The 65000-nt window shown below is 42.4% G+C and overlaps 5 protein-coding genes across 5 annotated transcripts in view; 1 reads left to right on the top strand and 4 right to left on the bottom strand.

Moving 5' to 3' along the window:
- The window catches only part of enpep (glutamyl aminopeptidase), a gene marked incomplete at both ends in the record, with an annotated part of 40981 nt that extends 29725 nt beyond the window's left edge, over positions 1–11256 (top strand). Inside the window, 8 exons of the mRNA XM_080750317.1 lie at positions 987–1042; positions 1687–1834; positions 2551–2624; positions 3656–3760; positions 6423–6596; positions 8516–8656; positions 10104–10185; positions 11110–11256. Of these exons, the coding sequence (XP_080606443.1) occupies positions 987–1042; positions 1687–1834; positions 2551–2624; positions 3656–3760; positions 6423–6596; positions 8516–8656; positions 10104–10185; positions 11110–11256 (927 nt within the window). The remainder of the gene's footprint in view (positions 1–986; positions 1043–1686; positions 1835–2550; positions 2625–3655; positions 3761–6422; positions 6597–8515; positions 8657–10103; positions 10186–11109) is intronic.
- A 4610-nt stretch (positions 11257–15866) lies between these two features.
- rrh (retinal pigment epithelium-derived rhodopsin homolog) lies at positions 15867–30461 on the bottom strand (the record flags this gene model as incomplete). Its single annotated transcript, XM_080750056.1, has 7 exons — positions 15867–15978; positions 16574–16752; positions 18424–18592; positions 23929–24082; positions 25146–25245; positions 26808–26998; positions 30359–30461. The coding sequence occupies 7 exons, from the start codon at positions 30459–30461 to the stop codon at positions 15867–15869; spliced, it is 1008 nt and encodes a 335-aa protein (XP_080606182.1).
- Positions 30462–33224: 2763 nt separating this feature from the next.
- On the bottom strand, positions 33225–37379 carry cox8a (cytochrome c oxidase subunit 8A). The gene is made up of 2 exons (XM_080750316.1): positions 37180–37379; positions 33225–33627 (listed from the first exon to the last, which is right to left on the bottom strand). The coding sequence occupies exons 1-2, from the start codon at positions 37297–37299 to the stop codon at positions 33532–33534; spliced, it is 216 nt and encodes a 71-aa protein (XP_080606442.1). The 5' UTR covers positions 37300–37379; the 3' UTR covers positions 33225–33531.
- A 1963-nt stretch (positions 37380–39342) lies between these two features.
- LOC308305517 (diphthine methyltransferase-like) lies at positions 39343–40782 on the bottom strand (the record flags this gene model as incomplete). Its single annotated transcript, XM_080750313.1, has 1 exon — positions 39343–40782. One exon carries the CDS (start codon positions 40780–40782, stop codon positions 39343–39345), a length of 1440 nt encoding a protein of 479 aa, XP_080606439.1.
- A 1335-nt stretch (positions 40783–42117) lies between these two features.
- On the bottom strand, positions 42118–42468 carry LOC308306413 (NADH dehydrogenase [ubiquinone] 1 alpha subcomplex subunit 5-like; the record flags this gene model as incomplete). Its single annotated transcript, XM_080751392.1, has 1 exon — positions 42118–42468. The coding sequence occupies one exon, from the start codon at positions 42466–42468 to the stop codon at positions 42118–42120; it is 351 nt and encodes a 116-aa protein (XP_080607518.1).
- Between the last annotated feature and the right edge of the window lie 22532 nt (positions 42469–65000).

Genomic DNA, 65000 nt, shown 5'->3' with positions numbered 1-65000 from the left:
TTCACTAGTTTAGTACATTTTATAGATGATAAATACAAAACGAACGGTTTTGGACATACAAGGTTTCCACCCGACAACGGCGATATGCTATAAATATAAGGTGCTGGGAGTGAAAATTATAATGTAGGGGTGCCTCGGATTAAAACACAATATTTATGGGGTGCCCTGAGACAAAAAAAGTTTGGGAACCCCTGTTCTAGGGCAGGGGTCTTCACCGTTTAGAGGCCAAGGACCCCTTTGTTGAGAGAGAGATGAAGCAGGGACCCACAACAACCACAACCTTTTCATAGATTCCATATGGCATATAGTTCCATCGTTTGACAGCACAATCATCAGTGTATTTTGGATTCATGTCAATTTGTGTTTTCAGTCACTACCTAATAAACTTGACCTTTTACTCTGTACTTGGTCTGCTCTTTTTCCCCTCTAAACCAAACCTCTTTGCTGAAAATAGCTGATCTACAAGTGAGCTGTGTGAGAAAGATCGAATCAACAACCTACCGCGACAAATCGATATACCGTAGATTGGCTTTGTATCGTACCGTTTTACAATGCAAATAATTGATTGTATGGATATACTTGTCTTGTATTTAACAATTTTAAGAAGAAAATTTTAAAGGATTAATTACGGTACTTTCCCATTCCATATTGCTACTTTGGGCTATCAATACATGTGTGTAATCTCTGTGTTCATGTCAAGGTGCAGGCTTGTCCATACTGTTGAAAAGAAATACAATGTATTTGCCAGAGCATCACTGTGTTTACGTATTTATATCCCCAAGGCCCCTGTCAACATGAGTTTACATCACTGTGTGTGTGTGTGTGTGTGTGTGTGTGTGTGTGTGTGTGTGTGTGCGCGTGTGCGTGTGCGTGTGCGTGTGTGTGTGTCTGTCTGTGTCTGTGTCTGTGTCTGTGTCTGTGTCTGTGTCTGTGTGTGTGTGTGTGTGCGTGTGCGTGTGTGTGTGTGCCTCATTTGATCTTACCAGGTGTTTAATGCAGCTGATCGAACCAGTTTCATTGATGATGTGTTTGCTCTAGCAAGGTAAGACCATAACCCTGCCGTACATTAACGTTTACACATTTAAATTGACGATTAATCGTCACACAAATAATTGCGATTTCTGTTTGTCATCTAGATTTCATAATCATAAATTGCACAGGGCAGATTACTGACCTATTTAATAATTTTATAGGCCTACTTTAAATGTCTTTTTGCAAATAGCGGCAATAGCTGATCTACAAGCTTACAACACATCACAAAGTGACACATTAAATGCAGAATTAAAGTGACTCAGTAAAACTATGCCTAACCCTATTAACCCTAACCTCCGTGGGGTGAGGCGCTATCATTCCTGCCGACGCTACGTTGTCTTTGTTGTGGATCAAAGCGACCGCTTGTTCCGCCCCACACCGCACGACGAGCGATCCTGTTCTCAATCTTACTTATTCTCAAAAACACTGTGACATACAGTATATATATATCAAATGATTTGGCTACATTCCACTGGTCAATTTGGTTACCGACCAAACTCTTTAACTGTTTACCAAAGAACAGTTGAACAGTTGAGTGTGTGTGTGTGTGTGTGTGTGTGTGTGTGTGTGTGTGTGTGTGTGTGTGTGTGTGTGTGTGTGTGTGTGTGTGTGTGTGTGTGTGTGTGTGTGTGTGCGCGTGTGTGTGTGGTACAGGGCAGATGTAGAGGATTATGGAACAGCCTTCAACCTGACTCGCTACCTGGCCAGCGAGACAGAGTACATCGCCTGGAGTCGTCTGAGCACATCCATCGCCTACGTGAAGGAGATGTTGTCTGACACCCCACTGTACCCCAAGTTTCAGGTCTGACCCCCCACTGTACCCCAAGTTTCAGGTCTGAAACCCCACTGTACACCAAGTTTCAGGTCTGACCCCCCACTGTACACCAAGTTTCAGATCTACAAGCTCGCGACGCGGCACTCGGCCAAAGACATAATATGACGAAAGTCAATCCTTTGCCCACACCGCCAAAGACGAAATAAGACGTATGTACATGTGCTCATGTCTCCTGCTCGCTGGCGTGCAGACGCTGTTCTATATTGTTGTGTATGTACATGTGCTCATGTCTCCTGCTCGCTGGCGTACAGACGCTGTTCTATATTGTTGTGTATGTACATGTGCTCATGTCTCCTGCTCGCTGGCGTACAGACGCTGTTCTATATTGTTGTGTATGTACATGTGCTCATGTCTCCTGCTCGCTGGCGTGCAGACGCTGTTCTATATTGTTGTGTATGTACATGTGCTCATGTCTCCTGCTCGCTGGCGTACAGACGCTGTTCTATATTGTTGTGTATGTACATGTGCTCATGTCTCCTGCTCGCTGGCGTACAGACGCTGTTCTATATTGTTGTGTATGTACATGTGCTCATGTCTCCTGCTCGCTGCCATGGCGTACAGACGCTGTTCTATATTGTTGTGTATGTACATGTGCTCATGTCTCCTTCTCGCTGGCGTGCAGACGCTGTTCTATATTGTTGTGTATGTACATGTGCTCATGTCTCCTTCTCGCTGGTGTGCAGACGCTGTTCCGGCGGTATGTGAGCGACATCTCCAAGAGACTGGGATGGAACGATGAAGGATCCCAGACAGAAAGGTGAGGAAACAGAAACACCCACGATGCCACTGAAAACATACAGTATACACTAGTGTCCCCATTCTGGGGCTAACTTTCTGTTTTCTTAAAGGACGACTTTAGTTTTTTACAACAAGGGTTCATATTTTAGATTGTAATTAAAGAACATAAAAGATGAGTGTTAAAACTATTTCATTTACTTCTTTCTATTGTTTTAGAGATTCTTATTTCAGTATTTTGGGGCATGCGTATGTAGCCCCCACAGTTAGTACCTGCCATGAACCAGCGACAACAGCCCTGCTAATCGGGCTCAGCCCTATTAGCATGACTGGTTGTGCGTTGGACTTGCGAGTGGCAGTCCCGGGTTCAAACCCCATTCCGGTGCATTATTACAATAGAACGAAGCAAATGAAAACATTTTAAAACTCACTTTTCCTTCTAAAATATCTAAAATATGAACCCTTGTTGTAAAAAAAGAAAGTTGTCCTTTAAGAGCTGGAGAGAGACGGGTAGATCCCTGTTACTGAACAAACACTACTATCACAATAGAGCTACTTAATACTTGTTACTGAACAAACATTCTATAGCCATGACTTCTATCACAATATAGAACTATTTAACACTGTTACTGCCTGAACACTCTATAGCAGTGCTATTCAACCTGCGGCTCATGGGCCACATGTGGCCCCTGCAGCATGTCTATGCGGCCCGTCATGGTCATACCAATAAAAATATATTTTGTCTACTTTCAGTGTGGACAAATAATTTCTGATGTCATTTTTCAGTTTCTCTCCAAAACCACTAGGAAACTATTTTTGTCTTGTTTTATGCAATACTTATTTGCTATTTTGTTTGTTCTAAAAGAAACTCCATCATTTCATCATGAATCATTCCACGACAATCTTTTTGTTCAGTGAGGTTTGGCCTCATAGATGGAAATGTGGCTTTTTTTCTGTGTGTTTGCTTACTCATGTAGTAATTGTTACTGTTACTGAACAAACACACTTTTAACAATGTATGATGTGCGTGCTGGTTGTGTGTTTGTGTGCCAGGCTGCTGAGGGAGACGGTTCTGGGCATCGCCTGTGGAATGGGAGACCAGGACGTCCTGGACGAGGCCTCTCGCATCTTTGACCAGTGGATCAGTGGATCACTGAGGTATTGCTGCTAATGCTATACAAGGGTGGTCCTTCCCAGGGGGGTTCCTTCCTGGGGGTCCCCCTGCAAAATGTCTTCTTCAAATAAAATAACATAACAAAGAAAATATATTAAAACTAGAAGCAGTGCTCTTCCGAGCACAGGTCTCCACCAGGCCAGGCGGCCTGTTATAGCGCCACCATGAGGCTGATTTGAAAAGTTTGAAGTGGCATTTCTTCCTCTGCCTAGTGGGAATGTGCGTGCACAATTTCACAAAAAGTGCACGCTGTGTTCGTGATTTGAGGCATTTTGTTCAAAACTGACCAATCTTACAAACATTGAAAGCCAATCTCAGCCAATCAGGATGGAATATGGACAATCATGTCGATCACATGACCGTAGAGATACTGTCTACCGATTTGCGTGATTTTTGGACAAAATCTGTAGGAGTACTGGCCAAAAGGTAGTTTTGCACATTTTGGCCTACTGGTGGCGCTAGAACAGGCCCATATAAAAAATGTGGGGCAGAGGTAATGAATTGGCATCCAGGGAGTGTGCTCAGTTTGGCCAGCGGCGCCGGAGATTAGCTGGTAACAAACTGGAGGACACACAGACGGACGCACGGACGGACGGACGGACGGACGGACGGACGGACGGACGGACGGACAGGGGCGAAAACATACTCTCCCCCAAGCCTTCGGCTGGTGGAGACAAAAATATGAATGGAAAAAGTAATGGATAACTGACGGCCACCTCACGCAGTAGGACATTCTAGTTTATTAATGTTTGTTTTATTTCAAAGTGAAATATCCCTTTAAAATAGCATAAAGAATCTTTCCAGTGGTGGCATGGAGGCCCACCATGGACGGACGCTTGGCGAGACGTTCCGTCACATACTAACATTTTATCTACCTTTAAACACTGCTCTTTTATGTGTGACGTTAAAGGTGTATTCAGTGATAATGAAAGTGGCCGGGGGTCATCTTGTCCCTAACTGCCCTTACAGCGTGGACATTTGATAGTTTTTTTATAGATTATTCACACCATTATAATGTTCTCGTTTTGATCAGTAGACCCAATCACTGAATATCGGTAGGCCTACGTCTCCAGCTTCAGGATATGTATGATACTGATTTATAATTTATATTTGTATTTATAATTTATAGCGACTGTGGTGTTTAGAGCGACTGTGGTTCTCAAAAAGTTATTTTGACCATCATAACTAAACATCATAACATAACTACGGCCATACTCTACCCTGATTGGTCGAGGACTGGCTGGCCACCTCTGAAAACCGAATCTAGCTATGCTCGTAACACGGGCCATGGTGGAAGTCCTTATATGGTCAGCACACATTCTAGTGAGGAGAATGAATGGAAAATGTACCAATTATATTTTTATTTGAAGGAAATACAATCACTGAATATACCTTTAAGTTGTTGAAAGTTGTTTATGGCACCTACCGGTAAATGTTACCCAGAAACTCATTACACTCCAATATTCAGTCTGAAAACCACTGCATACAGTCATCTCTGGGATGGGCGTTGCCAAAGAGGCAGTCTTCTGCGATTGGTTCACCGCCTGACCAATCACAACAGTAGCAAAGCAGATGATGTAGTTGTTATTGGTGTTATGTGGCTGGCTAACCTAACCTGTTGCTACTTGCTAACCAAAGAAACAGGCAGAATAGGAGTGCTACGAACTAGTAATCAAACACAACATAACATGTCTGCTACTGATGTTTCATAGCGAGATTGATACGATCGCATGTTACTGCGGGCTGCGGCGTTTATGTTTGGGTCCGGTGCTGCGTTATTTGGAAGTTGTGGGAAAACCCCACCCATGTTGCTCAGAAGCCCCGACGACGCTGATTTGCCGCTTGGAATTTCAACCGAGAAACCCTCTCCATTGAGAGAGTCACCAGACTCGCCTAAACAAATATTTTAATGGGAGTGGCTAGCGATTCAGGGTCTGGAACCAGGCTATGTAAATGTTGCTGTGTTCTTCTGTCTCTCACAGCAGCGTGGCGGTTAGTGGATGATATACAAGCTCACAGCGCGGCACCGGGTGCCGCGCTGTGAGCTTGTATAGCTGCTATTTTTGAAAAGTTGTGAAAATATGTGCAAATCTTTGAATATATGTATTTTCAAAGCGAACGTTTGTAACTCAAATCTTTGCTTCTGGGAGGGTCCCTGGAACTAAATATTTTGAGATGGGGTTCCGTGGCCAAATAAATATAATTTTGGGGGTCCTTCACATGAAAAGGTTTGAGAACCACTGACATAGTAGTCTCTCAAGAACAGACTAACTGAGCTCCAGTTAAGTGAAAAGGACCTTTTCTTTGACGATGGCTACCCGGATTGCTGACGTAGAAACATAGGTTTTTCAAAAAACCTTACAAGGATTCAAAAGACACTTATAGAATCGAGTCAAAATTCAAATTTTGACAATTTTTCAAAAATAGCAGATGTACAAGCTCGCAGCGCGGCACTCGGTGCCGCGCTGAGATTGTACAGCTGCTATTTTTCAATAGTTAAAGCATAAAATAATGATACACAATAATGTGTACCCGTTCTGAATGGGTTTTAAATGTTGCTGTGTTCTTGTTGTCTCTCACAGCAGCGTGGCGGTCAACCTGAGGCTGCTGGTTTAAATGTTGCTGTGTTCTTGTTGTCTCTCGCAGCAGCGTGGCGGTCAACCTGAGGCTGCTGGTTTATCGCTACGGCATGAAGAACTCGGGCAGCGAGGAGAAGTGGAACGTTCTGTTTGACCGATACAAAGCTGCTACGCTGGCCCAGGAGAAGGACAAGCTGCTGTATGGACTGGCTTCTGTGGAAAACGTCCACCTGCTCTACAAGTAAACACCATGCACTGTTGTTCACTGTGTTTGTTCAGACATGCATGATGCACACCAGCGTCGTAGCCACGGGTGGGCCTGACTAGGCCTAGGCCCACCCATTTCGTTTTTGTGCCCACCCAAAAAATAGTGCGGCGCTGTGATGCACAGCTATCTAGGAAGCAAAGAAAGACACCACAGTTTGATTTGATCATAGCTTAGTCAATTATGAAGCGATTTCCAAAATCAAAACATCTAAATATTTAAAGTTCGCTATTTTAAAGCTATACTGTGTAAGTTGCTCAACTAGTGGTCTGTAGCAGTATAGCAAACCGCGGTCGCGTCGCCTCGCCGAGACGCATCCATCGAGGTCTCTCGTGTGCCTCTACGAGCAGCGGTTGAGGAGATACATGCTAGACTCCTAGACCAGTGTAAACAAAGCTGTTGAAGCAAGCTATTTCCTGAAGAGACCCAAGATGCACTGTAATTGGCCGGTAGTGTATCATGTGTGTATGATCTGCGATGTGATTGGCCAACGTATACACAACGTATACAGATGATGCAGATTACGTCATTTTGCCGCGAAATCCCGCCCCTGTCAAGGCTAAGTAGAAAACATATAAAGAAAAGGCTATTGGGGCTGAAATTAACGGAGTGGGGGTTCTAAAACTTTAGCGATTTAATAGTTAGGACAATTTTAAGATATGTTTTATAAAAAAAGTTACATGGTATAACTTTAAAATAGCCTCACATCTGTGCCCACCCAGATTGTGCAAGTTGGTAAATCCTGGCTACACCGCTGATGCACACGTAGACATCAAAGGGGTCTTGAGCCCCTGCCCTTTTATCTGTCTGTAAAAAGTGCCCTCTCCAGACCATGAATGCAGTTTTACTATTGTGATAGAAATGCCAAATGCCCCTCTTTCCGTGTCATACCTGACAGCACCATTCAAGAGAATTGCCTTGTCCAAAGAACTGCCCTCTCCGTGTAGAAATCCATGCCTTACACCAGTACAAACTCCTTTATATATCATTACCACGATGTAGAGCTTACAAGTAAAAGTCTAGTATCAAATTCTTTACTCGAGTAAATACAGCAATAATGGCATAAAAATATACTAACTCATTATGCCAAAAAATTTCCACTTGGATATTTTTGATATAATATTTCACTGGTATATTTTTCACAATTTACCATTCCACATGCATGGGTTTTTGATAACCTCTATACACATTATTAAACGCCTTTTGGGGGTGTATGCCTATTTATTTATTTTATTTTGTCTTTAACACAGTACTTCTGTGGTTTTAGTTTTAGAATTCTGGGGGGGGGGGCACGGTGGCGCAGTGTTCTCGCCTCACAGGTAGAAGGTCCTGGGTTCGATTCCCGCCGGGGGATGCTGTGGGTGCTGGGGGCGTGTTCCTCCCTCCGCTTCATCAGCGCCCACACCCTAGGTGGGGTTGGCGATAGGGCCTTTGTGTGTGGAGTTTGCATGTTCTCCCCGTGTCTCCTAGGGTTGATACCCTCACAAAAACATGCAGTAATCCTGGTCTCTATAATGCCTCCCCCTGGCCAGCCGGGGCGCCTGATGGAGGGGAAAGGAACTGGTTGGAATAACGTGTTCCTTCCACGCGTTACGTCCAAACCAGGGAAATCTCCACTGTCAGGTGAAAAGAAGCAACTTGGACTCCTCATGCATAGAAGGAAGCATGAGGTCAGTCCGTTGTCTCCCCAGGCGCGGCAGAGGGAGAGCAGAGCCCAGGATTACATAGGCAATTGGCACTGGGTGAAAAAATTGGGTTACAAAATTGTGGGATAAAAAATAAAAAATAAAGTTGAATTCTGGGAAACGTAGTACTAACAGAGCTACCAGAAAAAAGACTACTAAAATGGAGGTTATACACACTATGGCTGTATAAAAGGTGATGTTGTCCTGCAGGTTGCTGGAGGCGTCTAAGGATGCTAGCGTAGTGAGGAGTCAGGACCTGTTCACCGTGGTGCAGTACGTCTCCCAGAACCCCCTGGGGAAGGAGATGGCCTGGGACTGGACCACGCTCAACTGGAACTACCTGGTGGACAGGTGGGTTTATTTATGGTTATGATGAAACCAGAATATCCTTGTTGTCGGGTGGAAACCTGACAACAACGATGTCCAAAACTCTTTTATCGTTTTAAAAATGATTTAAACTAGTGAAAACAGCCGATCTACAAGCACACAACTTGTAGATCTGTTGTGTGCTTGTAGATCTGCTGTTTTCACTACCTTTGTGTGATGGCCTTGTATGATGAAGCAGGACTTTACTTTTACGGAAAAACCTACACATTTGAAACTTGGAGATAAAAGGTTTCTGCCCGATTTGGCCTTAGCCTGGCTTAACGAGAACCTGCCAAAGGAATTTAGAGGAAGGGACACCAACGTAATTTTCGCTATCACGCAATTCCAAACGGCAGATTCGTCTCAACAGCGTCTGGCCGAAACGCAAGCTTGTCCCTGTTCCGGTCTGGTTCCGGTCTCCCCCAAGCCCCCTGTGATTGGCTGAACCGGACGTAGGGAGCGCTCGGTTGTAGTCACTTGGACCGCGCGAGGTGCACCAAAACCCAATTATCATTGCGTTTATCGTGCGCTTGCCCAGGCCTTACGGCCTGGGCATAAATATAACGATTACATTCACCACGGCTTCGTAACTCGCGCGGCGCTCCGCCGGCCGCGCGGCCCTGGCCCGCTCTTCGCGGCCACTCGCGCCTGCGGCGCTCGGGGGCGAAGAGCAGGACCAAGGTCCGCTGGCCTTCGCGCCGCTTGCAATGTCGTGGACAATAACTGAGCGTCGTGGACAATAACTGTGACATCTAACCATAAAACGAGCGCTCCCTTCATAGACAAGCTTGCAAATAGCTTCCTCGCGTCTCAACATGGGTGCCAATAACTGCAGCTGGAAGTTTAGTAGAATGCACTGGAGTCAATGGAAGCCTGTACAATTGAGGTCGCAGTTACTATCAAAACCTCGACCAGCTGTCCATCTGTCACAAGTCACACGTCACGCTTTTCCCCTGCTCATATCTCCGCAACCGTTGCCCCGATCCAAGCCAAATTTTGCACACACACTCCTTGCCTGCCAAACCACAACCCATCAATTCTCACATGACCCTCTTCTAGCGCCACCATGAGGCCGGTTCTTGCAAAACACATTTTTGGACACTGCTAGTGCTCCTACAGATTTTGCCCTAAAATCACGCAAAACGATACACAGTATGTCTACACTCATCTCATCAACATGGATCTGTCCCATACAGCGCCACCATCAGGCTGATTTTTTTAAACACATTTTTGGACACTGCTCCTACACATTTTGCCCTAAAATCACACTGCGACCTGACGGTCGTTTATCTCCCGATTAGGGAGTCTTACTGGTTTAGATAGGGAAGGAACACATGATGTCACATTATTTTATTATTATTATTATTATGTGTCACACTGTGAACATTGTCAAATGAAAACACTCTAAAATAAAAGGTGTGTTGTATTGCAGGTACACCATCACGGACAGAAGCCTGGGTCGTCTGCTGGGTCGCATCAGCACCTCGTACAACACGGAGCTGCAGCTGTGGAAGGTCAGCTCCACTGCACCCAGGCTGACGCTAGATCAAGGGGCCAGCGTCCTGGTTCTACATTGAGGCCATATAGGAAGTGACAGTTCATATGAATGGCCACTAGTTTCGCTGTTTCCCCCGTGATTTCCCCCATGCTGGCTGCATGTTGCCATACCTTAGCAGCAACAGGCCACTATCAGTGGATAGTGTTATGTTACCGCAGACACAAGCAAACAAGTTAAACAACTGACTTCCGCACTTGAAAAAATGTGCCGCTGCTGCTAATTAACAATAATACATTGCAGCTGTGCTGACCTACTGAAACGGGCAATAAACCATTTGTCAAGATAGGGGGGATACAATAATACAATATCAATAATCAACGCAAACTAGGGATGCAAATTATCGATTAATGAATTAATTAATAGTTGATAACCTCATCGATCGATTAGCGATGAATTGATAACACACACACACACACACACACACACACACACACACACACACACACACACACACACACACACAGTTTTTCTTTTTTAATTGAAACATGCTTTTTTAATAATTCAATGAATATTGCAGTTTTATGCAAATTATTCTTCTGCCTCTAAATCATATATGCAAAGTAACATGTTCATGGCATTATTCTTCTGCCTCTAAATCATACATGCAAAGTAACATGTTCATGGCATTTGGCAAAGATGTAGAGGGTTAGTCCAAATATCACTAAAACCAATCTTACCCCAATTGGCCAAAGGGGGGCGCTATATCATTTTGAGCAGTTTGTGAAACGCTTAAACCCTTTTTTTACCAGTTTACATGAAACATTCTACACACAATCTAAGGACCGCGAGTGAATAAAATAGAGAGTTTGACCTGCATTGGGGTTTGCTTGTTTTCAGATAGAGTTTGACCTGTGTTTCGTGTACCTGTTGTGTTCCTCAGATGGAGCATTTCTTCAAGCTGACCCCCGAGGCCGGGGCGGGAGAGATGCCCAGGCAGCAGGCTCTGGAGACGGTGAAGAACAACATCCAGTGGGTCAACAGGAACCAGGGGGAGATCAGCACGTGGTTGGACGCCAACGTGGTCTGAGGACATCAGCTGCAACCACGTCACGAGACTGATCTGGACTGTTTTAGGCCTATAGGATTATTGACTGCTTTAAATAATGAAAAATAGCAGATCTACAAGCTCGCAGCGCGGCACCCGCGCTGTGAGCTTGTATATCTGCTATTTTTCATTTGTTTGAAAAATCGTGAAAATTAGAATTTTGACCCGATTCTATATAGTGTCTTTTGAATCCTTCTAAGATTTTTTGAAAAACCTATGTTTCTACCACTTTTTCTAGTCACATGTTCAAATACTGAATTCTGATTGGTTTAGAACAGTGGTAAATAGGCCAACAACCTTGAGTTGGTTCATGGACCCCGCCCACTGAAACAATTAATGATTGTAACTAAAGATCCTTGCAAGTTGCAACTGTGTTTTCTTTAATTTACAGGTACCGTATTTTCCGGACTATAAGGCGCACTTAAAAGCCTTTAATTTTCTCAAAAAACTACAGTGCGCCTTATAGTCCAGTGCGCCTTATATATGGATCATTCATTGACATTGACATTCCCTTTAGCACAGCTCCATCTGTTGGATGCTAACGCAACGGTAGCGTCTATTATGTGCGCCTTATAGTCAGGTGCGCCTTATATATGAAAACAGTTTGAAAATAGACCATTCATTGACAGTGCGCCTTATAGTCAGGTGCGCCTTATAGTCCAGAAAATACTGTATATGGAAAAAGTGATAGAAAAGCAATTTACCATTCGAGGTCGTGGGTTGTGTGCATTTACCACTGTTTCAGGGTTGTGAGTGGCAAACAACCCTGAAACAGTGGTAAATCAGCCAACAACCCACTCTCATGGTAAATGGCTTACTTCTATGTCAGCAATCTGGCTAGCCATCGTCAAAGAAAAGGTCCTTTTCACTTTATGTTGAACAGTCTGTTCTTGAGAGACTACTATGTCAGTGGTGCGCAAACTTTTTCATGTGAAGGACCCCCAAAATGATATTTATTTGGCCACGGACCCCCATCTCAAAATATTTAGTTCCAGGGACCACCCAGAAGCAAAATTTGAGTTACAAACGTTCGCTTTGAAAATACATAATTATATTCAAAGATTTGCACACATTTTCGCGACTTTTTCAAAAATAGCAGATCTACAAGCTCGCAGTGCTCGCTGTGAGCTTGTATATCTGCTATTTTTCACTGGTTAAAGCATTCAATAATTCTAGGCCTAAATAGGTTAGTCATCATACTGTATAGGGCAAAGATATTCCAAAATCTAGGGGAGAGTGGGGTACACAGAGACACTTTTTACATTTTGCTCCTCTCTAGGCGAACTAAAAGATATATCAGTAAAAATGTACACATTTCCCAGTAATGTGGGATGTTTCCTAACAATGGAAGTTATCAGAATGTATTCAAGACAAAAGGCAGTGAAAATATGATTGTTTTTAAAAAGGTGGTCTTGTGTCTCACTTTACCCCAGCACCGGGGTAAACTGAGACAGACCATAGAAATCAAGGGGGTAAAGTAATTTAAGGAAGACATTTTACTTGTACATGCAAAAAAAACATATTTTTGTGAAAAAAGCATATTTTCCACTGTAAAACTCAGGTATTATTTTAATTGTCTCAACTAAATGAAGCGACTTGCACATTTTGTTTGTAAATGCTCTCAGAATCAATGCAAATGTGCTGTATTATAGAAAGAAAACAAATAAATGTGTCAAAAATGATGATATGGTATTGGTATTGGTATTGCTTTTACAATGGACAACACACACTCACACGCACGCACGGAAACATGCACACACAAATGCAGGCACGCAGGCAAGCATGCAGACACGCACACACACGCGGAAGCGCGCACACACACACACACACACACACACACACACACACACACACACACACACACACACAGACATTTTTCGTCAATAGTTTTGTCGATGAAATGAACACTGATATCATGTTCAAATGCTGTTGAGAAAGTGATTGAATAAAGCCTTCGCGACAGGCAGTGTTAATCTTGTTGAATAAAACTGACCACCCTTTTTTCCAGTGACGAAAACAAGATAAAAACTAGGCTAAAATGTGAGGGAGGGACTAGTGGAGAAGAGATCCAGTGTAGAACTAAAATACATTTTTGTCGAATTAAATCAACTGTAGATTTAGTCTACTAAACTACTACTAACTAAAACTAGACTAAAACAATATAATTTAAGATGCAGGGGTCTTCAACAGGGGGTCCGGGACCCCTAAGGGGTCCTCAGAGTTACAGGGGTGCCGCCAAATATTTGAGATAAGATCATTCTTTTATATTAACAACTATAACCCTCGCATCCCTATTCTGAGCCAAAACAGCAGATCTACAAGAGCTTGTAGATCAGCTATTTTCAGCAAATAGGTTTGGTCTTTAGTGTAGAGGTAAAAAAAAAGAGCAGACCAAGTACATAGTGAAAGGTCAAGTTAACTTTGTCAAAGAATGTCAAAAAGACGTGTTGGCGCGTTGTGAGCTTGAAGATCGGCAATTTTCGGCACACATACGTAGCTAAGTATAAATCAGATATTACGATGGCATCAAGGCCCGTCAACATACATTTTAGTTGAATAAATCAACTGTAGATTTAGTCGACTAAAACTACACTAAATGTAAAACATTTCAGACGACTCAAATATGTCTAAAACCAACTAAATATATATATATATATATATATATATATTGTTTTTTGCTTTTCAAATTTACACTGACCCACTGGGTCAATGGTTTCACAGCAACGGATTTTGGACACAAAATGCCTGAGGATTACATTTAGTTTTTTTTTTTTTTACTTTTATTTTAACTTTTAAAGTTTTATTTCACATATGTCAGTGACAGAAAACCAAGAGCAGAGAGAGAGGAGACACATGAGAAAAGAAGGGTGTTGGATTTGAACCCAAGACCTTGTGCTCACTGGGTAGAAAACTGTGGTGATGCAACACATTGTGAGCTTGCAGATCTGCTATTTGCAAAAGATTTGTATACATTTCATACATGTGGAAACGTGTGAAATGGAACAATCTGCATACTTTTGGTACTTTAAGTACATTTTGATACCAATAATTTACTTTACTAATTTAAGTACTTCAATTTACTCAAATAAACTTTAAATTACAGAGTTGCAGTATTGATACTTTTCCTCAAGTAAAATATTTGAGTACTTTTTCTATCACTGACAACAAGAGTGTTGCACTAAAGTAGTGAAAATAGCAGATCTACAAGCTCACAGCAATGATGTGAGGTGTTTGGATCTTCTATTTTCAGGTATGTGCACTAACTGGTTAAACCAGAAGGGGGCACCATGAGATTACATCTATTTTCTGTGTAATTTTTGGGGGGTGTAGGGTTATATGAATTGACACACACACACAACTTTAGATACAAGAAGTCTAGCATCCCTATTCTGGGAAGTTCACTAATATACCAACATTCTGCAGATAGATCTATAGGCAAACATTCTGCAAAAACATGCAAATATTCAAAATAGGGGAACATTCTAAAAAAAAAAAAATAAGAAAAAAAAACTTAAAAAAGAAAGGAAAAAAACATGTACAAGCACCTAGTGTCACACTGTGCCACATTGTTAGCTTGCACTATAGCTTATGACAAATAGCAAATATTTCACAACGTGTCGCACTGCAACGCGTGGTGTTATATGTTAGATAGGCTATGCTATAACAAAGTAAACAAGGTGGTTAATGGAGAACTTAGCCAAAGATTTACAAACGTGTTTGCCTATTATTAAATGCCCAGAACATGGATGCGAGAGTTCATGTGGTTAAATTATTCATATCAAGCTATTTTTATCTATTACTATGGCCTTACTTATATAATGGTATGACTTACAATGGTCTTAGCTTAGTACAGTAAGATATTTGGGAAACCAGCCCAATACAGCTCTCTCGCTAGCAAATCTGACTCTTTAACTCAAAGAGTTTATAAAGTTTCAATTGTAAGACAACATCTCAGAATTCTGGCCTGACATTGAAAAATACAAATAAAATACAGTACAACTTTTCAGACATGAAGTTGAAACTGCAAGAACAAACAAAAACACTGATGTGCAGGGGTGTTACACCAAGTTCTGGGCCCTGGGTACAAGGATTCACTCACATTGTGTGCTTTAACTATTGAAAAATAGCAGATATACAAGCTCACAGCGCGGCACCGAGAGTGCCGCGCTGCAAGCTTGTAGATCTGCTATTTTTGAAAAACCGTGAACATTTGTGCAAGTCTTTGAATTTTTCAAATCCTAAGGTTTTTGGAAAAACCTATGTTTCTATGTGGTGCTCAAACATTGTCATGTGACGGACCACCATCTTAAAATATTTATAGTTCCAGGGACCCCCCAGAAGCAAAATTTGAGTTACAAATGTTCGCTTAAAAAATACATATATTCAAAGATTTGCACAAAAAAGTCAGTGCGGCACTCTGTGCTGTGCTGTGAGCTTGTATATCTGTTATTTTTCAATAGCTAAAGTATAAAATAATTAGGGCCCCTCCACCTTGGACACTAGTAACTCAGTCCCCCCCCCCCCCCCCCCCCCCCCCCTTGTGACCCCCCTGAGGGTGGATATTAAATATGACATTCTGAGGCAGTCTTTGCTCATTGGGTCAGAGGAAGCTGGGAGGAGGTTGTTGTCATGGGAACCTGGTTGTTGATTGTGATTCGCTGTCTGGTTTGACATCGGACCATTCCTGTGATGGCTCTCCTGAACCTGCCAAGGATGGGATACAACACTGTCAGCCTCTCCACATACTTTCTATTGTTGCTGTTGGGTGGAACCACTGATACTTTTCAGAAAATAGGGAAAAGAACCTGTGTTCCAAATGGCTGCAATGTTATTATTATTATTACTAGTAAGACGCCTCAGGGCGACATGCGACCTTGCCCTAAAGGGCGAGGTCGCGCCAATTCTTTGCCATCTGGCCAGTGATTGGTAACTGGTATAATAGATACAGGTCGTAAACACTCACTTGTTATTGGCCACAACAAAAAGGCAGGTTATAGAAACCCACTTCTTATTGGCTACTACATAGATGCAGGTTATGGCCACTCACTTCTTATTGGCTACAACATAGATGTAGGTTATGGCCACTCACTTCTTATTGGCTACAACATAGATGCAGGTTATGGCCACTCACTTCTTATTGGCTACAACATAGATGCAGGTTATGGCCACTCACTTCTTATTGGCTACAACGTAGATGCAGGTTATGGCCACTCACTTCTTATTGGCTACAACATAGATGCAGGTTATGGACACTCACTTCTTATTGGCTAAAACATAGACGCAGGTTATGGACACTCACTTCTTATTGGCTACAACGTAGATGCAGGGGTTGTAGAAGGTGGAGGACTTGGCAAACAGCGGGGCGATGATGGCCATGGGGGCAGGGATGGTCTTGGGGTCTCCAAACGAGGCCCACAGACACACGATGGAGTAAGGAGACCAGGCTACCAGGAACATGACGATCATCACGATGGACATCTGCAGCAACAACAACAACAATAATAATATTAATGATAATATGATTCTGAAAATGTGCTGTGCCAGGGACTCCCACACAAGATTTGGGGCACTTAAAATGTTTCGACAAAATACCTGAGACGAATAACAGTACAAGTCCATATTTGATTTTTCAAGCGGTGAAAACCGCTTCCTATGAGTGGCTTTGTGTATATCACGCCCATATATGGTCATTTCAGTCCAGAATGAACAGGCTTTTTCAAAAACAGAATGTCCGTTTAATTACCATATATGGTGATCTCAGTCCAGAATGAACAGGGTTTTTCAAAAACACAATGTATGTCACCTCATGTCCATATATGGCCACTCCAGGCCAGAATGAACAGGTTTTCCCTGTCCCGTACGTGCACAATATCAGTCCAGAATGAATAGGCTTTTTCAAAAAGCAAAATGTGTGTCCCATGTCCATATATGGTCATTTCAGTTCAGAATGAATAGCCTTTATCTGTCCTGTACGTCCAGAATATGTGTGCGGTGTCCCTCCCAGTCAGATGAATGGATACTTTGAGGATGGTCAAGCTTCACATGATAATTTGGCCTTCAGGTTTTATCTGTCCTGAACATCCAATAGTTCTCACCTACTGCATCCACAACTAATGCTAATCCAACCAGCACAGACCGACTTCCCCATCACCTGTGACATACCCAGAAGAGAGGAGATCAGGAAAGCTGTACAACAGCTGAAAAATGGGAAAGCAGCAGGGCCAGATAACAGACCTGGGAAACTGAAATAATTATAGAGGGATGCAGTTGACAAACAACTAAAAGACCAGCAAGCAGGATTTTTTATATATATTTTTTTACCGGCTGTCATACCGGCTCTCCAGACAATTCTATACTAAGATTCACCGCTTCACTTCGAACCGAGGTTTGATTTTTTTGAATATATATATTTTTGGATTTACCAGACTGTAAACCACAAACTAGTAATTTTTAATCTGTTAAATTGTTAATGCAATCTCCCCTCATTTTGTTTAATTGACGGTTTTAATGTTATCTGCTTCCTTTGTCTGCTGAATATTGCTTGTACGGACTTTTTGTTGTTCCACAAACAGCTGGAGATATACTGTTTTTAAATATATATGATTTAAGTAAAACAAATCTAATTCAACAAAATGAGAGGGGAGTACATTAAGACTTTAAAAGATTAAAAACTTCTAGCTTGTGGTTTACAGTCTGGTAAATCAAAAAAATATCTTTATCCAAAATTTAAAAATATGGACTTAGACTGTTATTCGTCTCAGGTACTCATTAAAAACTTTGAACTTAGAAAATCGCACTCGGTGCCATGCTGTGAGCTTGTATATCTGCTATTTTGCAATAGTTAAAGCATTAACACCGCCTCACAGCACAGGCGTTGTGAGCTTGTAGATCGGCTATTTTTAGCAGGGGTACCTCAGAATAATCTGATAATATTTGGAATTCATCAATATCACTTCTCTATGCTTAGCAAAACAGACCTGATTTGCACTGTACTTGACGAGTTCTTTTTCCATCTACAGCCAACTAAAAATATCAGATCTTCAAGCTCACAACGCGTCACAACGTGACCAGGGGTGCCGTGGATGAAAAGGTTATTTACGGGGGTTCCCCTTCCCCGAGTAAAAATAGTTTGAGAACCCCCTGGCTTACCTTGGTGACGTCCATCTGGTCGGACCAGTCTATGTTGAGGCTGTCCAGACAGTTGGAGGCTCTGAACCTGGCCATGGTCAGAGACACGTTGTAGTAGCAGTAGAACATCACCGACAGAGGAACCACGAAGTTCACCGCTATCACCGCCATGGTGTAGCTGACGAATGACCTGTTGGATAATAGAATAATAATAATAATAATAATAGATAACTATCACCGCCATGGTGTAGCTGACGAAGGACCTGTTGGATAATAGAATAATAATAATAATAATAATAATAGATAACTATCACTGCCATGGTGTAGCTGACGAATGACCTGTTGGATAATAGAATAATAATAATAGATAACTATCACCGCCATGGTGTAGCTGACGAATGACCTGTTGGATAATAGAATAATAATAGATAACTATCACTGCCATGGTGTAGCTGACGAATGACCTGTTGGATAATAGAATAATAATAATAGATAACTATCACCGCCATGGTGTAGCTGACGAATGACCTGTTGGATAATAGAATAATAATAATAGATAACTAGAACAATATTGTTCCTTCGAAACAATTGTGGGCTCGCTTCAAGCCGGAAAACAATGGCTATAAAAGCACAAAATGTCAAGATCGCAGGCAGTGCTCTCTTTGACGTTACTGACGTCAAAGATTGGTCCATTTTGTTCCAAAAATGTGTTGTGCAAAAGTTGACCCGCTGGTGGCGCTATAACAGGCCAATGTGAGAAGGTTGGTATCTGTTCCTTGACCTATTGGGAATGTGCTTGCAAGATTTCACGCACATCCCAGGCTGTGTTCATGATTTGAGGTGTTTTTGGCTTTGGACACTTTATCGCTGCTTGCAGCTATATTTATTATTATTATTTTATAATTTTTTGTGTGCACTTCATAGGCATGTTAGATAAAGGTCCTTAGATTGCGTGTAGAATGTTTCATGCAAATTGCCAAAAAAATCCTAGAATAAAAACGGGTTTAAGCGTTTTACAAACTGCTCAAAATTATATAGCGCCCCCCTTTGGCCATTTGGGGTAAGATTGGTTTCAGTGATATTTGAACTAACCCTCTACACTATTTTGTCATGAAAATGTGACTTTGCTTGTATGTTTTAGAGGCAGAAGAATAATTTGCATAAAAATGCAATATTGTTTGAATTATTTAAAAAAGCATGTTTCAATGTTAAAGAAATCCGATCTGACAGATCTTTAGATATCGGTCCAAAGTTCATGTAAAAAAATGTTTTGTGCACGTGACGCGAAAATTCCAGAATAAAATCGGGTTTACGCGTTTTACAAACTGCTCAAAGTGGCGGAAAATCGAAGGGCGGAGCTTACTTAACAACGACACAGATGTCTTCCGCTTGAGTCAAAGCACGCGTGTAACAAGTTGCATGTCTTCAAACGAAACGAGTCATGACTTATGCCCGTTTGAAGTTTGAATTTTCAAACGCTTCGTATAGCGCCCCCCTTTGGCCGATTGGAATAAAATTGGTTTCAGTGATACTTTGACTAACCCTCCACATCTTTGCCAAATGCCATGAACGTGTAACTTTGCATGCATGATTTAGAGGCAGAAGAATAATTTGCATAAAACCGCAATATTTATTGAATTATTAAAAAATGATATTTCACTTTAAAAGAAATCCGCCGAGATAAATCTGACCGTATTGGTCCAAAGTTCATGTGAAAAAAGTTTTGTGCGCGTAACGAAAAAAACCCAGGAGGAGATAGATTTTTACTGTTTTTCATATAATTCCAAATTGTGGGAGATCTAAAGGTCAAAGGTCAAAAGTCAGAGCGTAAAAGTTGTTCGGCATGAGGAGACGCATACGTGTATACAGGTTTCATGGCTTTACCTCAAACACAGCATGAGCTATACCTGTTCAAAGTTCGCACTTTCGAAGGCTTCCTACAGCGCCACCATTTGGCCGATTGCTGTAAAAAGTAATAGCACACGTCGCCACAGTAAGCTGAACACATTGATGTTTTTATTTTCATTTTCTCACTAAGTATGTAGGAGTAGAAAGGAACCGAAGTTTTTTGATACTTGCACTGACTGCCTGCCTAGTATAGAAATAATGACAATATCTAAAGTGTGCTCGCCTTATAGGCGAGCCCACAACTATCACTGCCATGGTGTAGCTGACGAAGGACCTGTTGGATGCGGCAGTGGTGGAGAAAAGTACTTTTTTTTTTACTTAAGTAAAAGTGTCAATACTGCAGTGCACTGTAGAAATGCTCTGTTACAAGTAAAAGTCAGGAATTCAAAATGTACTTGAGTAAAAGTGCAAAAGTACCAAAAGTAAAAGTAGGCTACAACATTTTGAAAATAGCAGATCTACAAGCTCACAACGTGTCGCATTGTGACGCATTGTGAGCTTGTAGCCAAAGTATAAAATAGGGCTAAAGTGGATTAACTTTTTCCCTGCCAGATTATTTATTTATTTATTGGGTCTGGTGCCATCAAAAAGCGGCTTACCTTTGCGACGTTATAGTAGATAGATAGACATTCTTTTTTTTTTTTTTTTTTTTTTTGAAGTGCCTGGTCTGCACTTTCGCAGACCAGGCAGCAGAGGGCGGCGTCATGCCATTAATGTGAATTTGGCCGGTCTCACTTGCCATACATTGAGAGCACTCTATGGCCACAGAGCCTCAGGGCCAGAGAAAATCAACACAGAAGATAATTGGTCTCCGTTGATGTTAACAAATAATGGATTTTTAAGACCATCACTGCGGACGATGTGATTACAGTACACGGCGGCGCGACTCCTCATCAGCTTATGGACATCATCAAAAAGGTAAACGAACGAACGGCCGTATTGGCGCGGCGCGACCTCGAGAATTGGGGCGAACGGGAACGTCCAAAGCAGTATAAGAGTTAATATATGTTTTATAATGCAATCATTTATATCTGCAAACTATACTAGTAACTAAAGTTTTCAAATAAACGTAGTGGAGTAGAAGTAAAAGTATTGGAAATTGGAAATAGCCTACTCAAGTAAAGTGCAAATACCTCCGAATTGTACTTAAGTACAGTACTTGAGTAAATGGGGGCGGCAGTGGCTCAGGGGTAGAGAAACCGTCATGAGAACACAGAGGGTTCCCTATGGGTTCCCAATTCGATTCTGTGAGTCCAGGCCCATTCCCACTGGGCCAGATAACGGATAAAAAAATATCTTTCTCCATTCAAGTGGATGGTAAGTTACAGATAAATAAAATATCTGTGACAGTTTTTTTTTTTTTTTTTTATCTGTATCTTACCATCCACTTGAATGGAGAAAGATTTTTTTTATCTGGAGAAAGAGATTGTTCTCTGTTATCTGGCCCAGTGGGAATGGGCCTTTAGAGTTCTTGAGCAAGACTCTGAACCCCTAGTTGCTCCCAGTGAACAGTTTGGTGCCTTGCATGGTTTCCTCCGCCATCTGTGTATGAATGGGTGAATGTAATGCACAATCTCTGTAAATGAATGCATCATTTTATTCTGTATATAAATGCACCATTTACCATTTAAATCTACACCACTGGAATGCAGTGTTCATGTTGACTACAGATTTTAATGTTGTTCTACTATAGTCATTTGAATAAAATGTGTACTTTTTGTCTAGTTTTAGACAACTAAATATCATAACATTTTAGTCGACTAAATCTACAGTTGATTTTGTCAACAAATCATTATTTTGGCATGCCTTATTGTCATGGCAGATTTTACACTTGGTTGCGTGCTGAAAATATCCACAAGCTCACAACGCGTCACAGAGCAAACGCATTGTGAGCTTGTAGATCTGCTATCGTCAAAGAGTCTCCACTAGTCCCTACAAGCATATAGTTGTATTTGCCACGAAATTGTCAACATATTTAGTCTAGTCATCATAGCTTCGTTTTTATTTCGTTTTCGTCAGTGATAAAAAGGTAGTCTGTCAGGAATGAGTAACGGGCAGGACCCAGAAGCAGACTAGAAGGCAGGAAGTTCAACTCAAAGGATTTATTATAACTAAGCAGAGTTAAATAGCAGAACTAAACATCTCCACAGGCACAAACTCACACCACCACAGGTCTACGGACCAACAGGGAAACTATGCAGACACAGGACTTAAATAGACAGGGGGTAACTACAGGTGAACTCAAAGACAAATCAACACTAGGATTGGCTGAGGGACCAACAGGGTACAGGTGGAGAACATAACTAATCAAAGGGAGGTGAGACAAGGCAGGTAAACAAAACTACAGGGACTGACAGGAAGACTCAGAACAATACTACAAAATAAGATACAGACGAGTACTGAGGTAAAACAGTAAGGCGCCGTACAGACATCTGCGTCACGCATCATCATCTTATCGTCTGAGAATGGCCACTGGGAGCGCCGTACTAATGCATTCTTAATGCAAGGTTGTTTGGTGTTCTGTCGTTGCCGTGTCTCTTCAAGAGCGTACAGGCTGTGGTTGAGCTAGAGACACGGCAACGACAAAAAACCAAACAACCTTCCATTGACAATGCATTAGTACGGCGCTCCCAGTGGCCATTCTCAGACGATAAGATGATGATGCGTGACGCACATGTGTGAGCGCGGCCTTACAGAAACCAAAACCAAACAGAAGAGTAAACCTAGACAAATACAGAACTACAGAACAGAACATACTGATAGGTCAGAAACAACTTAAGACTCCAAAACCTAAATAAGGACAGTCAATGCCCAAAGTCTGTGACAACTCCAGAATATGCTGAATGACAGAAACATAGCATTATAAGTCCAATGAATAACATGGACAGTCGTCAGAAACATATCATTATAGTCCAAAGTGGACAGTCACTGTCCCAGGTCCGCGGTGCGGACGTGACATAGTCAACATTTTCCGGACCCCTCAAAATAATCTTATTTGAACTGGGGACCCCCCCCCCCCTGACCCTGGCAAGCACTTGTTATTGTAGAGGAGTTGAGTTGTTGTACATCAATGAACTTCGCCATAAATCCAACTCGCCAAATCAACTTGCTAGGACACCTCGCCAATGAGCAGGCCTGTCAACATTGGACCAGTCCAGGAGAATCCAGGATATTTGTTTTTTAGGGGGTGCGCGGAACTCTCCAACCGGAGTCTGGTGGACCTCCCCCAAAACTTCTTAACATATATATTTTCCTGTGTTCTGTTGCATTTTGTGCATGTTTGATACTTTTATCAGGCTTTACTAGCATGGGTACAATTTCAGCCTTAAAATGACAACAAATTTGATGACTGAAGCAAAGTAAGACATCCTTAATAATGACTTCTCATCTGGGGGTCCTCCCCCAGAAAATATTTAACATAGTAGATGTAATTGCCAATCATCCTGAAGTGACCGGTTACCACATCAATTGGTAAGGTACCTTGGCTCCAGAGGGAAATAAAATAAAATGTACTTCTTAAAATAAATTCATCATGCCTGTTGCTAGGTTAGGCAACATTTCGTTGAACTGACGCCACTGTATTTGACTATTATAGGCAGAGAATCTATCACTACTCACATATCGTTGTTCCTCCAGTCGATGGTGCAGGTGGCTCCGGTGGGGTCGGGAGCGTAGCCTGCCCAGCCTACAACAGGCATGGTCGACCAGAACACTGCATTGATCCATGCTGACACGATGAGCAGCGCATAGGACCGCACCGTCATCTTCTGACCTGGAATATCAATGCATTAGCACTTTAAACATTGTTTTATGCTTTAACTATTGAAAAATAGACAGATCTACAAGCTCAAGCTTGTAGATCTGCTATTTTTGAAAGATTGTGAAAAAAGTGTTTGAAAATATTGACCCAATTCTATAAATGTCTTCTAGAGCATGTTTCTATGTCAGTAGTTCTCAAACCTTTTCATGTGAAGGACCCCCAAAATGATATGTATTTGGCCGCAGACCCCCATCTGAAAGTATTTAGTTCCAGGGACCCCCAGAAGCAAAATTTGAGTTACAAATGTTCGCTTAAAGAAAATGCATATATTCAAAGATTTGCACACATTTTCACGACTATTCAAAAATAGCAGGTCTAAAATCTTGAGCTTGTATATCTGCTATAGTATAAAATAATTCCAGGTCTAAATGGGTTAATAATGTATTATTTATCATTAGTTGTTATGTGTGCACATACTGTCGTCACCTGACCTGGAATATGAATTCATTAGTATCTATTATTTTTTATTATTACCCGGCTTGTTTGAATGCTTGATTCTGATTGGTCAATCGATTAAATCAGAGGTCTGATATTCCCTGATAACAGACCGCTCCGCTCTATAACAGACCGCTGCCTAATCAAAGACTCAGAGCACCTGCTGCAGTCAAGCTGCACTGCGTGAATCGTGTGCTGTATCCAACATGTCAGCCATGTAAACAAACACACAGCGACATTTAGAACTAAACGTTGCTCTTAAGAATGTTTTTAAAAATATTTTAAGCGAGAAATAGACGACGTAGTATCATAAAATGGATTCTATCTAATCAGCACTTCCTTGTTTTCCATGGCGACCGTGTCGTGCTGGGGAGACGCCCAGCGCAACACTTGTGGAACACTTCCAGCCATCTGTAAACAAGGATATAGACTACTTTCTTTTGTTTTTAGTTTTTAGTCAAATTATTAATTTTATTTAGGGTTAGGGTTAGGGTCCGCAGTTGAAATATGATTATTTTGGGGGTCACAGCCTGAAAAGGTTGAGAACCACTGGTCTAGGAAATGAACACTGGTATCCTACTGAGGTCTGGTCTGCAGATGGTCAGGTAGCGGTCGATAGCCACCACCGTCAGCAGGCCGATACTGGCCATTCCAAAGAAGATGTTCAGAGCTGCGTAGATCTACAAGACAACATGATGCACAAAAACAATCATTATAGCATAGATCTACAAAACAACATGCAGAAAAACAATCATTATAAAGGAGATGTTCAGAGCTGCAGAGATCTACAAACCTTTTTTTTTCTTTTCGTTCTTTTTTTGTTAAAACTGCAGTGATATGAATGAATACATCTGTTTTAGAAAACATTCTCAATGTCTTCATGGGTTCACAACCAAACATCACGAAACATGTATGATCATGTATATGCAGCACTAATTTGCATAAATATAGTTCATGGGACATAATCATTTTCATTTTTATTTATTTTATTTTATTTTTTTTATTTTTTATTTTGTTCACAATCCTTTGGAAAATAGCAGATCTAAAACCTTACGACGCGTCGTAGATCTGCTATTTTCAAACCCCACTTTGCAGTAAATAAACAATGCTAACGTTGGCGTTGCACAATGAAAACCCTGTCCAATCCCAAGGCTCTAATAAAACAACTGGTTCGTGAGCTCAAGGGCTGAGGCCAGATTAAAGTCACATGGGCCAAATAACTGTGAGGTAATCTGAAAGAATCTGCATTTGAAGCAAAACATACTTTAATCATGTGACATAGTCATGTATGTGCTGTTGTTCTGCTTTTAACTACCCGGAACTTAACTTCATTGACCGGTGTCCCCCAGGGCTCTGTACTCCGTCCACTACTTTTTCTCTATTTTTTATAGCATTTTTGAGCTGTGCCTCAGCGTTCCGATGCTTGACCCAGTGTGTTCGCTGGGTCAGTGGTTCTCAACCTGTGGGGGGGGGGGGGTTAGCCAAATTGTCAAATACTAGAGGCAGAAATTGTGAAAATAGCCGATTTACATGCTCACTGATCAGTTTAGTATGTGAACAGTCACAGCTTGTCCGTATCTCTGTCTATAACGCCTGACACTGTGGTTCCCCTGACACATCACTGTGACATCACTGTGATGTCAGGGGAACCGCTCGGACATCACACTCTGACTTCACTGTGATGTCACACAAACAGAATCCCTTTTATGCCCATACATGGAGATCCCTGATGTCATCAATATTAGGCCCATGTCTAACAGGACTTCATATGGGAATGCCCATATATGGAGGCCACATCGGCCACATACCACACTAACAGAATCCATATATGGTCAAGACAGATGGCCATGACAGCCCATATCTGTGTGGCTGGTTCTGCAGACAAGCATCTCCATTTATGGGCATAAAAGCGATTGTATGTATGATGTCAGATGTCATAGATGTCATAGGACTTTCACATAACGAATAACTGAGTAAGCATGTTTGGGCTTACCTCGTTAGCATCAAAGACAACAACCTGTTTGATGCCTGTCATAGAGGGGAGGGGGAGGGGGGAATGTTTTTGTGTACACACAAGTCAAACACAACCCCTCCCACCAGATCTCTTGTGATTGGGAATTTCACATTTCAAATCCCCTCCCCTTTGAAATCTCTTGTCAATGGGACAATGTCAGACTCAAGCTCAGCGCAGAGTCTGAAATCAGGCTAGCGTCTTACTAGTTACTTTACACGTCGCACCCACCTGGCAGCCGGCGTACCCAAACTTCCAGCTGCCGTGCAGGTCGGAGGCGGCGGACATGGGGTACCCGATGCCCGCCACCCCGATGTCGGTGAAGGCCAGGTTGATGATGATGGCGTTGGTGGCCGTACGCAGCTCCTTGAACTTCACGAACATCAGCAGCACCACGATGTTGCTGAATAGACTGATGACCCCTGGAACAACAAGGGAAACACACAGTCTGGAGAGATAAAACAGCGTTTCAAGCAGGGGTCATCGATGTTTTCAGGCCAAGGATTACTGCATGTTTTTTGTAATGGTACCTACCGGTATACCTAAGACACAGGGAGAACATGCAGACTCCACACAGAAAGGCTATTTCGGCCAACCCCACCTACTACTAAATCTACAGTTGATTTTGCAGACAAAAGATATTTTGGCTTGAACCATCAATACTTAATAAACTTGACCTTTCACCCTGTATACACTGCTCTTTTTCCCCTCTACACCAAACCTCTTTGCCGAAAATAGCTGATCTACAAGCTCACAACGCCTCGCAGCGTTTGTCTGACTACAAAATTACGTCACGGCTTAAGAACCGAATGCCATGGCACCGGCTCCTTCCGGGGACTGCCCAGTGCCCATAAGGTGAACTACAAAACAAGCGCTCCAGGCCCAATCTCACTGGTACCAAAAAAAACACTGTAACATACTGTATACATTTGGGGGTCCTTGGTATGAAAATGTTTGAGAATCATTCCAAACATTTTTGGGTCAATCCCAAATAATAGCAACACATACTGTAACCTACTTGCATTTTAACCTGGAAACCAGACAAATGTGCCATTGCAAACAGCTCAGTTGTGATTGGATTTCACTCCCTCCAAAGTAGTGAGGGACCAATCAGGGCTCAGTATGCAAATATGGGGCATGTTTATTACCAGAGGCATTTATTTATTTATGTTTTAACCCGCCCCTTGGAAATGCAGCTTCCATACAGATATTCCACACTAATGTCTACGCAGTGATAATAATTTAATCTGGCCATGCCAGGCTATTTGCATTCAAGTATATTTTAATATTATAAGGCTTAATACCACTTGATTTCATATTAATTAAAGATGCTGTGATTTTTGGTTTGTTATAAAGTTAAAGCACTATATTGTCATATTAATCATTCTCATAGAGTTCAGTGACAGGAGTCTTCCTTGTCTCTGCCATTCTTTAATACAGAAAATACTTTTCCAGATATGTTACCAATTTCATCCAATCAAGAGAGAAACATTGTGTCTGCTCATTTCTTTGGCGTCATCACTTCCATTGTCATGTGTTCATCCTCCTGTATAGCCAGTTCTCTCTCCTGATTGGATCATGGTATCCAAACCTGAACATATTTCCTGTCTATTAAAGAGGTGGATAAACATGTAGACCCCCGACAGATAAAGCACTCATGTTTGGGTTGTGGACACATCTTTCTATGGGGGTAAATACCACATTCTTTCACTACATTTATTTGAAAACTTTAGTTACTAGTTATTTTGCAGATATAAATTATACTATTATAAAACATACACCAGTAAGACTCCCTAATCGGGAGATAAGTGACCGTAGGTCGCTTATTGCCACAAATAGGGCAAAAATGTGTTTTTCCAAAATCTTCCTGATCCATGTTGATGACATGAGTGTAGACATACTGTGTGGTGATTTTCGTGTTTTTAGGGCAAAATCTGTAGGAGCAGTGTCCAAAAATGTGTTTTTAAAAATCGTCCTGAAGGTGGCGCTATATGGGACAGATTCATGTTGATGGGATGAGTGTAGACATACTGTGTAGCGATTTGCGTGATTTTAGGGCAAAAACTGTAGGAGCAGTGTCCAAAAATGTGTTTTAAAAATCGGCCTGAAGGTGGCGCTAGAAGAGGGCTATGTGAGAAATGAGGGGTGGGGTCTCCGCGTTGCCTTGGTGGACGAATAGGTACCGCCCCCGTCTCTCCCGGACGCTCCTAGCCCGAGGTACGGCATTTTATGTGAGCTGCAGTGGAGGGGGTCCTCCACTGGGGGCGCCACCACTTTTGCATCCGTTCTGGAGCACCAGGAGTGGGTGGTCCCCAGGAATTACCCGTGAGCAGCCCCGTTGGGGTGGTAATTTTTGCACATTTGGTCATTTTTTATACCTGGGGGTCCCCCAGGGACCTGGGGGTCCCTGGAGCTCCGGGGGTCCTTGGAGGTTGTAGTTTGGCAGGTAAGGAGTGTGTGTGCAAAATTTGGCATGGATGGGGGCAACGGTTGTGGAGATATGAGCAGGGCAAAAGTGTGACGTGTGACAGACAGACGGACGGACAGACGGACAGCCGGTGGAGGTTTTGATAGTAAATGCGACCGCAATATTTTCAAACATTATGGACTTTTACCCTTGGTAGGCTTTAAGTACATTTTGATGCCAACACGTTCATACTTTTACTCAAGTACATTTTGAAATCCGGACTTTTCTATATTGCAGTATTGATACTTTTACTTAAAATATGTAAGTACGTTTTACACCACTGTTTAACACAGGGGTCCTCAACAGGGGGTCCGGGACCCCTAGGGGGTCCTCAGAGTTACTACAGCGGGTCCTCCAAATCTTTGTGATAGGATCATTCTTTTAAATGAACAACTTGAACCCTCGCATCCCTATTCTGAGGAGAACTTTAGCCAAAAAATAACAGATCTACGAGCTTGTAGATCGGCTATTTTTGGCAAATAGGTTTGGTGTAGAGGTAAAAAAGAGCAGACCAAGTACAGAGTGAAATTCAAGTTAACTAAAACACAAATCCAACATAGACTGATGGCAGTGCGGTCAAACAAGTCTATGAATCTATCTGTGAAATCGAGGAAAATCTGCATCACACATTTATACAATATGTGGAGGGGGGTCCCTGCTTCATCTCTCTCTCTCAGATAAGGGGTCCTTGGCCTAAGGGGTCCTTGGCCTGAAAATGAAAGACCCCTGGTTTAACACCCCTAGCAAAGAAGAAGGGTTATAAGACATCATTTGTGCCAACTGCAGTGGAGATTTGAAATAAGAAAATGTTTGAATAGCTCCAACCCCCACACCCCTTGATCACTGTTGCACTGTTGCTATGTCATGGGATGCATTTTATATAGTTTTTAATGCATTGTGTATTTTATGTATGTTTTATTGTTGTATACTGACAACACTGACAACTTTCCATTTTATGCAAAATGTGATGGACAATAACGTTTTCTTATCTTATCTTTTACCATGTCTCACCTGCAGTGATGAGGTATCAGCCACTATGTTTAACATGTCTCACCTGCAGTGATGAGGTATCAGCCACTATGTTTAACATGTCTCACCTGCAGTGATGAGGTATCCAGCTACTATGTTTAACATGTCTCACCTGCAGTGATGAGGTATCAGCCACTATGTTTAACATGTCTCACCTGCAGTGATGAGGTATCAGCCACTATGTTTAACATGTCTCACCTGCAGTGATGAGGTATCCAGCTACTATGTTTAACATGTCTCACCTGCAGTGATGAGGTATCCAGCTACTATGTTTAACATGTCTCACCTGCAGTGATGAGGTATCCCGCCACGATGTTGTGTTCCGTTTGTGTGAAGGCACTCTTCCCGCCGTACGGTTCGGACGTGTTCACTCCAGAGTCGAGACCCATTTTTAAAAAATGTTTTTAAGGCAAAACGTCAAGCCAAAATAGAACCTAAAGTGAAGAAAATACCACCCTAAAAACGCAAAACGAAGAAATGTTGCAAAGAATTAAGAACTATCACCCAAACTGAAGTTTGTGGCTCTCATAAAGACTGAAAATACACTCAAACACGAAAGGAACTTATTCAGAAAGGTTTTAAAGCTAAACTAACATCAAACAGAACATAAAGCTGTAAATTAATATCGTTTGCGGCCTTAAAAAAAACTACACAAAATGAAAAGCTAAAAAATTGTGAAAATAGTGGAGAACACAAGGGGAACTAAGAAACTAATCTGTCAGTGTTGTTACTGAATGGTACTGGGTGGTCCTAAAACGTGGGTTTCGGGGGCTTCCAAATGGGGGGGGGGGGGGGGGGATTTGTGTGCTGAAGATTAGGACCATTTCCCAACGTGGGGTCTGGGGACCAAACAGGGGTCCAAAAATGAACCCTTATGGGTCTGCAACTCTAAATCCATTTGGTTCCATTTGTACACCCTCAATAGTTACAGTCCAGGTGAAAAAGTAGTAGGCTATTACTGCGCTTAATTTAAAGTACATTTAAGACACTTTTATAAATGCTGTTCCATTTTAACTAGTGTGTGCCTTTACACTTGCATTATTTACACAGGCAATGCTTGAGTAATACTTGATCGACTACACTTGAATGCTTGAATGCAATGGAAAAAAAGCACATCCACACAAAACAAAACTTGTTACATTTCTTTCCACCTTGGAGAACTGTAAGGGACTATTTGTTTTCCACCCGCCTTGTGTTGTGAGGCGCTGTGAGCATGCACAGTAGATCTGCTATTTTCACAATTTCTGCCTCTAATATTTGACAAATTGTGTTTGATTTGCCCTTTTAGAGGTGTTAAAAAGTCCTTAAAATGCAACTTTAGAAATGTGCAGACACCCTCTATACACAAACTTCTTGTTGGGTTGTTTACTGTTGAGTGAGAAAACAATGTTGCACATTAAGTTAGTCATCTGTCAAAAAAAAAATAGTTTGGGGACCCCCAAGGTCCCGACCCACAGATTGAGAACCAGTGCCCTAACCAACACTTGAGTATCAGTGGATTAGGACATACTTTGTTAGTTGGTATGCAACATGGACACTGGCTCCAAACAACCCAGATTAGCTGCCTCTGTCACATGGAACCGGAGCTGCTGCCAACGTGAGGCTGACATAAGACATTTAATGCTGATCTGGGCCCAAAAGAGAGTTTGATTTTAACCATTTAAAAGGTAGTGCAAGTTAGTGGTTCTCAAACTTGGGGTCCAGGGACCCCCAAGGGGCCCTTGAGGTGGGTTCAAGTTGTCCCTAGTTAAATTAGATAAATATAGCATCAAAAACCAGCGGCTATTTGAAAACAGCCAATCTACAAGAACTGTGCAAATAATTGTGGAAAAACAACGTGAGACATTTTGACAACGCACATTTTGTAAGGGGGTCCCTGTTCCTGGTTAAGTTATGTTTGTAAGGGGGTCCCTGTCCCTGGTTAAGTTATGTTTGTAAGGGGGTCCCTGTCCCTGGTTAAGTTATGTTTTCAGGTTGGGTTACCAATTCCATCCAATGAGGAGAGAGACCCACAAAGATAAGTTACCATCTTATGTTACAGTTAAACTTAAAGGAGTAGTTCACCCCCAAAATGACTTTTTTTCTATTGATTACTGACGCCATGGAGACTTGAGTTCAATAATATTTTTTTGTATTTGTCGCATTCCTAAGACAAAAATGTGATTATAGTAACCCTATAAACAAAGTAACCTGACGGTTTCCCCATCCAGGGCCATGCATTTGGGTCCCCATCCAGAATCAATGGAGGTAGATTTACTATAATCACATTGTTGTCTTAGGAATGCGACAAATACAAAAACATATTATTGAACTCAAGGTAGTAAGCTTGACCTTTGACCCTGTACTTGGGTCTGCTCTTTTTGACCTCTACTCCAAACCTCTTTGCTAAAAATAGCCGATTTACAAGCTCTCAATGCCTCACAGCACGAGGCGTACTATATTGTGATACTATCACAATATAGCTGTTTAAAGAGCTGAGGAGAAGGGGTCAGTCACCTCCGTTACTGAACAAACTCTATATAGCAATGATTACTATCACGATATAGTTTTTTAACGATTGCCGATTGCCGAAAATAGCCCACCTATTAAGCTCACGTGTCGTGATGCATTGTGGAGGCCTGGAAAAGGCAGTGCCAGCGCATGTACTTGGCATGTGGTTTGAGCCTCCGGGTGGTTGTGCAGTTAACTTGCCATGATGTTATTCCAGAGGTGGGCGAGGAATCAAATATAAGCTCTCGAGAGCTTGTAGATCGGCTACTTTCAGCAAAGACATTTGGTGTAGAGGTCAAAAAGGGCAGACCAAGTACAGAGTGAAAGGTCAAGTTTACGACGACGTGGCTAAATGTCTGAAAATACATTAACACAAATCCATCAAAGACTGATGACAGAAAATCAGCATAACACATTATACAATATGTAGAGGGGGTCCCTGATTTATCTCTCTCAGTTAAGGGGTCCTTTGCCTGAAAAACTTGAAGACCCCTGTAATAATTTAGCCCAGTTTAAAAAAGAATTTGCAAACATAGCAGGTAAGCTTGTAAACTATTTTAGCAACACACGTAGACACGTTTTTAGTTTTTTGTAATCTACTGAACTCCTGGCTTGGGGGACAACCAAAGCAAAACCATCAAATAAACTGAAGCCAAACTGTATCGGTTTTAAATAAGATTTAATAATATTGTAAGTAACCCCCTCCGTGTAAATATTTCACTGATGCAGTGCAGCCAGTCTTTCAGAAGACCAGCAAGCCTTGAAAACACACACATGGCAGAGACATGAAAGTAAACTGTCATTTTTTAGAGGTAGAGTCTCGGTTTGATCCATTGTAAGACGGAGGGGTTGTTGTTGGTTTCTGGTAACGGTGGTCCCAGTGCGTAGCTGGACCCCCTGCAGAAGGAGGGTTCTACTTCTAATGGACCCCCACGCCCTTTTAAAAGAGGGTTCAAATAGTGTTCATCTTTACTCCTTCTTCTTGTAGTCTTCGAGGTGGCAGAGGATCCATGACATTGGTCCCAGGATGGCCAAAGCAAAGCCACTAATCCCAATGACTGTTTCCTAAAGAACAGAGAGACAAAGAGAGGGTTTAGTCATCGTCGTCTAATACAGTGGTTCTCAAACGTTTAGGCTGTAACCCGCAAAATAATCATATTTTAACTGGGGACCCCCCACCCTGACGAGCACTAAGAGTTGAGGCATTACATTTTGTATAACACAGTTCTATTGTGAAAATAGCATGTAGATCGGCTATTTTCAAAATGATTGGCTCTAATATTTGACAATTTGGCCAATGTTTGATTTGTCATTTTAGAAGTTTTAAAAAGTGCAGATACCCTCTATATACTTAAACTTTATGTTGGCTTGTTTACTGTTGAGTGAGAAAACAATGTTGCACATTAAGTTAATCATCTGGGGACCCCCCAATCATCTGGGGACCCCCCAAAATAATTTGGGCCCCACAGGTTGAGAACCACTGATCACAATAATTTTGTCATCATCGGTTCCATGTAGAAACATTTTCTTATATTTTGAAGCATTTTCAAAATAGTGGAAATAGCAGATCTACAAGCTCATCGTGGCGCGTTGTGAGCTTGTGGATATGAGCTTGTAGATATTTCCACTATCAATGTAGTTTTTTATATGTATAAAGTTGTCAAATATGTCAGTCATTTCTTTGTATATGCATGCTATGTGTCATATCTGCCATGTGCAACTTCAAAGCCTACAAGCCAAACAGAAATGTAATTGTCAACGACAAAAACACAATTAAATCGTTAATCGCAATTATTTGAGTGACAATTAATCGTCATGAAAATGTCATGATCGTGACAGCCCTACCAAGGTTTTCATCTGTGGGGCTCAAATCTAACAACTACGCTTTTAAATGCTATTGGATGGAAACATCATGTCCAAAAAAAAAAAGAAGAAAAAACAATCTGCAAGCTTGTAGATCAGCTATTTTCACAACTTTTGTGTGACACTGTAGAATGACGTTGTCCCTGTTAACCCAGTACAACGCGCTTATACTGCCATATCTGTCCTACTGCCTGTAAGTGTGGGGAAACACATACAGTAGTAATATTCATCCTTTATTCATATTACAAAAGAGGGCAATAAGAATAGTACATAAAGTGGGGTTTTATGAACACACAAATAATCTACTTCTGAGGTCTTGTACACTGAAGCTTCCTGACCTAGTCGAGTTCAAAACTGCTCAACTGATGTTCAAGGCAAGAAATAAACTGCTTCCAGCTAACATTCTTGACATGTTTAGTGACAGAGAGGGGGGCTACGACCTAAGGTGGGAACTCAATTTGAATTAAACAACTGTTCAGACCACCCGCAAAATAATGTGTATTTCTGTTTGTGGAGTAAAGATTTGGAATAGTTTGACAGAAGAGATTAAACATAGTAAGAACATTTTACAATTTAAAAAGATACTCAAATTAAATATCCTGGCTAAATACAGCAAAACTTAGCCATTATTATTATTATCACTTTTTTTTCTTTATTTGTACTTGTGGGTATTTTTATCCAGATACATTCTTGTTTTTCTTGTTGTTGTTGTTTTTGTTTTGTTTTTCTTCTTCTCTTTCTTTCTTCCTTTTTTCTTCTTTTGTTTTCTTTTTATTATAATGAAAAAAAAAATCTGAACACGTATAACTAATCAATGTCTTATGAATACGTAGGATAGGCATTCACAAGCTTTCAGCTTCTGCCTATTCCTTTTGATCACCTGTAACAATGATTATATGAATGTATGACCTGTATAAATGTATGAGATGATCAAATAAACTAAACTAAACTAAACTAAACTAAACTAAACTAAACGTAGGGCAGGGGTCTTCAACAGGGGGTCCGGGACCCCTAGGGGGTCCTCAGAGTTACTACAAGGGATCCACCAAATCCTTGTGTGATAGGATCATTCTTTTAAATTAACAACCCTTGCATGATAGCATCCCTACTCTGAGAACTTTAGCCAAAAATAGCAGATCAACAGGCTCTCAACGCCTCGCGCTGCGAGGCGTTGAGAGCTTGTAGATCGTCTATTTTAGGCAAAGAGGTTTGGTGTAGAGGGGAAAAAGAGCCGACCAAGTACATAGTGAAAGGTCAGGTTTACAAAATATCGACGATGATATCTATGTAATCTATGAAAATCTGCATCACACATTTATACAATATGTAGAGGGGGTCCCTGCTTCATCTCTCTCTCTCAGCTAAAGGGTCCTTTTTTTTAAAGATTTGTTTTGGGGCTTTCATGCCTTTATTTGGATAGGACAGTAGACTGACAGGAAATGGGGGGAGAGATGTGGAGCGACACGCGGCAAAGGTTGTCCGGATTTTGGCATTGAACATTGGAACATATGAATACAAAAAAAAAAAAACATTGCACATTGGCAGACATGACACATAACTAAATATGAACAATTGACTGACATATTGGATAATCTAAAAAATATAGGACAGAGCCGATCTACAAGTTCAGAACATGTCAATGTATGACACGTTTTCAACATGGAAATGATTATGATGATATTGATTACCTCAACTTAATTGTGATAATGTAACAATTGAGACTGTCGTACTTATATTAGGCAACTCACTCTCTATGAAGGAAGTACACAATGTTCCATAGGAAAACAGTGCAGCCTACTACTATGTTGTAACTTGTTACACCTTATGTCAGGGGTTCCCACATTCTTTTGGCTCAGGGCAGCCTAAACATATTTTTTTCATCCGAGGCACCCCAACATTATATTCAGAATTTTCACTCCCAGCACCTTATATTTATAGCATATTTTAGCGATTATGTTGTGAGGAAAACGTTGGGAAAACAGCCATTTTGGTTAGAACTGACTGAAAATAACATTGTAGCCTACTTCAAGTTTAAATTGATACAAACTATAATTATGAGTGTCCAACTAAACTCCAAATATTATCAAATGATATCGTGGCACCCCTGGACTGCCGTCACGCCGCGGCACCCCAGGGTGCCCCGGTCACCCACTTTGAAAACCCCTGCCTTGTGTTACTCAATAGATCACTGTGTAGGCTACTCGGCAACGTATGTTACTGTAAAACATAATAGGCTACATAGGCTACTAGATAGTAAACGCTACGAAGCAATGATCTAAAATAAAGGAATTTAAAGACACCCATTAATACAATAATCGTTTACACATTGGCCCTTTTGAACAAATTACATTGATAATATCTCATTATTGATCACATTCAGTTATCTAAAACAAACTGCCTTGACCTTGATGGTAAAGAAAAAAAGAGCAGATCTACAAGCCGTCAACGCCGCTGCGGCGCGACGCGTCGATTGCTTACAGATCAGTCCTTTTTTTTAAAACGAGAATCGCGACGCTCCTCGCGAGAAAATAAATAAAAGCTACCAGGGACTTACCCAGAGGCGTCAATTGGGTATGGCAAGCTATGGCAGCTGACTACAGCGGGCAAAATAATAAAATGTACTGTAATCGTGCCTGTTGCTATAAGGTATAAGGCGAGGGCACGCGTGCAAGACACCAGCCATGTTGCCATACCTTAGCTGTTTCCCAACTGACGCCGCTGCACATGGAAGCTAACAGCTAACAGTGGACTTACCACGGGGCCCAGAGGGTCCTTGGCCGGTGCGTGGCCCACGTTGGCCCGGCTTTGGAGCGCCGTGGACCGCAGAGCGGGGGCCAGGCGGGTCGCCATCATGGTCCTCAGGAAAGCAGACATTTTGTTTTGTGTGTATATATTATTATATATAACAAATATAATGTGTCGTCAGACAAGCAAAAACACACCGCTGCTCTCTCTGTGTCGTCCCCAATGTACTGTAATAACTACTGTACAGGCTGAGGTCAGTGCTGCCACATCCCATAGCCCGGAGGGACGGCCTCCCCGCGATGTGATTGGCTGCTTGGTTGCCAGGCAAACACTATAGGTTGGCTCGGTCTACCCTGACAACAAAGCAGCCAATCACTACGGCGGGCCGTCCCTGTGGGCTATGGGATTTTTAGTGGTGTTTGTTATTGCATAAAGTTATTGCATGCGGGAGGACCTGCCAACAAAGGAGGCTATAGCGCCATCTACTGTTCTGGATTACTGTCGTCTGTGATAGAACAGCACTATGCAACATCTTTAGTTATGAGACCTTGTACCAGTGAACTGTACTGTCATGAAACTGTATCTTTTCCTATGCAAACTCAAATGAAGTCTTCTATCAATCAATCAACCAATCAATCAATCAATCAATCAATCAATCAATCAGTCAGTCAGTCAGTCAGTCAGTCAGTCAGTCAGTCAGTCAGTCAGTCAGTCAGTCAATCAATCAATGTGTATGTGTGTGTGTTTATTCATGTATTGGGTGGGTGAATGGGCGAATGTAATGCACAATCTATGTAAAGTGCCTTGGATAAAAAAGCGCTATATAAATGCACTATTAGGCCTATGTATTTATTATTTATTAATTTCCCCCAAAATTCTATAGAAAAAGGTAATTGAAAATACAGCCTTCTCATGTATTAGGACAGTATGAGTCACCAGAACCAAGGATGTGTTAAAAGTTACAACAGTTTTATATTGGAGGGTCTGATCAAATGGCTATTTTCAAAATATTGAATCAAGCAACTTAAAAGCTGTCTGGGATGCACACAAGAGTAGACAAAAAATACTCCCGACATTGGTGCTGGTAGGATTTATTACTTGCGTCAGCAGAGTGCACTAGGGCTGTGTTTCAGTGATTTTGTATGCTGCCTCAATGTCTGTGTAGCCAATCACAAAATGTTGAGGTTCCAACTTGCATCTTGTGCACTCGTAACCAAGCAGTAGTATACATGACAGAATTCATTTCCCATAGGAATTCACTGGGAAACAGTTTTTTATTTATTTTTTATCTCAAAAAGTATCAAAATTTGTAACGAGAAAAATACAAGCAGAGATGACTGTGTGAAGCTGAACACGTTGACATGGCCCAACACCACACCACTCCACACCACTCCACACCGCCCACTTGTGCCAGGTTTTCCACTACAAGGACCTGGGTAGAGTGGTGTGAAAGTGGTACTAGACGTGGTACTAAAAAGTATCCAATCTAGAGTAGGTCTGAGCTAGGCCAAACAGGGCCAAACACTTCATAATGACTGATCACTCGCTGACTTTTCATTTAGACCACCATGTAGTTGTAATACAAATATTATATTGTGCTATAATCACTGTTATAATCTATTATAGTGTATTATAATTATAATAGTAATATTTTGATACTTTATAGTGTATTATAATCACAGTTATAATCCATTATAGTGCATTATAATTAGGATATTGTAATACAAATGTATTATTGTATTATAATCACAGTTGTTTTTTCTTTATTGTTGCATTTGCATGGATGAGAAACAAACGTTTCGGCTGTAAGCCTTCTTGAAGAAGGCTTACAGCCGAAACGTTTGTTTCTCATCCATGCAAATGCAACAATAAAGAAAAAACAACTCTTGCCACTGTGTGCGATCCATCCTCCTCCTTCTACATGTTGATTTAAAGGGATACCGCACCAGTAGAGTCAGAGCGCGGTGGTAACCAAAAAGTCTATTCATTATAATCACAGTTAAAAGGGTCAATTTGTAGCTTATCGATAGGGGTACTTTTGTGTTATGGAAAATGTAGATATTTGTATGTGGCGCGGTGTGGTGCTAAAGCTGCAGTCGAGAAGGGGCTTAAGACACAATTAACTCATAAATAGCACCGCTCACTTCACACTAGGTATGATTTTTCACTACTTCAAGTCTCCGATAGCGTCAACTCAGTCAGAGCTCCTTCCGGGTCTTCTGACTCACTCCCTTCTTGGGCCTGGGAGGGGGAGGAGGCACAGGCCTTCTCAGGAGCCCAGTCCCAGCGCCACACATGCAGCACATGGTCATAGAAAGAACACGTGGCCAGCAAACAGGACAATCCGTCTCCGTCCGCTGCAGCGTCGAGGGGTGGAACAACAGCAGCAGAGCTGGAGGCGGTGGTGGACGGGGTCAGCATCAGGGTCTCTGGGATGAGGTGACCGCTGTCACGTTCCACTGAGGGGTCTAATAAGCTTGCAACAGGGGATTCATATTGGATCCTCGAGTGTCCTCCTCTGCCACCGGTCTCCACAGGGCTTTCCCTGGTCTCCGTCGCGTGCGGGGAGCAGAGCAGAGCGCCCCCTTCCGGGGTGAGCTGGGACCAGTCAGCTCCGTACGCCAGGGAGCCGTGCAGAGTGTAGGAGGCCAGGCTGGGACACGAGGCTCCTTCACCTTCGCCCTCCAGCGCCTGCCGGCAGTCCAGGATGTGGAAGTGATTGTGCATGCAGGCGGCCAGCAGCAGGTGATCGTGGATGGGATGCCACTTCAGTCTCCACACACCTCCCCCAAGGAGGCTCTCACTGAGGGGCTTCCCCATGTTCCTGCCGTCCCACAGCAGCACCCGCTCGTCGTAGCTCCCCGTGGCCAGGACGTGCTCCCGGTGCGGGTTACTGTGTATGCTGCAGACGCCCATGGTGTGCCTCTTGCTGGTGAACGTGGGAACGGGACCGGCCCGTAGGTCCCAGCCCTTGAGTTTACAGTCGTCCCCGCCGGAGTAAACCAGCCGAGTGTCCCAGTAGGAGAATGCAGAGATCCAGGCCTCAAAGTCGTGGGCCTTCCACTGTGACACGGCTGTCAGACCGGTTTCACCCAGGGAGAGTACGTTCACACAGCCTGCGGAGTCGCTGCACACCAGCCGCACGTCACCGCCGTCCCCCCTGCCAGTGGACCAGTCCAGTGAGAGCGCCAGCCTGTCATCAGCTCCCACTCCCAGGCTGCTCAGAGCCTTTAGGCCCCAGTGGCTCTCCTGACTCTCCGTGAGCGTGTACAACCGGATGTCCCCGACCGCAGTGGCCATCCCCAACAATGGCTTCCCCGACACCGGTACATGACACCATTTCAAATCCAGAATAGCCGGAGTGTCCACGCGCTGCAGTTCAGCGAGGGGCGTGGTCAGGGAGCACTCTTGGCCGAATTCAAACAGGTACAAACGACCGATCCGGCGGGGAGTGGCGGACTCCTCCACTGCCCCGCCTGGACTCTGCTGAAGTTGATACGTTCCACATGTCAGGATGTTGTGCCACTGCGGAACAGGGCACCATTCCACAGTGTCAGCACTCAGCTCTGTGTCAATCACCTGCAGGCTGCGAGTCCTTGACTTCCAAGACATTGCCACCGTCATACCGTTATAGCTGCTGCTGCTGTCTCAATATCTGGAATACGTGATGCAGCCTCACCAGGTTCAGTTTCGACGTGGTGGAAACGATTAACCGCAGGAGCTGTGTGCAATGACCCTTCATTTTTATTTGTATGTCTATTTAAAAGTGGCACATGGATCTTTCATACATTAACAGAAATAATATTACAACTATGCCCATATATGGATATGTCTGTATCTGTCAGTCAGTGTCCCTATTTGAGTGGTGCTAACCATTCTGTCAATATTAATCAATATTAAGCCCATATCTTGGAATGCCCATATACGGACATACTGTGTCAATCTCAAGTGGTCTATAATGTCAGTCATCTCCATATTTGAGAAGTTACATTTTAGCATTGTCCCATTCAAGTCAATGGAAAATGCAATTAATATACAACATATCTCTTTTTTAAGATGTGTTTTGGGCTTGTATGCCTTTATTGATATGACAGTAGACTGACAGGAAATGGAGGAGATGGGGACTGGCAGGCAGCCAAAGTAGGCTGGATCGGGAATCGAACCAGCGACATGCTGTCAGGCTACACTGAACCTATGTGGACCAGTAGGCCAGCGGGCTCCCATGTGACGTATCTCTTAGCAAAACACACCCAGATAAGTCCTGATGAAGCCGGTCTATTTGACATAATACTATGGCCCGAGTGCGTGCCATCAAAACTGTGGGAGGAGTATAGCGCTGCAAATAAAGGTTTATATCCGGAAAGATGGAAAACATAAAGTCGTTCAAGCACTATACACTGCAAACACACTTATAAAGTAGATCAGTATTTCAGGGTTCCCACACATTTTTACCTATTCATTTCCAAAACTTTTCCAGAATATTTAACCAAATTTCCAGGACTATATAACAATAATTCAGCTCAATAACAGGTCTCTTACTCCTATGCGCAATGCTCAAAGACAGGTAGTGTATGCCAGTGGTTCTCAACCTTTTCAGGCCGTGGCCCCCGAAATAATCATGTTTTAACTGGGGACCCGCCACCCTGATGAGCACTAAGAGTTGAGGAGTTTTGTATAACACGGTTCTATTGTGAAAATAGCTGATCGCGTTGCGAGGCGTTGTACTGTAGATCTAGATTTTCACAATTTCTGCCTCTAATATTTGACAATTTGGCCCATGTTTAATTTGTCATTTCAGAGGTATTAACAAAATCAATAACCAAAGACAAAGCATAGCTATTTCTTCCAGGACCCTTGATAAATTCCAAAACTTCTCCAGTACTGGAAAAATATTTTTCTAATTTCAAAATATTTCCAGGAATTTCATGACCGTGGGAACCCTGGTATTTAGACGGGCCATTTCCACTGGTCGGGAAGGGGTTGCTCTATCAGTGGTTTCCACGGTTCCCACTCAGCCATCTTCCTGGACAGAGCCAACTCACACTCGGCCTGGAAAATCACCTCTTCGATCTGACCACAGTTTATTTTCTGCTCCAACCGCCCGACATCGGGCTCGGTTTTGACGAGGTGGAAACGATCGTTGACCAGCTGTTCTGTTTGCCTCCTGTAGGCGGCGTCTCGAGGCATCGTCTGTAGAGACGCCAGGATCTTACCGTAGAGAATCCTCAGGCGCTCATGTGGGTTCCGAGACACGGCCAGGCCCACCAGACCTGTGGTCTTCTTTACAAGTCCTGCCATCTCATCACCTTGTCTCTGGTAGTGGTATCTTATAGGTCTGTACCTCTGGTTCGCCACTTATATAGGACGAATGACATCATTGCTGATGTCACTGGACCAGTGACTTGGGGTAGGGACCCAAAGTGGGGTCCCCAAATTATTATGTGGGGTCCCCAGATGATTTAGCTTAAATGATCTCACTCAAATAATCCAACATACAGTATAAGTGTGTACAGGGTATCTGCACATTTATAAAGTGACAATTTAAGGACTTTCAAGACCTTTTTAATACCAAACTGGCAAATATTAATAAGTAAGTAAGAGGTGAACATTGTCAAAATAGACGATCTACATGCTCACAACGCCTCGCAGTGCGAGGCGTTTTGAGCATGTAGTTTGGCTATTTTCACAATATTTATCTATGGAGCTGAGTAACGCTAAATGTAATACCTACAATTCCAAGTACTTGTCAGAGTGGGGGTCCCCAGTTTGGGGGTCACAGCCTAAAATGTTTGAGAACCACCACTGCACTGGATCAAACCAGTTGGCATCAGCAACGATGTCACTTGTTTAGTCAGAGGTTTTTAGTAGTTATCACTGGTTGAGGAGATGCAGGACACAACTTCATCTAAAAATCACCTTTTGGGATCATTGGATCATTTGATGCCCCGCCTTGTGACGACTGCACCGTGTGTCACTGATGCATCATGGGCCGTCAGCCCTGACAGATTAATTCCGATCACTGATACTAAACAGTGTCGCCACCACCATGATGGTAACAAAGCCCACTTGACAACAAAGCCCAACTGACATCAGTGCCCAAATTTGGAGATTAACTCACTGACTGGCCTGGACACGGAACACCATATATGGTGTTCCAAGTGTGCCAGCCAGACAGACGGATACAACGAGTATTGCACGATTGGACATGGATGGTGACTGTTCTGCCCAACGGGCACCGGTCTGGGTTATCCAACAAAATGAGACTCCTATATCAATCCCTCATCGCACACGGACTACTAGTAATATTCAACATGATCTTTCTGAGGTGCAAGTAGCAGTTGTACATGGCTCTTATTATTATTTATGCCCCATATATATTTGTTTATTTGTTTGTTTAAATGACTGCAGCTGAGACCGAGCCTGGATCCAAGCAGAACCTGAGTCCAAGAGGAGTGAAGAGAAGATTATGTGATGCAACAGAAACATGAGTTATTATTGTGGGCTCGCTGAAAGGCGAGACCAGTATGTTATACCAAATCTTAGTTTATAGGTCAAGTTTATTCAAAGAAATACCGACAAAGGCAGTAGAAAAGGCAGGGCCCTTGGCCACTGAGGAGCAGCGTTCTAGGTGACATCATCACCAACAAGTGCGACCTGATATAAATGATAACACGTTGGCTTGAGACCAGTATGTTATATCAGTATGTTATGCTATACTTTACGCCCCCTCTGTCTTTATAATTATGTAAAGTTTTTTCTCCTAAATAAATAAATAAAATAAAATAAAAAGAATAACTGACAGTACAAAGGCATGGCCTTTAGCCAATGAGGAGCGTTCTTGATGACATCACCACCAACAAGTACGACCTGTTATAAATAACAACAACACCCACATGAAATCTTTGTAGGAGTTTCAGAAGTAATCTTTAGAAGTATGTATGTTCTCCCAAATCTTTATATAGTAAGATTATTCTCCTCAAAACTGACCAACAGTACAAAGGCAGGGCGCAATGAGGGAGAAGTGTTCTTGGTCAGTTTGTTCTCCCAAATCTTTATATTGTATAGTAAAGGTGGTTGCACACTGCTGCGTTTTTCGTTGCGAAATGCGTTTTTCAGGGCAAGGAGAGAGAGAGAGATAGAGAGAGCAAGGGACAGAGTGGTGCGCGAAACGGGCGGCAGTGTGCAAACGTGACTGACATAACGTGAGGTTGATTTCTTTATTCACGCGCTCCGAAATTCACTCCGATATTCGGCCCGAAAAACGCAGCAGTGTGCAACCACCTTAAGGCAGTGTTTCTCAACCTTTTTTTCTGCATGGGCACAGTTTTCATGTCCCAAGAATCCATGGGCACACCAACATAATCAGTGTTGCAGTGGTCTTGGGTCGCGCGCCCCCGACGACCCATATCTTTTTTGAGCCGGGGTTTCGCATCCCCCGAAGTTCACACCTCGACAACCGTTTAACAAAGAAACTAGCCTATTTGCATATCAATAGACCTGTATAGTAGGTGTCGAGCGACGTTCGCGACCCCCCAAACATTGAACCACCACTGCATCACTGAACATAATACGGGGGTGTAAATATCGTCACTGTCGGGAAGAACGTTTCTTCGCAAAGCAAAGCCCTGATTCATCATACAAGGCTGTCGCGCAACAGTAGTGAAAACAGCAGATCTACAAGCACACAACGCCTTGCGGTGTGCTTGTTGATCGGCTGTTTTCACTAGTTTAAATCATTTTTAAAATGATAAATACAATACTGGCTTTCAAGCAGTTTCAAGGGGCACACTTGACCCTTCTCAGGGGCACACCAAAGTTCCCCAGGCACAGTGGGGAACTGAGAATACCTTAAGTAAGGTATTCTCCTCAAAACTGCCCGACAGTACAGAGCGAGCCCATGTTCTATCTAGAATCTAGTTATTGAATGAGACTTAAAAAAAAAAGGAAATGCATTGTTTCACGGAGGTGGTCTTTGTCCCCCTCGTGTGGACAAGGTGAATACTGCAAGTGAGATGTGTCACTGTTAAAAAGAGTTTGTTGTTGTTAGAGAGCAGATTGACTTTTCTTTTCTTAATGCGTTCCTTCAACTGTTCATCTCTTTGATTATTCAACAGTAGTAAATGATTGGTTACAGCATTATTATAGATTTTCCATGGTCTCTGTATAATATAAACACAATGGTGAACGATATATAGCAATGGTTTCTCAAAGTGTGGTCCGGGGATATTATCAGTAAGCCACTTAAAATGTTTAGTCTGCACAATAGTGTTTATTTTGTTTATTCATATATTGTAGGTGAAAGCAACAGAACACAAAAACATATTTGAGGGCTGCAACAATATACCAAATATCGCCTTCACGATTATTCTATGGAGTGTTATAAACGTACTAAAATTTAAAAAATATGTATCATCCCAAAATGTGTAACCCATTTTTCACCCAGTGAAAAGTGACTGCTCTCCCTCTGCTATAAACCATGGAGAGCCTCGATCTGAGCTCATGCTTCATTCAGTGCATGAGGAGTGAGCAGGCCGCTTCCTGTCACCTGACATGGGGGAGTTTCCACGGTAGGACGCAGCGCGTGGAAGAAAACGTTATTCCAACCAGTTCCATTCCCCCGGCTGACCAGGAGGAGGCAGTATAGAGACCAGGATTACTGCATGTTTTTTGTGAGGGTATCTACCCTAGGGGACACAGGGAGAACATGCAAACTCCACACAGAAAGGCCCTTTCACCAACCCCACCTAGGGTATGGGCAGATTGGGCACTGATGACACGGAGGAGAGAACAAGGCCACAGCGTCCCCCGGCGGGAATCGAACCCGGGACCTTCTAGCTGTGCGGTGACAGTGCCACCGACTGTGCCACTGTGCTCCCAATCAAAGAAAACATTTTTTTTTAATTAATTTGTTTTATTTAACTGTTGCAACCTAAGTACAGTTCTGAATTCACAATTCACATCGTCTTTCCAAAATTGTGAAAACAGCAGAACTACAAGCTCACATAGCTTGACATTTTAGCTGAGCATTAATGTGCCTGATGAGATGGGACGATATGAAAATTACACATCACAATAATTGTGATTAACGATATTATCGCGATCATCTAAATATGTTTAAAACTTAAAATGCAGTCCCCAGCATCCCTAATATTCAGGGGGGAAACGTTCAACAAGTGAGCTTGTAGATCTGCTATTTTTGGCGAAACAAATGCACCTCCTCCTTTTTCTTTTAAGTATACAGGGCTTAAGTGGTAATGAATTTGCAGCTTGACAAAGGCTAACACAAACTAGTTTATGACAGTTTATGAGGACAATTTCACGATAATTAAAATCTCCACGATACTGATTATTGTCAGTGTTTTTAATCATGATAAACGATAATAAGGATTACTGTCCCCCTCCCTCGCGCTGGGTAAGGACAGTGGTTCTCAACCTGTGGGTCGGGATCCCCAGGCGGGTCCCCAAATTATCTGGGGAGGTCCTCAGATGATTAACTTATGTGCAATGCTGTTTTCTCAGTCACTCAACAGTAAAAAAAAACAACAACATAAAGTTTAAGTGTATAGCGTTTACATAAAAGTATAAAGTTTACACTTTACATACAAATTTCTAAAGTGACAATTAAATTACTTTTTGATACCTCTAATGACAAATTAAACATTGGCCAAATTGTCAAATATTAGAGGCAGAATTTGTGAAAATAGACGATCTACATGCTTGTAGATCTGCTATTTTCGCAATAGAACAGTGTTATACAAATGTAATGCCTCAAGTCTTAGTGCTCGTCAGGATGGGGGGTCCCCAGTTAAAATATGATTATTTTGGGGGTCGCGGCCTGAAAAGGTTGAGAACCACTGGGTGTCCTAACCCAATCTGTTCGTTGCATAACTCCTGTGAAGTCAGAAGGAACACCATGTGTGTCAGAGCCGGAAGGGTAAAACTCTGCTCCCATTAGAAAACCCCTTATGGTGAGCATATCTACAACCTCACAATGGGCCCGATTCATTAATCTGCTCGTAAATATAGTGTACATAAAATGAATAAATCTGGCTTATATTTCTGTCTTACCTTCAAAATCCCAGAAGAAAAAAAAAACATTGCTGAATCTGACCCTTTCTTGGGAATTGTCCTAAATGCCGGTAAGATCAAAATATGGGCGTAATTTGGCCGTGAAGTGCTTGATGAATCGGGCCCACTGTGGTCAAATGTGATTTGAGCTTGTAGATGTCTGTTTTCAGTGAGGAGAATTGGTATTGGGGGAAAGGGGTGCAGAACAAATATAATCATATCCCCCCCTTTCTGAATATCTATGTAATTTGATGTCATTTTGTCGGCGAGGGGAATGAGGGTGAGTATATGTATGCTATTTTCTTTTTTTTTGTCTCAAACTATAAATCTAGAGCGTTGCCATCCTGTATGTATCCTTTACTATGTATCCTCATATGTATTTTCAGATATTCATTTCGATTAAAAATCTTGCCACAAACTGAACAGCCGAAGGGTTTCTCCCCAGTATGAATTCTCATGTGCATCTTCAAGCTCCCGTTCTGATTGAAGCTTTTGCCACAAACTGCACACGTGAAGGGCTTCTCTCCCGTGTGTATCATGATGTGCCTCTTCAGGTGTCCCTTCTGATTGAACGTTTTGCCACAAACGGTACAACTAAACGGTTTTTCCCCCGCAGCGTCGTGACTCATGGACGGCGGTTGTTGCGTCGACGACGACGACGACGTCAGGTCCTGGAACAGCGCGCTGCCGAAGGACAGCCCCTGTCCGTCCACGTAGTGAGTCGTCTGCGGCGATATCAGTGCGTTTAAAGCCAACTGTTGATCTCCCCTGGTCTCCTCCCACTCGTCGCTGTCTTCGGTGCCGGACTCGGAACAGCGCGAAGAGAGGAGCTGGACGTCGCTGTTTGGTTGTGACGTTCCACAGTCCTCTCCGTCGGCTTGTTGTGTTTTGGCGTATTCAGTGGAGGTGGTGGCGACGGGCTCCGTCTCTCTGTTCTCAGCGCCGTCTTCACTTTTCACCGCTTGTAACGTCGACCCCTCCTCCTCTGGCCTCCCCAGCAGCTCCTGGTGCTCCTCTTTGACGTGTGGAGGATCTGGTTCCTCCTGGAGGAGCAGACTGGGGCTCCTCCTCTTCTGCCGCTCCATGGAATGATCCTCCTCTTCACACGCAGGGAGGAAGTCTGGACAGAGATAAATGCAGATTGAGAGGAAGAAGCCGTGGTCAATTAGATAGTTTCATATAAACAGACATGATTGTATTTAAATTAAAGCAAGGGTCTTCTACAGGGGAGGGGGTCCAGGACCCCTAGGGGGTCCTCAGAGTTACTACAGGGGGTCCTCCAAATCTTTGTGTGATAGAAACCTTTTTATCTTTTTTTTTATATTAACCACTTGAATCCTAGCGTCCATGTTCTGAGAACTTTATCCAAAAATAGCAGATCTACAAGCTCAAAATGTCTCACGCTGCGAGGCGTTGTGAGCTCGTAGATCGTCTATTTTCGGCAAAGAGATTTTGGTGTAGAGGGGAAAAAGAATATCAATTTTATTAAGTATTGTCGGTTCAAGTGATTAAATACGTATCTGAAAACACAAATTGACATGAATCCAAAATACACTGATAACTGTGCTGTCAAACAATGAAACTATATGGAATCTATGAACAGGTTGTGGGGGTCCCTGCTTCATCTCTCTCTCAACTAAGGGGTCCTTGACCTGAAAACGTTGAAGACCCCTGTGTTATACGACATACCACTGTTTCCCAAACATTGGGTCGGAACCTATTTGTGCCCCATTTTCTTTTTCAACATAGAGATAGAGATAGAGAGAGATACCGGCATCTCAAGATTTTCCCCTCCCCCAAAAAAACGTTCTTCTTATTTAATACATTTTAAGCAAACAGACAAACATATCTAAAGAATTGCATTAATATAAATAATAATAATTAAAATGTAGTGAAAATAGCCACCAGGGTAAAATGTCTAATTTCTCTTTTGGGTCACGATTCACAAACTGAAAGTATAATATACGTATACCGGTATACTATATTTAATTAATACGCTTTGTTTTGCTGTCTTAAAGGGATATTCCACTTTCAACAGGGAGCAGTGGAAGGGCCTCTCTCCACATACACACCCATTGTAACTTCAAACTCCATTTTAACCATGATAGATTCATTAAAAACACCCATTATTTTTTCTCTACCCTCCTAATACGTAAGCAGGCCGTGTTTTTTCGATAACTTGTTTCATTTATTTTTAATAATTATTTGGGAAAATGGAAAAAATGAAATACAAAAAAATATGTATTAAAAATAAATGAAAAATGTTATCGAAAAAACACGGCCTGCTCACATATTAGGAGGGTAGTATGAGTCACCAGAAAAAAATAATGGGTGTTTCTAATTAATCTATCATGGTTAAAATGAAGTTTGAAGTTACAATGGGTGTGTGTGGGGAGAGGCCCTGGGCCTGGAGGGCCTGGTAACATTTACATCAAATATCTAAATATTCAATCAAGCTAATTAAAAACTGTTCAGGGTATTCATAAAAGCCTGATTAGATGATAAAATTACCAAAAGTTTTTTTGAAAGTGATATATCCCTTTAAAAAACATTTTGTTCACAGAATCAGATGTTTCATGGTCTTCATTCACCAGGAGCCTGGATGGCTTGGTTCCAGGCTTAAAATGGAAATCTCTATGGCAAATCTCTATTCAACAGGGGGTCCTCAAAGTTACTCTGACAAAGTCAACCCGGGTCCTGACGAATCATGACAATAAACACATTGTTTTGCCTGCAACTATTAATTAGAAAGCGGTGAAAAAAGGGCAGGCTACAACACTGTGCAATATTATTTGTCAAAAGTGCAGAAACTACACTCCGACAAAGCATTGCGAATGCCATTTATTTCCTGGAATGGAATCTCTGAAAAAAAATCTCTGCTTCATCTCTCTCTCAGCCAAGGGGTCCTTGGCCTGAAAACGTTGAAGACCTCGGCATTACAGCACAAATCACTGGTACAATACAGGGTTTCCTGCCGCAAATTGCAACACTTTTTTGCTATCTGATTGTATTAAACAACGTCAAACTCACCAATATTGGGGCTGTATGGAAAGCTTGGAGTATCCTCTTTCTATCTGGAAAGTGTTTGTTTCATAAAAACCCAGCGTAGACATTTATGAGTTATATCCGTCAATAAATCCGAGAAGACATGTTTTTTTTTCTAAGTGTTGAACTTCGGAAGCCCTCGTCTTCTATAACGCCATGTCCCGCTGCCTCCTGCACTAGGCTATGTGACATTTAGAACCAGGTGGTACACAGGACCACTGGGTGACTTCCTACAAGCGCTTCCAGCACAAAATTATAGAAAGCAGCTCATAACATGTCTACGCTTTTATGAAACAAACACTTTGCAGATAGAAAGAGGATACTCCAAGCTTTCCATAGAGCCCCAATGTTGGTGAATTTGACGTCGTTTAATACAATCAGATAGCAAAAACTGTTTTGATATATTGGCTGCCTATGGGAGGAATTGCAACCCTCGATTCAACCGATTTAAAAAAATCTAGTGTTGCCATTTGCGGCTACTCTAAACTAGTGGTTCTCAAAATGTGTAATTTCAAAAACCTCTATAACTCTGAGAGAGGGTACACATGTAACCTTAGAGTTACTACAGGTGTTCCTCCAAATCTTTGTGTGATAGAAAACTTTTTTTCTCCTTTTTTATATTAACCACTTGAACCCTAGCGTTTATATTCTGAGACCTTTAGCCAAAAATAGCAGATCTACAAGAGCTTGTAGATCTGCTATTTCTGGCAACGAGGTTTGGTGTAGAAGGGAAAAAGAGAACACTATAAGTACAGAGTGAAAGGTCAAGTAGTTTGTTAAGTGTTGACGGTTCAAGTGGTTAAATATCTGAAAATTGTCATGAATCCAAAATACACTGATGATTGTGCTGTCAAACAATGAACTTAGGGAATCTATGGGGGTCCCTGCTTCATCTCTATCTCTCTCTCTCTCTCTCTCTCTCTCTCTCTCTCTCTCTCTCTCTCTCTCTACTAAGGGGGTCCCTGGCCTGAAAACGTTGAAGACCCCTGCACTTGCAGCACAAATCACAGGTACAATAACAGGGTTTCTCGGTACCAACCTGGTGTAGTGTTGGTGAGTGTGTTCTGCAGTATCTCTATGTGCTGCTGGTACTGGACTATAGTTGTAACAAACACCGCCAGAATGTCCTCCGCCACGGCCGTTAGACGCTCGTTGACGAACAGCCTCAACGTCTCCATGTCGCACAGAGTCATGTCTTTATAGCAATGCAAATACACTGTTAATATTTATTAATGTTTATCCCACTGCGTTCTGTTGTTGTCGTTTTCTCCCCCGTTCTGTTCTGAAACGGGATGGTGTTTTTTACTGGTGTTTCAGTCCGAGTGTGGGGAAAGGGTGCGTTCGGAAATGCGCACCGGACTGCGCGGGCGTTTATCGTGGGCTTGCCCAGGCCTTACGGCCTGGGCATAAATATAACGATTGCATTCACCACGGCTTCGTAACTCGCGCGGCGCTCCGCCGGCCGCGCGGCCCTGGCCCGCTCTTCGCGGCCACTCGCGCCTGCGGCGCTCGGGGGCGAAGAGCAGGACCAAGGTCCGCTGGCCTTCGCGCCGCTTGCAATGTCGTGGACAATAAAACGAGCGCACCCTTTCATACACTCTGACTGAATCACCAGTAAAAAACACTCTCTCGTTCTGAAACAGCGATATAAACAATGCAAACTACTTCCGGGTTGACGAGCAACCCGGCCGGCAGCCGGCGTGTGCGGGTTTTTCCCAACGGGTCTGAGCAGCGTGTATCTATTCTGCATCTAGCTTTAAAGCCTGGTGGGCGAGGTTAATTTAGTTTAAGGCAAGACCCCATATTCAGAGAGAAGATTTTTAACGCTAATGTTTGCTTTGGTGGTCCGTGGAACAAAATATTTTGAGATGGGGGTCCGCGGCCAAATACATATCATTTTGCGGAGTCCTTAACCCACTGATAGGCCTATAGGCTACAAATGTCTTGAAATCCGTTCTGAAGAAAAAAAGAAAGAAAAAAAACGTATGTTCCCATATGGTGGTTCTAAAACGTTGTCTTCTTAAAGGAGTAGTTCACCCTCAAAATGACTTTTTTTCTATTGATTACTCATGCCATGGAGACTTGAGATCAATAATATTTTTAGTTTTTTTTTTTTTTTTTTTTAGTTTTGTCGCACTGTTAAGAATAAAAAAATAAAATTATTGTCTTAGGAATAGGAATGCGACAAAAAAACAAAAAATATTATTGAACTCAAGTCTCCATGGCATGAGTAATCAATAGGAGGAGAAAAAAAAAAGAAAAAAACATTTTGGAGTGAACTACTTACTCCTTTAAGGACCCCCAAAATGATATATATTTGGCCGCGGACCCCCATCTCAAAATATTTTATTCCAGGGATCCCCAGAAGCAAAGATTTGAGATAAAAACATGTTCACTCTAAATTTGGATTTATTCTGCATCTAGCTTCAGGCCCAAGACCAGTTGGGAAACCCGCACACGTGTCAGGCACAACCTACAAATTTTGTGGCGGTGAGTTGATGCCTACCGCCATCTGCTGGTGGAGGTCTAAATCGCAGCTTGGAGCTCGATCTGTCTGTGGGACACACATTATTTTATGTTTATGTAGTGCTGGAAGGTAAAATGAGTGCATTCATTTTACTTCAAGTATTTTTTGTCTACTTATAACTTTCTCTCCACTGAATTTTATAGGTTTAATAGGCCTACTTTTGATTGAACAACATTTGTAAGGGAAAAGGTAGCCTATATTTTTTGCTATTTTCTGCTATTTTCACTATTATTCATAAATCTTTTGAACATGTCTGGAAACTATAAAATGTTTTCTAGTAGCTACATTTTAATAGGCCTACAGCAAATGCATTGATGTAAAATATAGGACTATAATTTGTAGACTACTTCTGAATTCATAATAAATAAATAAATATTCCATTATATAGCTGATCAGAGCCAATACAAATGTACAGAGCATCTTTCACTTATATTAGTCAAATTTGACCAGCTTGATCCCAAGCTTTACCTCCGGAAACCGTGGACATGAGTTGGCTCTATACCTGGTGCGCTCGGCTCTTTTTCCCTCTACACCAAATATCTTTGCTAAGCTCAGACGGTTGTCAGATTGTTGTGGATCTGCTTTTTTTAGGGGCCAAGGCCAAGCCAGAAAAGCGAAGGTGGTGATTATATGCTTTAATGCAATGGTTTTCATGTCAAGGACCCCCAAAATTATATGTATTTGATTCGGACCCCAAAATAAATATTTAGTGCAAGGGACCTATCCCTTGTAGATCGGCTATTTTATTTAAGCATACTTTAGGCACTATTCTGAATAAATAGTTGGATAAATAATTAAGTAAATAGCCTAAATACAAAATATATAAATCTAATAAATGAAGATTTAGCGTTAGGTTTATGCAGGACACAAGAGTCTCGACCACCTCAGCTATAATCTTTTCCTATTCCTCAAGAGAGGCTTCTTTAGATACGGCCTGCATTCACTACGACTCTGCTTGTCTTGGATCCGAAGCTTCGGATCCGCTACTGCTTAGCTGCCTCCTCCACCCCAGCCTCCACCTTTGGATCAGAGTCTGGCATATAGGCTCAAATAATCGTGATTTATATCAGTATAGCCTAAATGACCGCCCACCCAAACATTGAATCACCAATGCAATGCAAATGTAATGTCGCAATATGGACACGCTCCCCTGCCAACCATGCCTCTGTAGACGGGTCCTAAGGGGTGGACCTGAGCAGATCTCGTGCCGCCCTGCTGTACGGGTGGCGGGACTTGAGTCTATTCAGAGGCAGCACTGTTGTGGTGGTATTATCCAGGATATGCCAGTCATGTCGCTGGGCTTTCCTCGTCTAGAGCAGGGGTCTTCAACAGGGGGTCATCAGAGTTACAACAGGGGGTCCCCCAAATCTTTGTGTGATAGAAACTTTTTTTTTTTCCTTTATTATATTAACCACTTGCCAGAAATAGCAGATCTAGATCTGCTATTTTCGTCAGAGAGGTTTAGTCTAGAGCATATATGTCAAACTCAAGGCCCGGGGGCCAAATCAGGCCCGTGATTGAATTATCTTCGGCCCGCGGGATGATATTTAATTACTATTAGAACTGGCCCCTCTGGCCACTGGTATATTGCACATGCAATGCCTGGGATTCAAACCAAGGTCTGCATGATAGTCCAACATCTTACCCATCAGGCCAAAGGGATATCCCTATGGACTGGGGGAGATATTAGACTTTTGATGCCATCAGGCTGATGCAATGAGTCACTCTGTTACACACTACCACGATAATACTACAAGTCCCACAATGCACTGCTAGTGCATTGGCAGGTATCGAGGACCCGTGACCGCAAGCCCGGGTTTAAATAAACATTGAACCAGTCCGGCCCTTGACTTGTACCATTTTTTTTTTATTTTGGCCCCCTGTGCATTTGAGTTTGACATCCCTGGTCTAGAGGGATAAAAGAGCAGACTAAGTACAGGGTGAAAGGTCAAGTTTATTACACTGATGATTGTGCTGTCAAACAATTTAACTAGCCTATATGGAATCTATGAAAAGATCGTGGGGGTCTCTGCTTCATCTCTCTCTCCACAAAGGGGTCCTTGGCCTGAAAACATTGAAGACCCCTGGTCTAGAGCGAGGGTCGCAGCCTCTCGTCGGAGGCCGGCCGGGGCAATTCCTGTCTAGTGGCATGTGGAACACAGGGGTGGGCTTCAGGCAGCCGGTTATGGTCCTAAGAGTGTTGTTTATGTCAAACGTCGACCTTCCTGCCATGTGGGCTTCTGCACCAGACTGGCTGGGGTACAGTATTCAGCTGCGGAGAAGACCAGGGCTTGTACTGTTATTGTAACCTCGCGTCACCAGAAAGCCTGGTCTTCGTTTACTAAACAGGTTGTTTGATCCGGTCTAGACCGGATGCCATCCTACGTCATTCTGTAGTCAAAACGGACTACACTTTGGCAGGAAACACCAAACCGGAAACAGTTTCAACCCAGTTAGTGCATGCACAAGTAGTTTGCGCATGCGCAAGTAGTTAGCGCATTCAGATTCAGATTCAGATCCCTTTATTTACCATTGTGTATCACACATAGGAATTTGCTTTGGCAACATTAGTGTGCATTCAATATTTTTTTCACAAATAACATGAAACCAACAAACACAAAACAACACCGTGCAGAAAATAAATAATAAATAATATAATATAAAGTGCAGTAGTGTTCAGTAGTGCGACATATTGCTGATGTCCCTAAGGGGCAGGGGAAAAAGGGAAAGGGCCCCCAGATGCCGCATCCTTCTCCCAGAGAGGAGCAGGGTGAGCAGGCCGTGGCCAGGGTGGGAGGGGTCAGCCATGATCTTTCTTGCCCTCCTCAGCGCCCTGGAGTCGTGCAGGGACTTGAGGGAGGGCAGGGGACGGCCTATCACCCTCTCCACAGAGCGTATCACCCGCTGCAGCTTGATGAGATCTTTTGCAGCTGCAGCGGGGAACCAGGTGAGGATGGAATGTGTGAGGATGGACTCAATGATGGCCGTGTAGAACTGGGTCATCATGGACCTCGACAGTCTGTATTTCCGCAGCTGCAGCTGCATGCACAAGTAGTTAGCGCATGCGCAAGTAGGGGTTAAAACTGTTTCCGGTTTGGTGTTTCCTGCCAAAGTGTAGTCCGTTTTGACTACAGAACCACGTAGGACGCCATCCGCTCCCGACCGGATCAAAAGCCCGAAATTGGAAGCCCAGGCTGCTGTTATTGTATCCCTATGGGGGTTTTGCTTAACATTCCCTGAGTTTGCATAGCAAGCTGCTTGAACAAAACGCGGGGAACATTTGTGAAAGCGAAGCATCCATTGTTGCAATAAATGGTTAAATCTAAAGCTACTTTGATGTGAGTGTTTCTGACTAAAATGAGTAAAGGTGTACAAGGCCGACTTCAGAACAAGGATGTTGCATGCATCTCTGTGTGTGTGTGTGTGTGTGTGTGTGTGTGTGTGTGTGTGTGTGTGTGTGTGTGTGTGTGTGTGTGTGTGTGTGTGTGTGTGTGTGTGTGTGTGTGTGTGCATGCATGCCATGCAAGCCAGTAAAGGTCAATATATGACAATTCAAGTAATAGAAAGTGACAGCAGCTACTCTCTCTCTCTCTCTCTCTCTCTCTCACGCGCACGCACGCAGGTACGCGCGCACGCGCGCACACACACACACACACACACACACACACACACACACACACACACACACACACACACACTTCCCTCCCTTCATTAACACATGTTCTATTTCCCTGTTTTTTAATCCAGGCGAGGCAAGTTTGAAATAATTGCAGTCCTATCTGGAGTGGATACTTTTTAGTACCACTTTTAGTACCACTTTCACACCACTTCCCAGGTCTTTGTAGTGGAAAACCTGGCAACAAAAAGTGGACGGTGTGGAGTGGTGAGGTGTTGAGCCATCCATGCGGTCGAAAAGGGGCTATACACATGAAGCTTATTTAACATTATTTCTGCTACTGCAGCTTTAAGAGCCGCCCATGTCACTGTGTGATGTGATGTGCGCTCAGCCTCACGGTTCAATAAACGCGCACGATTTGGCATCTTCTCACCCGATCTGCAAACCCCCACACACAACGCTGCATGCGCTTGTAGATCGGGCCAATCAATGTTCGTCGCGTTCGTTTCGTCGTACGGCGAAATATAAAACCTGGCTTTCTTTTCTCCTTTCTCTCTCTTCTTTTTGAGGCGTAAGAGAAGGATCACATCTGCGCGTCTTGCTGTGCGCGCACTGTGAGGAGAGATGTGAGTGACAGATCCACGCTCTCGCACGCATAGCGGCACACGTTGCCAGTTGGTGCGTTTTGGACAGCATCTATTATAGCTGCAAAGGAGTCGAGCTTTTGTTGTTTTGTTGTTTTAGTTTTTAGTTTGTTTTCACACCCGTTTTTTTGGAAACTGCATGCTTCGGTTCCTATAGGCTGGACACCTGCGGGAAAACACCAAGGTAATACACCGTCTCATTTTGAATAATATCTATCGTGCATGCAATCTCTAAATGATATCCTCATCTAAAGCAGGGGTCTTCAACAGGGTGTCCGGGACGCGGCCGTAGGGGGTCCTCAGAGTTAGGCTACTACAGGGGGTCCTCCTTCCTTCAAATCTTTGTTTGATAGAAACCTTTTTTTCCTCCCTTTTTATATTAACCAATAACCACTATTGAACCCTATACGTCGCAACACACCTCCGTATTCTGAGAAGTGAGAACTTTAGCCAAAAATAGCAGAGCTTGTATAGACCTACAAGCTTGTAGATCTGCTATTTTCGGCAAAGAGGTTTGGTGTAGAGTTTATTAAGTGTTGACGGTTCAAGTGGTTAAATATCTGAAAACACAAAGTGATGAATCCAAAATACACTGATGATTGTGCCGTGCCGTCAAACAATGAAACTATATGGAATCTATGAACAGGTTGTGGGGGTCCCTGCTTCATCTCAGCTAAGCGGTCCTTGGCCTGAAAACTTTGAAGACCCCTGATCTAAAGCGGTGGATTTCAACCCTTTTAAATAAAGGTCCTTTTCCATTTGATGAGATTTAGCCTCTCAGACACAAAACTGCCATAGGAGATAAAACGTTGATCAAAATAAAAAATCTACATTCTCTAGACTTCTTGTAAATGAAGTAATGCAGATATTTAACAATAATTAAACTCTAGAGAGCGTAACAGATCCCACATGGTTACCAACTCTCCATCGTCTAGCATGGCGCATGGGGACCACCTGGAATATCCCTCCAGGGACCACTGGCTGAAAACATGCACCGATCTAAAGCAGAGGTTCTCTAGCAGAGGTTCTCTAGCGTTTTCATGTCAAGGAGGACCCCCATGCAAGACAAAATGGTTTGAGTGGTTATTGATGCTTATAGAGGGGCAAATCGAGTGGCAAAATGAGTGGCACAGTCAAAGTGACTTTAACGTTTTTTAATAAATCAGATTTTCTGTTTGAATGTATGGGCTGTCAAGGCCAGAAGTAGTTTATTTTGAATTTTTTTTGCCACTCAGTAGGTTTTCCCGCATAACGTCCGGGTATGATGATGATGTCGCGCATACCTTCTATTATTATTAACACGTTTTATTCCCATGCTAACATGTATTTAAATGTTTACAATCCCGAAAATAGCTATATTCAGAATAGACAGAGAATGTGTAGCCTATAGACCTAATGCCTAACAAGCCCAATTAAAAGAATATAGAATGCAATGGGAAATGATGTGAAATGATGTAAAGTGATTTGAACATGAACCATCTGTCCATGAAAATATCCACAGGTTTTGTAGCAATTTGTAGACGTAGTATATAGAATATAGCATATAGTCCAACTCGTTCCATTGCCTTATAAACAGGTTGTGTTGTATTTCCCAAACAGTGGGGAACATTGGGTCGCATGCAGACAGATTTTTATGGGTCCCTTTTTTGGGTCCCTGGCAAATGTCCAATTTCTCTTTTGGGAGGTGACCCGAAAAGTTTGGGAACCACTGCTTTTTTCATATAGGCCTACAGCAAGGTTCTTCAACAGGGGATCTGGGACCCCTAGGCGGTCCTAAGAGTTACTATAGAAACTTGTTTCACCTTTTTTATATTAACCACTTGTACCCTATAGTGTCCCTATTCTGAGAACTTTAGCCAAAAATAGCAGATCTGCGAGGCGTTGTGAGCTTGTAGATCTGCTATTTTTGGCAAAGAGGTTTGGTGCAGAGGGGAAAAAGAGCAGACTAAGTAGTGAAATGTCAACTTTATGGTTCAAGTGGTTAAATATCTGAAAACACAAATTAACATGAATCCAAAATACACTGATGATTGTGCTGTCAAACAATGAATGGAATCTATGAACAGGTAGTGGGGGTCCCTGCTTCATCTCTCTCTCAACTAAGGCATCCTTGGCCTGAAAACGTTGAAGACCCCTGGCCTAACAGACAGCTGGATGTGTCAATGATCACGAATAGGTTTATTGTTATAAAGTGGCCGCTGCTGTTTATGTTCTCCAGGCTTCGCTATGAGAGGACAGCGGAGCCATCCATTCATCCTGGCCTTACTTTGTTTCCTTGTGCTGCACACACGGTGAGTTACCGGTACATGCATATATGCACGCACATACTGTAGCCTACACACACACACACAGTCATATTAACAGACATCCGGTGGAGGTTTTCATAGTAACTCAACCTTCAACCCTTGCATCCTTATTCTGAGGAGAACTTTAGCCAAAAATAGCAGATCTACAAGCCTCGCAGTGCGAGGCGTTGAGAGCTTGTAGATCGTAGACTGATGACACTGCATGCTGTCAAACACGACTATCGATTAAATCGACGAAAATCTTGACAGAGATAGAGGGGGTCCCTGCTTCATCTCCCTCTCGGCTAAGGGGTCGTTGGCCTGAAAACGTTGAAGACCCCAGCTTTAGGATACACAAATAAGTCAGTGTGTCCTAGACTAGTACATAGTTACTGCGCTTTGGCTCTGTGGGACAGTATAATAGTGGTGGATTAATTTACAGAAGGGAGTATAGCCTACATATTGACCCAGTGGTTAATCATGGATGATGTCAGCTTCAGGAAGGTTAACAGCATTCTCATCAATTCTTCATAGATAGATTATTAATAGATAGAAATGATTCTGCTTCAGACATGGATGCCAAATATAGGCCTACTGTTACAATATTTACTCTACAGGACTGTAGGATACGGCTGGGGTTTGCCTGATATGGATACTACCACCACCACTACTACGACTACTACTACTACTACTACTACTACTACTACTACTACTACTACTACTACTACTACTACTATTAATAATAATAATAATAATAATAGTAATAAGAGTGTAATAATAATAATGATGATGTACTACTAACCATGAATATGTATTAATGTTTATCTATATTCATAGTCAGGTTCTGTGGTGAAATATATTATGGGGCTCTTTCTCTTGAAAATATTTGTGTGTGTGTGTGTGTGTGTGTGTGTGTGTGTGTGTGTGTGTGTGTGCGTGTGTGCGTGCGTGCGTGCGTGCCTGCGTGCCTGCGTGCCTGCGTGCGTGCGTGCGTGCGTGTGTGTGGAACCCCCCCGCCCCCCCCCCTATTTTAATACACATTCAATGAAACAAAATTCAATGATAAAATACTGCATCAAAAGTAACAAACTATACAAAAACTGGTCGAACATTGGTAAAATTGTCAAATGATTGAAAATAGCTGATCTACAAGCTCAAGGCGCGTGGCGAGGCGCTGAGAGCTCGTAGATCGTCTATTTTCACAATATGTATCTGTTCTCCTCCAACAATTCCACAACATGGAAGTGCAGCTTAGAAATGGAAATGTCTCCCTAAAAAAAAGAAAAGAAAATACTTGTTCCGGCTTGAATTTATACATGTTCTTAATAATTCATGTGAGAAATAATCACGGGCCAATACATTAACATTTCATTAGAATCAATATCCCACATAGGCTCTGAGGTGTGATTTGGGGAGTATTATAGGAGTTAATGAATCCCTTCATGTTGTGTGAACAAGCACAGCTGCTGTCCCGGGGGAGTTACACAGTGGTGTACTGTCAGGGGCGTCACACCAAATCCTGGGCCCTGGGTACAAGGATTCACTGTGGGCCCCCCATATGAATGTTCTTCATAGGGGGAGGGGGTTTAAAGGAGTAGTTCACCCTCAAAATGACTTTTTTTCCTGGTGATTACTCACAACATGGATATTTCAGTTCAATAATATTTTTTTGTTTATGTCACATTCCTAAGCCAATATTTTGAGGAGACTCTTTGTAGGCCCATTGTTTGCGGATGGAGACCCAAATGCATTTGGGTCCCCATCCGGAATCAATGGGGGATACATTTATTATAATCAAATTATTCTCTTAGGAATGCGACAAATACGAAAACAATATTATTGAACTGAAGTCCCCATGGCATGAGTAATCAATCGGAAAAAAGTCATTTTGGGGGTGAACTACTCCTTTAACCCATTTAGACTGGGAACACACATTATTTTGTGCTTTAACTATTGACAAATAGCAGAAATACAAGCTCACAGCGCGGCACCAGCTTGTAGACCTGCTATTTTTTTTTTTATTGTGAACATTTTGTGCAAGTCTTTGAATATTTCAGTGGTGCACAAACCTTTTCATGTGAAAGACCCCCAAAATTATATGTATTTGGCCACGGACCCCCATCTCAAAATATTTAGTTCCAGGGACCCCCCAGAAGCAAAATTTGAGTTACAAATGTTCACTTAAAAAAATGTCATATTCAAAGAATTGCACACATTTTCACAACTTTTCAAAAAATAGCAGATCTACAAGCTTGCAGCGCGGCACTCGGTGCCGCGCTGTGAGCTTGTATATCTGCTATTTTTCAATAGCTAAAGTATAAAATAATTAAGGCCCCTCCACCTTGGGCCCTAGTAACTCAGTCCCACTCCCCCCCCCCCCCCCCCTCCCTTGTGACACCCCTGTGTACTGCCTTTAGAGCCAAGTGGAGCACAGCTCTGAAGGACGTGCACGCTCGTAGCCGTGCACGCTCGCAGCCGTGCGCGTCTGCCTCGCGCATCGATCAGAAACAACATCAGCCACCCGCAGTTTTCGCACCTCGCCCACAAAAGCCTCCTCCGACGCTGAGTGTCACAGGCTAGTGTGAATTTACAGGAACAACTGACCTGGCTGGATGCGCACTAATGGTCCTTTGTGTCAGTGGTTCTCAAACTGTGGGTCCCCAAATTATTTTGGGGGGTCCCCAGATGATGAACTTAATGTGCAACATTGTTTTCTCACTCAACAGTAAACAAACCAACATAAAGTTTAAGTGAATAGAGGGTATCTGCACATTTCTAAAGTGACACTTTAAGGACTTCCTAATACCTCTAAAATGACAAATTAAATTTTGGCCAAATTGTCAAATATTAGAGGTAGACATTGTGAAAATAGCAGAAAATAGCACATCTACAGACAGCCAAGGAAGACTTAAGCGAGAAGGGTGTCAGCTGGCATGGAGCAAGAAGGGTCGCTAGGGACAGAAAACAAATGGAATGGAACTATAAGTCTAAGGTCTAAGTAAAGAGACTACTTCAATCGATGATCGCATGTGCACACAACGTAGTGCTCCACTAGCTAAAACAATGCACAATAACACCCCTGCATTTAACCCATTTAGGCCTAGGATTATTGAATGCTTTAACTATTGAAAAATAGCAGATCTACAAGCTCACAGCGCGGCACCGAGTGCCGCGCTGCGAGCTTGTAGATCTGCTATTTTTGAAAAAGTTGTGAAAATGTGTGCAAATCTTTGAATATTTGTATTTTTAAAGCGAACGCCTGTAACTCAAATTTTGCTTCTGGGTGGTCCCTGGAACTAAATATTTTGAGATGGGGGTTCGTGGCCAAATACATATCATTTTGGGGGGTCCTTCACATGAAAAGGTTTGAGAACCACTGACATAGTAGTCTCTCACGAACAGACTAACTGAGCTCCAGTTAAGTGAAAAGGGCCTTTTCTTTGACGATAGCTGGCCAGATTGCTGACATAGAAACATAGTTTTTTTCAAAAAACCTTAGAAGGATTCAAAAGACCATTATAGAATCGGGTCAAAATTCAAATTTTCACGACTTTTCAAAATTAGCAGATCTACAAGCTCGCAGCGCGGCACTCAGTGCCGCGCTGTGAGCTTGTGTATCTGCTATTTTTCAATAGTTAAAGCATAAAATAATAATACACTATAATGTGTACAAGGGTGTCAGCTGGCATGGAGCAAGAAGGGTCGCTAGGGACCGAAAAACAAATGGAGAGAACGGTAGGAACCAAGTCTAAGGTCTAAGTAAAGAGACTACTTCAATCGATGATCGCGCATGCACACAGCGTAGTGCTCCACTTCAGCTAAAACAATACACAATAACACCCCTGGATTTAAAACAGGAATTGTAATCAAATCTAACAAGACCCCTGGAGACAATGTGTGCCACTTCCCTTGCAGGCAAACAACCAGCACTGTGTTCTATATGGGGCGGGGGTGGGTTGTTACAAACAGCCCTACATCATACATCTAATGTTACTCAACCATATACTGTATAAACCATGGATAGATTAATATCAATATTACCTGAAACCACACTGGCCACAATATCCGCTGTTGGCTGCATAACCGAAGTGGTGGAAGTGTTGCGGTTAAGGGAAGTTACGTCACACAGTGCAGGTCTGTTTACATCTGCCAGCGAAACAAACCTAAATAGATTGTAGCTCTTAACTCGCTCTTAATAGGTGTAACTTTGTGAGAATCCATGTTTTTGTTTGGATATTGTTTATTATGAGCGCAACCAAAGGGTCGGGAGAAGTAGAACAGTTTTCTTAGCCAGCAGGGAATACGTTTGCGGGAACGCCACACTGTGAAAAAAACAATAACATCCGGAGAAATTCTCCCGGCAGAAGTAGCACCGTTCGTTGCCATATCAGCCTCACGTCGTAACCAGGCTTTTCTCTTCACAGATGAGTAAAGTGTGGTTGCCGTGACGCGAGTCACACTTGCAAATGAAGTCCGTCTTACCATTTGAATTTTACCCTTTCAAGTAAATGTCGAAAATGTATTCACTTATAAATTAATGGTCATATATGGAGATCTCTGTGTCAGTCCTTGTCCCTTTCATGTTCATATATGGAGATCCCTGATGTCATCAATATTAAGCCCATATCTTGGAATACCCATGTATGGACATACTGTGTCAGTCTCATGTGGTCTAATATGACATCAGACATATATGATGTCAGTCATCATATGATGACAGAGCAAGCACTAGTCTGCATACTGTAGCAAGTCTTTGTACAGAGTAACACTGCAACCTAACTACCATCAATATTGTGGATATACCCTTCTATTCAATCATTTTGGGGATGTTGATGTTGTCATCTGCCCATTTGTCAATTTGGTAAAAAGAAATTGGTTGAATAGAACTCATATTTTGGGACCATCACTCCATTGTTCACAATGGTTTGTAATGCAGACTGCTATCCCAGGAAGTCATGTGATCCACGATGGCCACGGTATGAATATGGTCTATGGTGTGAGTAATCAATAGGAAAAAAAAAACATCATTTTGTGGGTGAACTACTCCTCTAAGCCAAAAACTTGAGTACTTCTCCCATCAATGCAGGCACACTGCAAAGTAGGGCATTCATTCCTGGTGCCATGAATCATGGCCATAAGCCTACTATGAATATGGAAGAAGATGTGTGCCCTGCGGCAGATGACATGTCTGATGTGTCACTCTGAGACAACATGTCTCTGAAGCTCCAAACTAAATCTAGTTGACAGACACGCAATTTAGTTTCTCTTCATATGCCAGGAATAAAGTGTCCGTCACAATCAATCAATCAATCAATCAATCAATCAATCAATCAATCAATCAACCGTTACTCAATCGGTATAAAATAATTGTCACAAAAAAAACCTACACAGGCATGTCGTTTAAAAGTTAAAAATAAATAAAAATAATAATAATAATAGCACCTTTCATGACATGAAATGCATGCTTAAAGCGCTTTACAGAGCAGAACATGAAGCACAAGCTTTTAACAGACAAAAGTCCTGTACACATGATTACAATAAAGCAGAAAAAAATAAAACAGAAAACATTGAAGAACATTTAAAACATTAATAATAATAATAAAACTTTATTTGTATAGCACCTTTCATGACATGAAATGCAGCTC

The sequence above is a fragment of the Nannobrachium achirus genome (assembly GCF_963921795.1).
Source record: "Nannobrachium achirus genome assembly, chromosome: 20".
In the NCBI taxonomy this organism is placed as follows: Eukaryota; Metazoa; Chordata; class Actinopteri; order Myctophiformes; family Myctophidae; genus Nannobrachium; species Nannobrachium achirus.
This window is presented reverse-complemented; position numbering and strand designations above follow the sequence as displayed.

Excerpts from the sequence above, each read along its gene's own strand:
- cox8a (XM_080750316.1), bottom strand. The coding sequence starts at position 37,299 with ATGTCTGCTTTCCTGAGGACCATGATGGCGACCCGCCTGGCCCCCGCT. Across the intron at positions 33,628-37,179 it reads AGGACCCTCTGGGCCCCGTG|GAAACAGTCATTGGGATTAG; the intron begins GTAAGTCCACTG and ends TCTGTTCTTTAG.